We start from the raw sequence: 72,089 nt of genomic DNA, 5'->3' as shown, positions 1-72,089 counted from the left end.
TCAATGTGTAGTCCTCAATGGAATTGCAGTGGAGTGGAGTGTAGTCCTCAATGAAATATGCAGAGGAGTACCCCAAGGCTCTGTTTTAAGCCCAGTATTTTTCAACATCTTCATCAATTATTTAGATGAGATAGAACTCATCAAATTTGCAGTTGACACCAAGCTGGCAGGAATAACCAATACTCCAGGAATAGCCAAGTAGATAGGCTTAAGATACAGAAGGATCTTGACAAACTTGAACATTGGGCACTATCTAACAAAATGAAATTCAATGGTGAAAAAGTAAGGTTCTGCATTTAGGCAAGAAAAACAAACGCACAGGTATGGTATATGTGGTACATGACTGAATAGTAGTAACTATGAGAGGGATCTTGGAGTCCTAGTGGGCAATCACTTAAATATGAGCCAGCAGTGTGCTACAGCTGCCAAAAAAGTCAATATAATTCTAGGCTTCATTAACAGAGGGATAAGACCACACCTAGAATACTGCATCCAGTTTTAGTCACCACAATGTAAAAAAGATGTTGAGACTCTGGAAAGAGCAACAAAGATGATTAGGGGACTGGAGGCTAAAACATATAAAGAACGGTTGCTGGAATTGGGTATGTCTAGTTTAATGAAAAGAAGGACTAGGGGTGACATGATAGCCGTGTTCCAATATCTCAGGGGCTGCCACAGAGAAAAGGGAGTCAAGCTATTCTCCAAAGCACCTGAGGGCAGGACAAGAAGCAATGGGTGGAAACTAATCAAGGAGAGAAGCAACCTAGAACTAAGAAGAAATTTCTTGACAGAACAATTAATCAGTGGAACATCTTGCCTCCAGAGGTTGTGGGCGCTATGGAGATTTTTAAGAAGAGATTGGACAACCATTTGTCTGAAAAAGGGTTTCCTGCTGAATAGGGGGTTGGACTAGAAGACCTCCAAGGTCCCTTCCAACTCTGTTATTCTGTTACTTCTATTATTATTTCAAACCATACCTATATTGACAATTGGTTTACTTTTTAAAAAATAGCAGAAGACCTTTCCAGGATTGTATGGCAAAGTAGGAAACCAAGAATTAAATATAAACTGTTGCAAGATGTGAACAAAAAAGGTAAGCTAGGTTTACTCAATTTAAGATTGTATTTTGAAGCATATTGTTTGGTATGAATGAAGGAATGGGCGACTTCAAAGAATAAAAAAATTGGAGCTAGAGGAACACGATTTGAGATTTTGTTGGAACAGGTATTTATGGTTTAACAAATCTAAGTTAATTTTAAAAATCATTTTGTTAAACCTGCCATATCCACAGTTTAGAATAAATACAAAGCAAGATGTCTCCAAAATCCCTTATGGTTGTTACCCCAGAAAGCTTTTTTTATAGAAGAGCTACAATGGCTATACAAACTTGGCTGACTTATGCTGATTTACTGACTTTTATTGAAAGAGAACCTAAATTAAAAACAAGGGAAGAGCTGGAAAAGAAAGATTATACGTGTCAATGGTTTGCTTATGCACAATTGGATAAAAGGAATTATGTTTTTGTAGATGAAAAATCAGATTCTGAAAGGAATTTATATATTAATGACAAACATCTTACAGAACTACCTATTCTACCAGCACATCTGCAATCATACAATAAAAATTCAGGTGAGTGGAAATCTGACAGTTTGTGTTGTAGAGCGGCGGTTACAGAGAGAGACGGAGCCAGGTTAAGCTAACATACTTTATTCAATGAATAAAGGGTCGCCGCGGCTTCAGAGGCAATCTGACAGCCAGCTGGCGGCGACAGCTGATGCCGTTTGACAGCTCCCTTTTATAGCCGGCTGTCAAACGGCATCAGCCAATGGGAGCGATCGGCGCTCCCGCTCAGGCGGCGGACCAGAAGGAGAACTGCAGGCAGGTTCTTAAGACATAACACTCCTTCTCCCTGGCCGCGAGCATGCGTAGTCTTGCAGCCATGATGGCGGCTTTCGCTCGCGGCCTGATCTTCGCGGCTCTGGAGGCTTGCTGGCTGCTGCATAGTCCCTTTCTTCTCCGGTGGTGCCAGGCGTCGGCGGAGGGTCGTTCGCCATCCCGGACCTGCTGTCTGGCTGCTGCTCGGGTGAGTCTGCTCGCGGTGCTCGGTTGGCTGGGTAGTCAGGCGGCTGGTAGACCGGGTAGCTCAGCGGGGCAGCTGCGGCAGGCGGCGGGTGAGACCGGGTAGTTCGGCGGCAGGTTGTCAGGGCCTTTGGCGGCAGGCGAGGTCCAGCGTCTCCTGAGTTGGTCTATGTGCCTTCTCCAGATTCTCCCATCTTCCAGGAGGACTCTGTAAGACCTGGGTCCTGTAACAGAAACTATCTGCCCTGGCAGCCATAATGGGTGCCCTGCATAGTTCCTGGCATAAACCAGGTCTTGCAGGGCAAACTCCCTGGCATGGCTGTCAGATGCCAGGGGTGTGCTGGGGGCGTAGTGGGGGTGCAACCTGTCCAAGGTGGTCCTGAGTCGTCTGCCCATCAATAGTTCAGCTGGTGACTTGTTGGTTGTGGGGCATGGAGTGGTATGTTGCGTGAGTAGGTAAGTGGACAGTTTGGAGTGCCAGTCTGCCTGGCCCAGCTTGGCCAGAACTTCCTTGACTGATCTAACAGCCCTTTCCGCCATCCCGTTGCTAGCGGGGTGAAAGGGGGCAGTGAGGGCGTGTCTGATGCCCAGGTTGGCAGTGAAGATGGCAAATTCGTTAGAGCTGAACTGGGGCCCGTTATCTGATACCAAGGTATCAGGCAGTCCATGTGTAGCAAACAGTCTGGTCAAAACCCTTGTGATGGATTGAGTTGTGGTGGAAGGCAGCAAGGCCACTTCAGTCCATTTGGAAAATGAGTCTACAACCACCAAGAATGTCTTTCCCATCATGGGGCCAGCTAGGTCAATATGCAGCCTGGCCCAGGGTGCCCCCGCATCCTCCCACCTAGTGCGTGTAGCTGTGGGTGGGGATGCCCTTGTTGCCTGGCAGGCCTGGCACGCATTGACACAGCTGGTAATTTGGGCATCTAGTCCAGGCCACCAAACGTAGCTGCGGGCCAAGGCCTTCATTCTTACAATGCCCGGATGTCCTTCGTGCAGTGCCCTTAAAACTGGTTCTTGCAAGGTGGCAGGAATGACCACCCTAGTCCCCCACAACAGACAGCCCTGTATTGAAGACAACTCCTGCTTGCGGATCCTAAAGGGCATTAGTTCCGGGGCAAATTGCATATCAGGCCACCCCCTTACCACCCAGTCCAGGACTTGGGAAATCACAGGATCTTTCTTTGAGTGTGCAGCAATATCCCCAGATGAAAGTGGTAGGTTAAGTTCATTGCAGTCGAAGATTGCGTGGATGGGTGCTGGGTCCTCGACTGGTGTAGGCAGGGGGCACCTGCTGAGGGCATCTGCATGGCTCAGATTTATTCCGGGGCGATGGATCAAGGTATATGAATAAGCGGCCAGAAAAAGAGTCCATCTGGTCATTCTTGGGGAAAGCACCTGTGGAGTTTGCTTGTCCCCAGCTAACAGCCCTAAGAGGGGTTTATGATCTGTTACCAGTTCAAAAAAATGGCCATAGAGAAACTCGTGGAACTTTTTTACAGCAGCTACAGCTGCCAAGGCCTCCTTATCGATCTGACTATAATTTCTCTCTGCAGCAGAGAATGTCCTTGAAAAGTAGGCAATGGGTGCCTCAGATCCATTTGAAAGTCTGTGGCTTAAAACTGCTCCTATCCCAAAAGGTGAGGCATCAGTGGCGAGTACTAGGGGCAAGTCCTTGTTAAATTGAACTAACACTGCGTTTGAAGTTAAAAGAGACTTCACTGCCTGGAAAGCGTTGGCTTCTTTCTGTCCCCAGTGCCAGGAGACCTTCTTATCTAGGAGCCTATGTAGGGGCTCAGCTACAGAGGCTTTGTGGGGTAGGAAGGATGCATAAAAATTTAGGAGCCCTAAAAGGCCTGTAATTCAGTTTTGTTAGAGGGAGTGGGTGCCTCGTGAATGGCTCTGACTTTACTTTCAATGGGGTGAATCCCAGAGGCATCAATTCGATAACCAAGGAAGTCTACTTGATTGGTAGCTATGGTGCATTTGTCTTTTTCAATTTGAGCCCATTTAGTCTAAATCTGTCAAGAACAGACCTTACTCTGAGTAGTAGTTGTGCCTTGTTAGAGGCCGATACTAAAATGTCATCAAAGTATGGAACCACCCCGGGTAGGCCCTGGAGGATTCTTTCCATGAGTGATTGAAAAATGCCAGGGGCTACGCTGACCCCAAACTGTAAACGTTTACATCTGAAAGCGCCCCTGTGTGTTACTATGGTTTGAAGGTCAGCAGTGTGCTGGTCCACAGGGAATTGTTGGTATGCCTGGGACATGTCCAATTTTGCAAAAATTATGCCTGGTTCAAATGAGTGAAGCAGGTGTTGAATAACAGGTACTGGGTATGCGCTAACTTGAAGGAAACGGTTGATGGACGTCTTATAGTCCGCGCAAATTCTCACGCTACCATCCTTTTTTAAAGGGGTGACTATGGGTGTTTCCCACTTTGCAAAATCTACCTGTTCCAAAACTCCTTGATTAATGAGTTTGTCTAGTTCAGCGTCTAATTTAGGCCTAATGGCGAAGGGAACCCTTCGAGGTTTCAAACGAATTGGGGTGGCTTGTGGACCCACATTGAAAGATATGGGAGTGCCCGAATAACAGCCCAGTTCACTGCTGAAGACATCAGCGTAATCATTAAAAAGGGCATCAACTTCAGAGTTTGTCACAGAGTGAATCCCTGTAATGTTAAGACCTAGGGCAGGGAACCAATCTAGTCCTAGCAAGCTAGGCAGGGCACCATCAACAACTACCAGTGGCAAGTAACCTCTAAAGTTTTGGAATTGAATAAGGAATCTTCCCTTACCCAGGACTGGGATGGTCTTCCCCTGGTAGTCCCGAAGATTCAGGTGGCAGGCGATCAGCTTCCTCCTTGAGAGCGAAGGCAGAATTTTCTTCAATGTGGACCACGCAATGATGGAGAGGGTTGACCCGGTGTCCACCTCCATGTGGCAGGGCTTACCTTCTATGAGAAGAGAAATGCTTATTTTGTTAGGGTTACAGGTGAAGCTGCCCGCGTGATAACAAGTGTAGCAGCTTTTTACTTGCCTTTGGGAGGAGGCAGAAACTTGAGATTTTTGAGAAGGGGCCTGCTCAGCTTGACATACTCTGGCCAAATGCCCTCTCCTCTGGCAGTTCAGGCAGATAAAGTTTCTGAACCTGCATGTGGTTCTAAGGTGGTTACCCCCGCAGCTCATACAAAAGGGTTGTTGTTTGGTGAACTGGCTGCTGTTTCTCCTTGGTGGGGCTAGAGGTGCTCTGGGACGTGTGAGGCGGTTTACCTCTAATGGTTCTTCTATATCATCCTGGGAGACCTCATCATAGTGGACTGTAGCCTGCCCTTGTTTTGTGGTAGCTCCCTGAATCTCAGCTGCAGATACTTCTGATAGCTCAGCAGCCTGAGCTTCTTCAATGGCTAGGGATAAGGTTAGATCTTTCTTTGCTAATAGCCTTCTCTGAAGCTTCAAATCCCTAATTCCACCTACAATTTGGTCTAGCAGCATGTCCTCAAGGTAATCCCTGAACCCGCAGTGTATGGCAGCAGATCTTAGTGCTGCCATATATTGACTCACGGTTTCCCCTTCAGCTTGAATCCTTCTCCTAAAAGCTAGCCTCCTAGCTATTTGAGAGGGTTTGGGGGAATAGTGGTTGGACAAAATTTCTTTCAACTCTTCCCAGGGAATAGCCTTAATGGGTCGTGGGGACACTAGCGCTGAGGCTGTGTCAAAAACAGTAGCCCCACAGAAACTTAAAAAATAAGACCTTTTCCTCAGGTCTGTAGCCCTGGACAAGTCTATGGCATTTAAAAACATTCAAATCTGTTAATGTAAGATTCCCAAGTCTCTGTTCCCGGCTGAAAATGCGGGAAAGTCGGAGTAGATGCCATTGGAGTGGCAGAGTAGGTCTGCTGGGCGAGGAAAAATTAGAGGTCGCTTTTAGAAAAGCATTTCTGGTAGCGCCTGTCAGCGGCGTTCGGCTCCTCAGCTGCGGAGCTTTGAAGTTGCGCTCTTTTGGAGAGCGCCGGCGGCGGTGACTTCAATCAGCCCTTAGCGGCTTCAGCTCTTTCTCGGTGTGACTTCGGCTCAATTGTTTCGCCTGGACGTCTTTACTGTATCCCGCCCTCATCGCCAGTGTTGTAGAGCGGCGGTTACAGAGAGAGACGGAGCCAGGTTAAGCTAACATACTTTATTCAATGAATAAAGGGTCGCCGCGGCTTCAGAGGCAATCTGACAGCCAGCTGGCGGCGACAGCTGATGCCGTTTGACAGCTCCCTTTTATAGCCGGCTGTCAAACGGCATCAGCCAATGGGAGCGATCGGCGCTCCCGCTCAGGCGGCGGACTAGAAGGAGAACTGCAGGCAGGTTCTTAAGACATAACAGTTTAAGTGTTACATAGTTTATTACACACTAAGAATGTCCAAAAGAATCTGAACTGGTCAAAGCAAATTGGCTGTAGATAAGAATCAATAGAATTCAAGGTGGGCTAGGCTTGGCTCTCTTGTGAGGACGAAGAGACTTTAAACTGATGATATATTGATCCCTCCTTCGGGCTTAGCTTGGTCATCTTCTATACCTCCTACCCTTACAAAAGACTGCAAGGACATTTCAACTGCCCTTGCCCACCTAATGTTACCACATCCTCTTCCTTCTTCCCGCCTGGCTGGGTCCCCAAAGGCCTTGAGCCTACTTCCCATCCAGCTAGGTCCCACATTCTTGAGTCTCCTCCCTTCCCTATCATGCCTTGCTTCACTTATTTCTTTCAAAGTCTGTCCAAAAGAGAATCTGCTAGTGCACTATGCAATTTTCTTATTCAGAAGCCATCACATGCCATACCAAAAAGCGAGTGCTATTTTGAAAGTGCCATGTAGGTGTTAACAGTGTTCATAAAATGGCACCAGGTTCCGGCATGGCACAGTGGTTTCTTTATAAGAAAGCTACATGGTGCATTGGCTGATTTCCACCCCCCCAAAAAAGTATTTCTGAAGATCACCTTGCCAAAAGAGCACAAAGAGGGCTCTTTTCTTTGTGTTAATTTGTATTTTACCTTTCTTTGAAACTTAATAAGCAATGTTTAGGGGGGAAAAATCTGCCAGACTATTGCTCTCCTTTAGATGAATAATCTGAAAATGTATGAAAAAAAAACCATCATCTGAAATGGAATTGCTACTCAACTTTCTCCAAATATAGAGTCAAGCTACTGCAGTAGAATTTAGACTGAAAAAAAAAGTGCTAATCTTACCATCAGCAAGAGAAAAATAATAAACACTGAAGGAGTCAAGATGCTCTACAGAAATATCATCAAGAATTTGGATGCAAAAGATCACTACAAATATCTGGGCATCCTTCAAGCTAATTATATCAAGCATACTGAAATCAAGAAGATTAGTAGTGAATAAGAATGAAAATTTCCAGAGAAAAAGAAGATCTGTAAGAAGAATAACTAATTCAGAGGCAGAAATACCATCAAAGCAACTAACTCCTGGGCAATTTCAATCATTAGATATAATGGAAAATACAAGCTGAAGTAAGAGATAGGATACGAACACAGTGAAATATGCCCTTCATCCATACAGCAAAGTAGAGATTTGGCAAGGAGCACAGATGGGCATTGAATGTTGTGAGATAACTGAAGAGGAAAAAAGGTGAAGAATATCTGAAGGACAGTGAAGACGTTGCACTGTACCAGAGAGATCAAACTGGCTTATAAGAAAAGCCAAAGGAATAGAAAAGAGACATGGAAAGGCAAAATATGATATACTGAGTACATAACAAATTTAGCAAACAAAGCAGATTAACAAAACCTGGTAATGGCTAAGAACAAGAAACAGAACAAAGAGACACAGGAGTTAATTCTGGCTGTGCAAGAGCAAAAGCCATAAGAGCATATGTATATAAAGTGAAAATGGAAAAGACAAGATAGCAAATCATTTCTGTAAAGAAGCTAAAGAAACAATGGATCACCTAGTTGGCTGCTGCAAGAAATCTGCATAGACTGGCTACAAACAATAGCATGACAAAATAACAAGAATGGTGCATAGGAATATTTGCAAGAAAAACTGTCAGCAAGTAAAAACTGGTGGGACCAAAAATAGATAAAGTAATAGAAAATGAAGAAGCTAAAGTGTTCTGGGACTTTAGAATGCAAACAAACATCTGCCCCACACAACACTCCAGCCTTAACAATTGTTGATAAAGAAAGCTTAAAAAAAATTGTGAATAGCAGACATTATCCACTAACTGGAGACAATAGAAGAGAAAGAACTGGAGAAAATAGCAGAAACAGTACCAATAGTAACAAGTGCCTTGGGTACAATCCCAAAATAACTAGAGCACCAATCAGACACTACCAGCATTGACAAGGGTGGCAAGATGAGCAGTCAATAAAACAAACCAATAAAATTACCATCAATAAATTACAAAAAGCACTGGAACAACTTAGATCCTGTGATGATACTTTTAATATTGTTAAACATCTGCCTAAGGCCTTGATAGGTGGATTTGATAGTTGGATGAAGGACTTGATAGGTGGATCAAAATGCCAAATCCAGTTTAAATGTCTGTCTGGCCATAATGCCTTTTAAATTTTAGGTTTGTGAAGATATTTGGACATTTCCCTTTGGTCTTCCCTTCAATTTCTTTCATTTCCATTTTATTGTAAAAGAATTTTCAGTTCTGGCAGTCCCAGTAGCCTGGCGATACATGTAAAAACCTTGCTGACATCGTTGCCAAACAGACTATGTGTGGGAGTGACAAATTACATGGCATTTGTGGGGGAGAACAATTAGGGAAAGGAGAGAGAGAGAGAGAATATCTGTAAGCTTGTGAGAATATTAACTTGTTCCATGCAGGGGGGGAGAATCTTCATTTGTTGCTGCCATATTTTCATCCAGCTGACGAAAAAGAGAATTTGCTGTTAATATTTGAAGAATAGATTTTCAGTGAAATTGCCTTGGGTGGAATAGTGCTATTCTTTCACTTGATTAATTTAGATGAAAAATTTTAATTAAGTGGCATCTGTGAATATCTTTCATTTTCTGTACGATCCTATTTCCAGCAGTTGCTCTTGGTTTTTATACACATTTTTGTTAAATTCCTGAAGCGCATGTCTTCCATCTACTTGTGGGACAGTGTGAATATCCAGGAAGGCTAGAGAGTGATGGAAGGAGGAGGAGAAATCTACAACAGTAGCAATAGCATCCTCCACCATGCACAGCAATAAAAGACTTCAAAAATATAACCAACTTTGAAAGACATTACTTGGAACTCCAAGGTTAAGGTAAAAAATATAGAAGTCATGATCAAAGATAGAGAGAGAAAAATATTTTTGAGTGATTACACAGCATGAATATTAATCCGTGTATATTCCAGAACAGCCTGTGTTCAGCTGATTTCCATTTTCCAGCATGAATAATCATTTGCATACAAGTTGCCCCTTTAAGATATTATAGAATGCCATTTAAGAATATTGTTCAGGTAAATTGCTAGAATTGCCACTAAGGTCTAATCCATCCCTATCGGCTCTGCAGAAGCTATGTGGTTTTTTTAAAATCTTTATCTCTCATATATGTGCATTTAAACATAAGCTAAAATACATTACTATATTACCATCAGCTTGTCACTCTGTACCCAGCAAGTGATAAGGTATTAATTGAAAATGTATAAGAGTCTTTTTTGTTGTTTCTAAGCATCCTTCAGCTAACAGAACATTTTTCCATGTTTTCCAAGAGACACAGTACAGATGACTGCAAAGTACACTGAGCACACAGATGGAGAAAAGCCTGCAGCAATATCTAATTGTGGTGATAGAGATTATATAATATCTACATGTATGTGCATGCACATTCTCTCAGGCAGTGATCCTTGGGTGTGAGAATAAGATGTTGCCACTGATTTTTAAGACTGACAAGTATGACAAAATAAGGGGGGAGCCCTGAATCAAAGAAACCATAGATGTTATACAACATACTTGGTGTAAATATATTTATTGAAATTGGTATAAATATATTTATTGGAGTTCAAAGCTGTGTAAAAGCCATATATCTTGAGTGCTGAGTAGCCTAGATCTAGAATGGCACATATTCCAAACACTTTATAATGTTAGCTTCTGTTGTATTGATTCAGATATGAAGAAAGCCACCACCTATTATTTTTTGTAATATGAAGGAAACATATCATCATTCAGCCATGTTCATGAGAGTTGCAATATCTGGTCATGCTGGTTCTGGAATTCTGGGAATTGAAGTCCACATAGTGTAAAGTTGTGAAGGCTGAGAAACATTGGTCTTGATTAAAAGTGCTATTTCATGGCAAGTTTGTCTGTCCCCTATCCCATTTCAAGGCCACACATCTCCTTAAAAACTGTGGCAGCTTACAAATAAATTAATAGTATCTATTTTAAAAAAATCACAACCAAACAGAAGAAACAAATGAACAAAATAAGTCTCTTCTCCATCCTTCCAAGTTGGTACTTTCCTGAGAATGATTATTTCACTTTTATTATGTGTGTGTGTGTGTGTGTACACACACACACACACACACACACACACACACAATATTCTTTCCTCCTCCTATTTTCTCCACAACTCTGTGAAGTGGGTTGGGCCAAGAATGAACGACCCAGCTGGTTTTTATGCCTAAAGGCAGAACTAAACTCTGTCTCTTGGTTTCTAGACTGAAGCCTTAATCACTAGATCAAACTGGCTCTTTGAACAGGAAAGACTTGAGTCTGAAGCTGTTCCTTCTCAGTAGCAGCATCTGGCCTATGGGACAGTGTCTCCCAAGACATTTGAATGGTCCCAACCCTGATAGTCCAACACAAGGTATTATTTCCTCAAGCATTTAGGTATAGATGACCTCTGCTTTTTTTTTTTTTTTTTTTGGTTAATGGGTTTTTTTAATCCTTGGGTATGGGGGTGATGGTGTGTTGCATTTTTTTAATGCAACATATAATGCTTTAATCCTTGTAAGCTGCTCAGACACTTCGGTGAAATGGGCAGCTACCACATATAAATCTATATAAATAAATTTCCCACATCCTAGATAGTTCATGCTCCCATGTTTTTCAAATTTCATTCTATTTTTACCACTTAAAAGTGAAAACAGCAAATGTATAGCCTATAACTGACAGTAGCCTTAGATTTAGCAAGCACAGCCATAAAGATACTGGTAAAAATGTGTCTTTTTTTTTTTTTTTTTGCAGTCTCCATCTGTTTTGTTGAAATCTGATTTTTTTCCACTGAACATTAGCAATCTAATTTCGTGGTTTTAAAAGAGCAATCCAAGGACCTCTTGACCCATGCAGTGGCCAGATCATCAAATAAAAAAAAATATTAGTAAGTCTTAGATTATTTGGAAGTTAATTTGCCCAATTCTACACAAATTGGTGTGGGTGACATGGTCTCTCCTTCTCTCCCCCTCCCTCTGCCAAAGAGGCCAAATTGAAATGTGGTGCTTGTTCTTATAAGGACAAAACACAGGAAGACACACCCTCGTTTGTATGAAAGCTCAGATCAGAACTTACTTTAATGGCCTTCTGGAACCTGGTGAAGAAGACAGAGCTGGAAGCGAGGGGATGATAAGTGTATGTTCTGTTATTGTAATGTATTATTATTATTATTGCTTTAATTTTATTGTTTTATTGATGTACTCTGCTAGGACCAACGTAGTAGATTGATGGCATATAAATGACAGAAATAAATTAATAGATTTATTCTGCATAGTTAAAAGGAAAGCTTATGAAGGAATTATAAATGCATGAAAGATTATTAAATTAATACAATTGAAATTATTGTCTTTAATCAAAATAAATGAATGCCTGTGCAATGATAAAAGGATGGGATGGAGAGAAATGGATAAACTAGACAACTGGAAGATCAAAGAAGAATGAGAAAGTGGATGAATAAAAAAATTGCAAAAATTGCCCTCTCTCACTTATATGGAGAATATAGGTGGAATGAGCTATTGTATGACACCAAATATATACATCCTTTCCTATATCCTTATCTCTCAAGATTGGATTGTAGTATGACTGCAGTTTAATGAAGGATGCCTCTATTGATTTCTGTATCCAAAATTTTCTTAAGTATCGAATTTATGTATATTCTAAATTACCAATTGGAAGCAAAGCTCCATTATCAGATTGGAACTGGGTACATTCAGGGCTTCATTTTTCCTTGAGTTAAAAACACCCAGAATTTCTCAGTTTTACACAGTGTGATTTATGCTTCAGGGATACTTTTATTTTTGGATAGAAACACCATGATTGTCATAATTTAAACTCTGTGTGGGTATTTTAGACAACCAATTTAGTGTAGTAATTAAGGCATCAGGTTAGAAATCAGATGGTGAATGCCAGTCCTATGCATCTTATGCCAGTGATCCCCAACCTTTTTTATGCCGCGGCCCAGTACCGGCATCAGCTGGGCGCCGCCATCTTTTTTGATGAAAAAGTGCTTCCGGTGAGCTTTCTACCGGAAAAGCTCACCGGAAGCACTTTTTCATCAAAAAAAGATGGCGGCGCCAGCAAACCAGCGCCCGGTAGGACTTGTTCCACGGACCGTGCACCGGTCCGCGGACCGGTGGTTGGGGACCCTGCCTTATGCCATAAAACCAGGTGGGTTTTATCTTGGGCTGGTTATGAAGACAATGACAAATCACTTCCATAATCTTACCAAGAAGACTGGACTAATCCAGAAGTCGACACTGATTTGAAGGCAACAACAACAAAAAGGATTTTATCTGTCTCCAAAGAAAAACAAAATTCCAACCTTATCATTTCATATTATTATTCCTGCCACTGTGGCTCCTAATACTGGCAATTACAAAGAAAGAGGGCATCTTTAAGGTTGTGACAACCATGTAAAATTAGAAAAAGAAAAAAAAAATCAGTATAAGGTAGTGTCCTATTTTCCAGTCCATTCTTGAAGGTCCTGCAAACACTGCTCATTAACTATTTGAAGGTAATGTTCAGTCTTTGCTCTTATGACAAAAATGCTAGGGGGCCACACCCATGGTGATTAGCTATGTGGCACTTCTTGAACAAGACCTTTGCCTGGTTTCAGAAAACCTCTCCTGTTGCTTCTCATACAGGCTGAAGAAAAAGTACTTTCTGTGACTTGGTTCACAAATCCTGCCCAATCTTTATTTTAATCATGGCTTGCTTAGTAAAATGGCTGGATTCATACAATGTATATTGTAAAACCAAAGTCTCTCCCTCTGTATGTATATTTTGTGTGTGTGTGTGTGTGTGTGTATTACTATGATGTGTATATAGTGTATTACTATAATGTATGAACTTAATGAAAATTTTGAACTTTGAAACTATTTTTTAATTGTAATAACTTCCCTATCAAATTTCTCCTTCCATCACTACATGGAAAGATTAGTAAAACATATATCAAATCCCACCTCACCCCTATTTTAACTAGGGACATTATTAGAGTAACTTAAAATGTCAGTACTAAGATATTTGCTCACACTTGCTGACTCTGGTCCATAGAACATTACTTGTGAGCTATGGTGCCCTCTAGTGGCTTGATTATTTGTCAATCCAGAAGATATCCTAATGGGAGCAGCATGTAAAGCAGGGGTCCCCAACCACCGGTCCGTGGACCGGTACCGGTCCGTGGAACAAGTCCTACCGGGCTGCTGGTTTGCTGGGCGTCATCTTTTTTTGATGAAAAAGTGCTTCCGGTGAGCTTTTCCGGGTAGAAAGCTCACCAGAAGCACTTTTTCATCAAAAAAGATGGCGCCGCCAGCTGGTGAGCTTTTCCGGGTGAAAGCCATTTCTACCCGGAAAAGCTCACCGAGCGCTGCGCCCGCATCTTTTTGATGAAAAGTGCTTCCGGTGAGGTCACTGGAAGCACTTTTTCATCAAAAAGATGGCGCCGCCCAGCTAATGCCGGTACCGGGCCGCGCCATAAAAAAGGTTGGGGATACCGGGCCGCGGCATAAGAAAGGTTGGGGATCACTGATTGTAAAGAATGTAACATTTGCCATGATGCATACGTATCTTGAAAGAGATTGGCAGGAGATTATGATGCTGAGGCTTGATAATTAGAGAGCAAAATGTGAGGACAGAACTGCAAAAAGCTTCCATACGACCATCCATCTCTACCATATAGAAATCTGGTTAGGGAATTTTCAGGCATAGGAAATAATCTACCACCCAATAATACCACAATGGTGGTTTGTGCCTATTGCAAAGGAAAGAATAGGTCATATTCCCGCCCTCTTTTATTTATTTAGGCAACAGCCCTAAGAATTGTTGAGCACTGAATACAATTCCTTCAGCCAGTTAATTGAACTTCAAAGTAATCTCTGGTCTTGGTTCAGACTCACATGCTAACATACTTGATTCCCTGATGGCTGAGAATTGCAAAAGAACCATAACTTCTTTACTTTCCTTTTTATTTTATTTTATTGTTTCCAGAGGATGCCCAAATGTATTTCACAGGGAACACTTGGCATATTATCTTTGCCCATTGATTTATTCCATTCAAAATTTCAAGTGCCTTTGCCAAGGAATTTTGCAACTTACTTCTTTCTGCACTTTCTGCAGGCCATAATAAAATTCCTATAACTTGCCATTTGTGCCCTTGTGGCAGGCAAAAAATCTAATGAAGGCTAATATCTATGAAAATTTATTTCTCATACCTAGGACATCCAAATATTGTTGGGTGTTGTTTAAATCAAAAAGAGGTAGATTGAACGTCTCCTTTTGATTAATATTGCAGCTAACCTAAAGTCTTTCTTCAGAACAAAACGCTTGTCCAGAAAACCTATTATCTTTCTAGAATGAACTGAGACAGGTTCCTAAGTTCTCTGTTGATTGATGTCTACTGTACATTCCATCACCTGTATTGTCTCTTACCATGGTCTTCCTCTACTTATTTAGTTCAAAAGAAAAAAATTAAGGAAGATTATAGAGTTTTTCTTCTTCCTCCTCTCCTAACACACCTTGCTTTTCAGTTTTTAAAACTTAAACACTGTCTCACAACTTCTTACAAGCTTACTATTTATTGCTAAGACCAAAATATCTCACTTAAAAATATTTTCTCAAATACTTAATACTTTTCTTTTTCCCCCCACAATGATGTGAAATCATTTCCTGTGTTTTGTCTATGACCCGGAATTCCACAGTAAGATAAAACCCATGCTGCTTCTCCCTCACCATTTTCTCCCAAGTAGGAAAAATGCTGCTTCAGGAACCAAAACCAACAAAAAACAACCATTACTCTGACTAACTTAGGCATCCTCCAGATGTCTTGGCTTTAACTCCCAGAATTCCAATAATAGTATGGGCCCCACTGATAATTCTAAATCAAAGTCACAAATTTGAAAGGCTTTATCAGTCTTTTATACCCTTAGCTCTCCAGTTACCTTCAAACTTAAATCTGATTGTATAATTCCTTACTACTTTGGAGTAGAAAACACAAGTATCGTAATGTAAATCTTGAAACAGGCTATCACAGTTTTTTTAAAAAAGCAAAGAAAATTTCCAAATTCCCTACCCCAACATTGCAGCTCTCATTCTGCAAAATAATATTAAATGTGGGTTTGACTGGAAGAAGTTGACTGCCTCTATTTCAAGGGGAATAAAAATATGTTATACTATATAACTATGAACTTTTTTAGAAAAGCACCTGTATGCTAATTCAAGGTTGAAATGTTTACAGAGAGCCTGACAACTAATGGGGACTGGTGACATGAGGACTGGTTCTAAATAAGAAGAAAGGAAGTAGGCTGGCTGGCTGAGGATAGATGAAGATGATTAATATACAAGCTTCTACTGAGTAACTATCATGTATTAACTTTAATAGTATCTGCAGTACTATTAACACAAAAAAGCACTTTGGAAACAGGAACAAAAAAATTTATTAACAAGAATTAACTATCACAGTGTCGTTAGGTCTAAGATTCAAGACTGATGTTAAAAGAATACATTTAAACATTAAGGCAGGAAAAAAACCAAATATATTTTCATCATACAGGTTTTTCCCCAAATGTTAGCTAAACTGCTTTTTAAAATATATTTTTTTAAAAAATAGGTCCTGGTACATTCCAAGTAGGAATTTACACATGCAAGCTCCCCCAAAAAAAAAAAAAAAAAAAAAAAGGCAGACAGATCCAGGATATTTTCTGAAAACCCCACCAAAAGTTAGTTTAATGCCAATCAATTTCCTCCTGCCCAAATGATTATAAGGTGGCCATTTACTACTATGGTTCTGTAAGCAAATCAAGTACATTCAAAGTTTATGAGGATTACAAGAGGTTAATGGAAGCCATGCAGCCTGAATAGGGAAATTGTAAGCTGCAAAGGGCAGGCAAGAAAAAGATGTCTGTGAGGCATCATTTAGAAAACCTTGACAACTTTAAACTTTGTGGACTTCAGTGAGGAGAATTACCCCTAGATTACTGGCCTGGAATTCTGGAAGCTAAAATCCACACAGCTTAATTGCCAAGGCTGAGAAATAGTGATTTAGAATCCTAAAGAACATAGTGTTATACAAGGAACAAATACCTTTTCTGCCGTCTAACAATGCACCAGAGACAGTTTTGAGCATAAAATGTCTAAATTTGAAGGCGATCTTAGAGCATTAATTACCCAAATGCATAATCTTGCACATGTAAAATGGTATTTTATTTTAAAATTGTATTGTTGGGGAAAAAAACATAGCCAAGCAAAACAAATTCATATAACTCAAGCTAACAAACTAGTTAAACAGAACAGAAATAAAGCAGGGACAGGTACATTGAATAAGAAACAAACATAGGGATGTGCCGAATAGATTTAGCTTGACACTTAAAAACTCTCACATTTAGAAAGGGATAAAGTAGAACTGCTCCTCTGTCATTGATCATATATATCTTCCAAAGAATATTACACCAGAAAAAAAAAGGGGGGGGGGACTGCAAAAATATCTGATTTTGCTGATACCCTTCTGATAGACATCTTGCCTCAGATATAATACTGATATGGCCTGGCCTAGCAGATGCATCTGCACCCCTGTGCATCATTCATTACCAAGGGAAAAGAGAGGAGAGATTCCACAAAGGAGCTGTCTTCTGTCTTCCACAGGGTCAGCTCTGGAACTCTACTGAAATCAGCAAGATGCAGAATTCTCTAAATGTTGCTTCTTTCTTTGGATTTTTCATTTCTGCCATCCTAGATAGAAATGAGAGGGGGGAAAAGAGCAGAACTCTTTCATTAATATGGCTTTGGAGCTGATAGTATGAAGCCCCTTGCCCACTGCACTTCTCTGCAGAGAAATAACTATTTCTTGAGGTGATATCTTACCTACTCCGACACTTTTCCCAAGAAGAAACTGCAAATCTGTCTGTCAAAAGAGGTGCTGAGTTAGGAGCACAGGCAAGCATTCACTCCCTGCCACTTCAGCCACATGCCTTTCAAACAAATGTGTGGGTTGTATGAAGCTGGCTGTGAGAGCAGTCAGTTAAGTTGCTCCCAACAGGAGCTGCTTCAAAGCATTTGTGATGCTTTGAAATGGCTTTTGAATTAATTAATTCCTGTGAAAGGAGGAAGGTTAGTCTCAGCACCACGATATCACCCAGCCTACAGTAGAAGACATGTAAAGGGCTCCTATTCTCTAGCCTAAACAATCATCAATGTAAGATATAGCTTATTGTTGTCAAGATTCAATCAAATTCTTGATCATATCCCAAGCATTTCCCCTTTATGAAATAGCATCCTTTTTATTGGCCAATACACACAAGTACATATTTTTTTGTTTTACCACTGTATACAACTACAGAGCTCCTTACAAGTAATATTCCTTCAGAACAATTTAACTAAGGATTCTTTGCAACATTCTACCTGCCTACATGGAAGGAGGGAGTTTTAAGAAACATTCTGTTGGGAAACGCCCAGCCTCAGTCTGAAACGGTGCGGCCCAGTCACAAATTGTGAGTTTAGTCGGTATTTATCTAGAGAATAGTCAGAAGTTAACAATTGTTAATACAAATATATTATCATGTCCTTAAAGTTACTAACTTTTGCTACCTGTCAATTCAACAATTCAATATGAAATCAGCAAATTAAATAAAATCTGAATTTAATTTACAGCAACTGGGTAACTAATCATAAAAAATATTAAGTCAATATTAAACCAAAAATAATAGTTATTCCCATTTTCTTTAAAAGGTTTTAGGAATTTATCTCAAATGGTGCCCCCAAAATAAAGAAATGGAGTTTCTGTAGAATTATAGATTCTTCCCCACATTTTAAAAAGGGAAATGCTTTACCTTCACACATTTTGGAGCAATATGTTTTAACTAATAATGTTGTGCTGATGTAGCAATAGGGCCTCACATATTTTCAGATAAAAAAAAGCACTAAATAAAGATAAAACACAAAAAGTGAAGCTTTTGCCAAATCAATTAAATAGTGGTACATTCATTTATACATTGCACAAGAAAGTTTGTTCAGGTTTATTGTGAAGTTATGTCTTAAGTAGTTAAGCTGCAGTTAAAAAGATGGATTTTAAAATACATTTTTAGTTTAGTCAAACAGGATTTAGACATCAATCTTAATTTTAACTTCTAAATTTATTTGTGAAAGTCTTCATAGATGTTAACACGAAACCTATTTACAATCTGTAATAAGAAACTAGAGCTTGCAACGAATCAATCAGGTGGAGAGATCGGCACTCTCATTATTAAAGGACATTCTTCCAGTGGAAGCAGATACAATAGTAAACTAGGAAGAGACAGGGGGGAAATAACAGACCTCAGGAGGGGGTGGCTTGATAGTGACTGGCTGGGAGGCTCTTCGGGGAGGTGAAGGTTTGGCCTGCACTTGCTGCTGAACTGTGTTGTAGTAGGTGACCCCCCCATACACCTGAGATTGAGCCTGCAAATCCAAAAGGAAAGAAAGAAATGTTATTATATATGTATATTGAATTCACTGAAATTCAAAACACAGACATTTTAGTTGACTTAAAAACTCAGAGTTAAAAAGACAACAATATCTAGTAAATTGTGAAATTATAAGATATAAACATTATATATTAAAAAACATTTGAACTCCCTATTGAAATAAACATTTTATTAAAACTTGCATATGAAGATTTTCTTAAGAATACAGTATATTCTAAGAAACAATGCATTTATTGTTAAAATGAAAATGAAATGTTATTGAACATTTTCATATAATAAAAACAAAGTCAAAGAAAAAAACAAAGCTATAGTTAAGAAATATATAAACAACTTTCAACCATCTTTTCAACATATTAATTATAATCATATTGTCCCTCTTAAATATTTTACAAATCCTCTCAGCCTCCTCTTTTAATCTGCATCTTTCTTATTCTTCAACTACATAGATCATCAATTCATGCTTTTCTTCATTCAGCAAAATGTCCCCAAAATGACTAGCATTTAAAAGCAAAACGTAAGTAGACTTACTTGAGTGTTAGGATACAGGTGAGGAGGTGGGGGAGGTGGAAGTGCTCCTGGAGGGTAGGGGTAACTGGGATTGCCAAAATTCATTACTCCAGGAGGGGGAAAGTAGGTTGGTGCTAACAGCTGTTGTGGTGGTGGTGGTGGAGGAGGCTGCTGCCCAGGAGGCATTGAGACAGGAGGAGGATATAAGCCAGCATTAGCTAGAGGTGCAGGTGTCTGGTGTGGATGCAATCCTGGCAAAGACAGATAACATAGTCAAACAATTCTAAAATCAAAATGCCATCAGGAAGCAAAGATCGAATAGATAATGTTTTAATATATGTGCTAAAGTTAAAAGAATAGTTAATCCATCTGGCTGCTAAGAAAAATAAGTCATTGGAACATACGTCTACAATATGCCAAATGCATCCCTGTTCTTCGCTTGCAGAGATTGATTTTCAAAGGTTAATTTACTTGATTAACAGAAGGATCAGAAAATCTCCCCCCCTCACTCTGTATACATTTTAAAATTCTTTCTTGTGTAATTATTTATTTCATTAGATATAGACACCATCTGACTACAAAACATATCTAGGAAAGGAACAAAATAAAAGCACAATAAATTAGAATAACCATGACAGTATCAAGAGTCAATACAGAATATGTGTCGCCCAAAAAAAAAAAAAAGTCATCCAAAAGAAGACCCCATCCACTCTAACCCAAAACAGCCAGATTGCCAGTTATTCTGGAATATCTCAGGAGGCAAGACACGCTTCCTGGTCCAATTTCTTTTTATTTAATCAAAGGGACCTGGTGCATGCCAACCATGCCAGTTCATTACATTTTAAGAAGGCATACAAGGAAAGAGAAAAAATAAAGTTTTAAAAATATGCTTTTAACAACTTTCCTTGCCAGTGGCAGGACCTGAAGTAAGTATAACTTCTCCTTTCTCCAGAAGTGAAAGGAAAAAATGTAAACTATGCATCAAATATGTGAGAAACCAATGATTCAGAATGTTCTCTTTTTCCAAAAAGTCAAATATTTTACAAAAAACAAAGCCCTTTACCTTCAACTTTATAGTCTCAATAAATCTGATCTCAAATTACAAGTTTCATTTTCCTTCAATTAAAATCATCCCAGTTTGCAAAACTTATATTGGATTGTACTGCGTAAAGAGAACATTTAAAAAGTCCACCCTCACCCCCCTTCTTTTTTTTTGCCTGACATATCTGAGTTCCCAAAACTAAATTTTGGGGCTTTATCTTTTAGATACTTATAAAAGCTGTTGCAATATAGCAAAATGGTACAATGGAATCCAAAGCTTTCTTTTGACACTTACAGTGTATAAATAAGTAAAGCTTTATAGTAGCGCCAAAGAGTTTTGTCACTCCAGTGAACGAAGAAAGAAAGTGCATCTACTTTCCATCTTCCTAATTTCCTTACAATCATATATATTAATATAGTTAATATTTTCTTTAATGCAGAAGAGCAACCATGTACTAGAAACGATGAACTATCTCACTTTGTTGTTGTTAATAGCAATCTCACTTTGTTGTTGTTAATAGCAAACAATGTATTTGTTGAAATATATCTCAAGAGATATAAGTGATGCAATGCAGGAATTTGAGAATATTTCTAACAAGCTGGTAAAATTAAAATGTAAAGGAAATGTTAGAGAAAAATGAAAGGGGGGAGAGGAGCTATGAAAAACCAGTCCTTACCTGGATGTGAAAGATGCATTTCTGGTTGAACAATCACCCCCTGAGGAGGAAGTGAAGTAGGATTTTCACCATGTGTATAAATTGGACCTTGGAACTGTACTGTAAGGACAAACCATTAGACATTACCTTTCTAACACTGACAGAAGTAATTATTTTGAAATGAAGTAAAAAGAAGCCTCAGTTGCCATCAGGCAGAGTAACAACAACAACATATAATGTATTGGGTAGAGAGAACATTTAAAAAATCCACCCCCACCCCCTAGTACATTAGTAACTAGAACAGCAAACTGGGTTCAAGTCAAGTTCAACCCAGTTCAACTTGACTTGAAACTTGGATCAGTTTCTCAGGGCTATTGTAAATTAAAGGTACTCCTCAGGTTACCATGGCAACTGGGACCAAAATATCCATCACTAAGCAATGCAGTCGTATGATGTAGCCATGGCAATCCCATCCATCCTTGTTGCTATTGTTAAGTGAGGGTTATGTGAGTTGTTAAGGAAGGACCATTGGGAAGAGATCGGAATCCAGGGAAGCAGGCCAGCAAGTGAAAGCTATGTAGTATGAGTAGGCAGGCGGGTGTCATGAGTCGGTGCTATGGATACAGGGAACTGAGAGAATGTCACAGGTGGGTACTCTTGAGTACAGGCAAGAGGATGTCGTAGGTGATTCTGTGGAGCACAGGATGCTGCAAAAAGATGCTGCAAATGGGTGCTATGGAGTGCAGGTAGGTGGGTGCTGTGGATGGGCACTTTGGAGCACAGATGGGCAAAGAAAAGCAGCAGAAGTGAGAGTAACTTGTGGGAACGACTTGGGATCTCCTGCTGTATTCCCTATTTACTATGCTTATGGAAAGCCAATAGGGAAGGTTGAAAATGGTTATCATGTGATTGTGGAACACTATAAATTTTAATTGCAGCTTTAGTTTATAAAGCAACCAAACTGTATTCATGTGACTGTAAATTCAAAGACGGATTATGAGTATATCTCATTCAACACTATCCTAACTTTGAATAGTTGCTGATCAAGTGGACTTCCTGTCAAACAGGATAGCACCATACATTCTATCAAATGTGTATGATTAAAGGCAGGATGAAGATGAAATTGATAAAAAAATGATAACATTCTAAGTTTTAGAAATAAACAGTTTTCTAACAAAGAGCAGGCTTCCAGAAATACAGTACTTTTTTCTAACTTACAAAAGGCAAACGCCTGTGCAGTTTAGAAAGAGTATTTATTCAGTATCTCATTCACTTTCCCCATTATACTAGTACATATGAATCTTACTTCTCTGAACAAGTTCTTCAGGTTGTTGTTTTTGTTTACAAAAGGTTAAGAACATTATATGTCGCCCACAGTACTGCAAAACACAATCCAAACAGATATAAGAATCCTTTTAATGAACAGTTTGTACTCACGTGCATCATAGTAATGTCCTTCCATTATGCTTATATGGACTGGTGGAGCAGGTTCTGGGACAGGTCTCTGACGCTGTGAGGAATAGCGCTTTGCACGCCCACCTTGAACCCCCTGGAAAAAAGCATAGCAATGTCTAATTTCTTAAAAGATTGCCAGAGTGAAATATTTTCCTGTACGATGAGCTTTGTTAGCCATAAAATATCTTCTAATTATGAAGGGTTCCTCACATGGTTTATATTCTTAAAAACTTTGTCAAACTTTGCCCAGGAATGATTAGATGTTTGGTTGTTTTTTTTTAACAATACATTCAAGTTTCTCTCCAACAGTATACAGGGAGGATTGGTTCATATAGATATCTCATCTTGTCTATCATTCTTCTTCCAAAAACATTAAATCAAAGCTAGATGAATCTATTACAAAGGTAAGTATCCCACTAAGTTCAAGTTGTTGAACTGATCCTGCGGCTTGATAAAAACTCTCATTCCTTCGATAAGAGTCTGCATTCTAGTTGCCAATTGAACCCATCATTTCAGAACCAAGAAAAACAAATGGGATGTTACCATATCTTCTATCCTGTTGAACTGAGGGGGTGGGGCTGCTCCAATGTGCATCTGATTAGGCAAACCTATTAGGAAAGACAAAGGAGAAAGAAAACACCAATTATTCTTCAGCTTTATCCTAATATTAAGAAAAATTTAAAAACAGAAAGCAGGTTTGGAAAAGTCCTAGATAATATAAGAAAGGCAAATGCTTCTCACTTTGAGAGAAGTATGCCAAAATCCTCCCTTGCTGCCATATGGTACGGAATGGTCCCAGGAGGAATGAGGTTGGGAATGTATACCAAGAGTATATACTCCCAGCAGGGTCATTCAAGGCATGCAAGTAATTTCAGCAAGCCAAATTGGGCAGCAGCAATATAATAATATGCTGGAGGCAGATGACTATTTCAGTGACAGCAGCAAATTCATTTAAGTGACAATAGCATCAGTGCAAAACGCAGTGATAAACCACTCATGTGTCTCAACAAGAAAACCAAACAAATGAATAACATTAGAAATCCAGATGATTGATATCTCAGATTAAATGTCACTCAACATGCTATTGAGGAAGAACTGAGTGGTTAAGGGGCTGGCCTAGAAATCAGAAGACTGAGTTCTAGTCCCGCCTTAGACATGAAAGCCGATTGGGTGACTTTGGGCCAGTCACTGGGAACCTGGAATGTAAAAAATGTAAAAAGGAAAAGTATCAATTATACTTAGACATCAACAAAGAAAAAAGGAATTGCACTGTTTCTATAGTTAGGAAGGACATAGCAAAGATATCTAAGTTTATGATCAAAACAAAACAGAAGATCAATAAGCTTTAAGAGTTCAATCTGAAATGCCCAAAAAATGCAAGTGAGATATACCAATTTTTGTTGGAGAGCAAAATACCAAAATGGGAAATAATGAGAAAAATGAACTGAAACTGAAGTAGGAGAACAACTTACAGTTTCTTCTTGACTTACAGCCACAATGAAACCTAGAATTTCAATTATTACTTATCATGGTATTAAGTCAAGGCACCAGACTTAATTTTAGACTCATTGCGTGGTCATTAATCCAGCATATCCAATGAGTGTTTTTTTGCTGTTTTCTGCTGAAAAATAGCAAAAAAAACCCAATCTAATCTATCTATCCATCCATCTAATCTGTCTATATAAACAATACCTTAGCACACAGAAGTCAAAGTGATTATATTATTGGTATAGGGAGGGAAGAACTCAGCTACAACATCAAAGATGTGGCCAAAGCCTACCTGTTTCCATATTATAGGAAGATATACCAATCATCTTCAAGAAGACTTTCTGAAATTGCTCTGAAGGATTAAACCATATTAATAAGGAACCACAGAAATTGTGGAATGAATTCAAATAAATTATTATGGTATATGAATGTAAAAAAACTGGCAAAAACCAAAATATCTGAAAAAAACAAACTGAATGTCAGAACAAACTGGAAATTACCAAGAAAGATAAGGAAAGATCTCTGAAATGATGATCAAAAGAGGATAGTTGTCTAGTTTATATATTTTGTAAATTAATTTTTCCTTGCTTTAGCATATCACTTACCCTGTGGTGGTATAAACTGGGGTTGCCCTTGATTCCAGTTTTGTTCTGTCATATTCAACTGAGTCATGTCTTGTTCAAGACCATCCAGATTTGCCTCAACAGGTACCTCCCAATTACCAGTCTTTGCTGAAGAAGGTGATGGTATAATATCAGCAGTTTTTAATGGTGCCGGCATCAACCCTGATGGAGGTGGAACTTCATCTGCCAATTTTCCTGTCTCACCTACTTTGTTCCGACTCCTTCTTGCTCGAGAATAGGATTTTTTTTCCACAGGCCTATCTGGCTGTGTCTGTAGAATATCTGCAGGTGGAGTTTGATTTTCCAAAACAACTTCTTCTTTTTTAACAGGGCTGTTTTGAATAGGTGGTATCTCAGATTTGGGAGACGGCTCTCTTGCTGGGATTGGATCTGATCGTCTGGACCGGTAACTGCTCTCAGGCTTTGACTGTTCATTGAAGCGAGGTGCATGTTGACTACTTGCATCCACAGCTCGATAACTTGGGCGAGTATCTTTATAGCCACCAGGTTTGGGCAATGCCCTTGGACTGGCCATCCGTCCTGTTCCTGTTGAGTTTCGATTAATGAATGTCCGAGGTGCCACAGAAGTGCTGTCTAGACTCTGATGTCGTGGTGGCTTACTTGGTCGTTCACTGGACCAATTGGATTCTCTTTGTGGTGGACTCCCAAATCTAAATGAAGAGGAGATGCTATTGATCAGAAATGAATGTTTTGTGTTCAACGCATCATCACAATTGTCCTTCTCTCAAGGTCAGAAATTTTTTTTCAAGCCCTATATTATTCCACAAAAAGTACATATACCCACTTCTACAAATTCACCTTGGTTTGCGCACCCTCCTGGGTTTGATATCATCAGGGTTGTGTGCAGAGCGGATATCATAGCCATAAAGAGCAATTAGCTCTTGTCTGGATTTTGGTGCTTGCTCATCTTCTCGAAATTTGTCATGTTCCCACCGTCCTTCATCTTTCCACAATTTGCGCTGGCGACCCTTAGGTCTTGTATACCAAGATAAAGAAAAACAATTAGAACAATTAGAATGGTATGTGGGGATACCAAAAAGTTTGGAGACTGCTGTTCTTTACCATAGATATGTAACAGTGAACGAAAGCCAAAGCCATTAAAAATATGACTCCACAAGAGAAAATTTAGAACAACCCAAATCCTTGACAATTGTTTATTTTAAAAAATCTTCATAGATTTCAGGGCCACTATGCCTCTCAATAAAAAAGGTACCTCGCCTGGGAAGACAAAGGAGAGACAAAGGAAATAGTTGTGCCTGTAAATTAAGACCTTTTTAGAGCTGTACTCTCCTATTAATGGTTGCCCAGTCAATTAATGATCCAATAAGCACTAGAAGACTGATAATGGGTTCCATACTTTCCTTTAGTTTCATTATTTTACTATATAACTCACAATAATCCTCTTTAGAGGTTTGTGTATTTTTCTTTGTTAGCAGTCAGTTGTGCCTGCAAGTAAAATGTTCCTGCCTATGAATTCTTTCTACAATTGCTGTCTACTACTCCTATCACCTACCGGACTTCCTCTTCCTGGGTTTGTCCACGGAGGTCATGCTCAAAGAAAAGACCTTTACGAGGTATATATGCTGGGTTCTTCCGGTCTTCATCATCGTCTAGGTGCTTAGGAAGTTTTTTACCAATTTTGTTTTCAACTTGTTCAGTGCTCTCCTAAAATGAGAGAAATCAAACATTCACTGACTTATTGAAAACCACCAACAATATCCCAGAAACCATGGTCTTCATTACTAAAAATGTGATTGATGAGGTGTTATGATTATGTATTCTGGATAGACAATTGATTGTGAACTACTACAGGTAGCCTTTAACTTACAGTCATTCATTTAGTGACCATTCAAAGTTGCAATAGCACTGAAAAAACTGACTTATAAACTGTTTTTCACTTATAACCAGTGGTAGGCTGCAAATTTTTTAACAACTGGTTCTCTGGCTGGGTAGGCGTGGCCAGTTGGTCATGCGACTGGGTGGTTGATGTCACACCAGCCCCACCTCCGGCCACTCGCCTCAAAGGAACAGGTAGGATTAAGCTGCTTGGGGCTAATCCCATCACTGGTGACCCATGCCCCTGCCCATTTTCAGGCCGTTTCTGGGCTGTTTTCAGGCCGTTTTTCTGGCCAAAATTTGCCTGAAAACAGCTCAAAAAACAGTCGTATTTTTCCAGGCCGTTTTTCACCCAAAAAACTGCAGAAAACAGCCTGAAAACAGGTGTGGGCCAGCTGGTGGTCCGATTTGCCGGTTCTCCCAACAGTGCAGAATCAGAACAAGGGGTTCAGGCAAACCGGTCTGAACCTGCAGCAGCCCACCTCTGCTTATGACAGTTGCAGCATTCCATGGTCCTGTGATCAAAATTTGGATGCTTGGTAACTGGTGTGTATTTATGGTGGTTGTAGTGTCACAGAGTCATATGATCATCTTTTCAGCCTTACGACAAACAAGTCAATGGGATAGCCAGATTCACTTAATAGCTCTATGTTCCTAACTTAACTGCAACAATTCACATCGTAAAATGGAGCAAATCTCACTTAACAAGTGCCTTCCTAGCAAGAGAAATTTGGGACTTGACTGTGGTTGTAAGTCAAGGACTACCTGTACCAAATATAAATCAATCATCATAACATTTTAAAATATCTTTGAAAGTACTAATATGAAAAAAAAATATTAGTCACGTAAAAGATAAGTACCTGTTTTATAAAGCTAAATCAACAATTGTGGTTATATTTCAATATTATGTTAGAAAATGATAATATACACAAGGCTATATGATGAAATATGTGTCACGATATGAGAAATAATGTGTAGTCAATTAAAATAAGTCCTCTTAAAAATGTCTATAACTTTGTGTATAGATATCAGTGAAAACTATTTCAGCATGATATTTAAGCAATACAGATCATTCTCAATGATGGTAATTAAGATTGGGCTTTACATCACTAAATGATATGGTTGTAAATGTCCCATGATTGCACTGCTTAGCGATTAAAATCTTGCAAGTTTCCATTAACACTATTAACCAAATGCCGGTGGTTAGCTGAGGACACATCCAATCAAAGCTCACTATTACTTCTGAGTTTTACTGCTACTACGCTAAACCAAGGTAGCTCTTCTCTTTTTAGCTCCAAAATATTGCTTATAAAATTATTGCAAAACTACTTGCTTAGAATGCAACTGCAAAATAATACAAGCATAAGAGAGAGAAAATCTATTAAATGTGATGACTTAAAATATTTTTTTTATTCTATGACCATGTTTTGCTAAACAATACAAATACATATTTTAATGTCTAGGTTAATTAATACTTAAGCTTAAAATTCAGCAAAACATACCTGCCCATCCCCACTCTGCCTTTCACCTGCAACTGTGCCTTTTGATTCTGGTTTCTCATCCGCTTTGTCTGCTTTTGTTCTCAATTCAGTGTCATTTCTGTCCCGCTTTAAGTCCATTTTACTAGTTTCTTCTTCACTGTATTCTCCTTCCTCAGCCTAAAACAAACATCCAATTTGATTCAATTGGAGAATAACCAATATTTTGTCTATATTTACACTATGCAGAGTATGTTATACAGTGTGTCATTTAACACCTTTTAAAAATATATACAGAAACAAAACATATGTCCAAAGCATGCATTTCTAGTCCACAAAATGGTGTAAGGAAAACCTAAATGCTGTAAAGAAAAATATACTATAGAGTGTATATCCTAAGGTGTCTTTTCAAAAGGCAACTGGACTTTGTTTTTCCTTGAAGACGTTTCACTTCTCATCCACAAAGCTTCTTCAGTTCTGACTAAATGGTGAATGATGGAAGGATATTCCATATCCTTCCTTATATTCCTTACAGTCATCTGGTCATTAGTACTCTTTCTGAGAGTCATTGAGGCCACTTTGAGATTTATCTGTGCTCTCAGGATCACTTGAATAATGCAGATAGGTGTGGCACCTCCTTGGAATTGCTGAAATATGCATGACCTGAATGTCCGAAACTCTCCAGACATACAAAGTGTATAGAAAAAAAGAGCCGAATGGCTTTTCGTGATAAGGAAGTAAGTATTCCATGCCCTGATTTGTCCAAAGGCACTTATTGTACCCAGTCTCTAAATCTACCTATGGTAGCAGGGTTTTTTTAAAAAATCCAATAAACTGCCATATTACATATTCATGCACATTATAAAATGATGTATATGACCTCAACTCACCTCAGAATCCTCAGCACTTTCATAGTCAGAGAGAACAGCTAAAAATAAAGAGTTATTTGAGGTGAAAAACATCTTCCAAAATGCAATGCTTTAAAGGCTTAATTCCCTTATTTTCTCCCAAGCATTTCATTCATACCCTCCAAATCCATTTTGCAACTGTATTACCTGTTTCTTTTGCTCATATATAAAATCTTGTTTTATCTTTGGTTCATCCATCTAATATTGCTTGTTTTGAATATTCCATCTATCACAAATCATTTTTCTATAAAGCATAACAAATGCAAAATATTGCTCCTCTGAATCTATTTCAGGGAAAACTACAGCACTAATTTGTTGACTAACTCATTTTTCTTTTTAATATTAAATCCTCTTCCAAGAATTCTGCACAAAATTGTTCACCTTTCCCATGGGGCTATGTCTTCACATATCCTTGTATTTGTTTCATGTTTTTTTGAATCCTTTCTAAACTCATTGTCCCTATGTAAAAAATGTTGGTCTTCATCATCCATCTTTTACAACCTTAATTCCATATCCTGTTTCTTTATTCCACTTTTCTAACTTGCCATTAAGTATGACTCCAGAACTCTTGTTTTTCCCTCCCTTAAAGATTATTATCTTACCTATGAAAAGCTTTTATTTTCCACTACTTTTTATCTGGATTCTTGCACATTATCCCTATTAAGATCTAATAAGGAAGTCTAACTGGAAAGGTATACAAACTAGTCTTTTTCCAATGCCAATCATTTTGAATAAAGTTATGCAACTTTATTCAGCAAGATGCTAAAAAAAGTGGTGGTTATCTAACTATCAGTAAGGTTGGAAAAACCTAATTATTCTAAGGAGAGAGAGGGGGGGGGGGAGAGGAAGAGAGAGAGAGAGAAGGCCATTTGTGAGCCTCTTCCAGGGATGTCTGCAAAAAGGAGACTCCAAGTTTTCAGTCTCTCAGAGCAGAGCTCACCGTGAAGTCAAAATGGAAGAGGAACCCAAAATGCTGGACCCAGAGGAAAGGTGGAGGGGCAAAGCAACAAAGCAGTGGCTCCTGCCAATCTCAAGAAGAAGAAAAATCAAAGCTGCCCAAAGCAAGGATGGGCCAGCACAAAGAACATCACAGTGCCACTCATTCCCCTCATTTGGGGAATGAGTCATTTCAGTATTATTTCAGATGCGAAGATACCACAAAAAGGCTGTCAGCTGCCCTGATCATTTTTTTTAAACTATGTGGCAGTTGGAACAGTGCTGTATTGATTTAGGTAGTTAGAAACTGGAACCACAATGTGGTTATGATTTCATTCCTACCTGCAGAACTATCTAAAATAGGAGTGGAAAGTTTCCAAGAAACTTGTGATGGGACTCTCATAGGTTTCCATTTTTTCCTCTCTGTTCAAGTGGGAACATTTACCCAGAGAATTTGAATAGAGTGTCATCAGTATGCTGATAACATTCACCTTTATCCTTCCTTTCCATCAGAAACAGGAAAGACTGCACAAGTGCTTGAGAGCTACCTGGATGTAGAATTGGAGTGAATGAGAAACAACAAACTGAATCCGGTCAGGATGTAAGGAAATACTGACAGGAAGTTCTCAGAACCAGAAATTAAGATGTCCTATTCTAGATCATAGTAGCTCCACCAAAATATCAGATGTATATTTTAGGAGCTCTTCTTAATTTCAATATTACAGTAGAGACACACTGGCCTTAGAAACAATAACAATTACACCAAGCTGTAGCTGGTGTCTGAACTGGGAAACACTATCATCAGTGATCCATGTTCTTTACAATTATATTACTGCAGCGTAACCATCTTGAAGAACTGCACCCTGCTATGGCAGCCAAATAACGTAGAATATTGTCAAATAACAAATATATACCTTGGTACTTGATTATATATTGCTTCCATTGCTAACAACAGAAATACTAGTCTATACATTTTTGGTCTTATTACCAAAAAATGAATAGAATTAGAATACTGATTTGCAACGAATATTTTATGATATTAAAAACATTGCTACGTAATTATTTTGTATTTCTAGCACCAATCACTACTGTTAAAAGCTAATACCACTTACCATCTCCTTCTATGCCATCTTCACTTTCCTGTTTTGAGAGAGAAAACATTTATCAAAGAAAGAAAACAGGCAGATGCAAATATGTTACATTAGACTGCTCTAAGAATGTATTTTATTATGAAAAAATAGAAAAATGAATTTAGCATGGTTTATTTTCTAAACAATTGAGTATAATAGTTGCTTCAAGATTGGACATAGTTTGAGGAGATTCAAATTAAGAATTATCTTGGCTATGTGTTTCATTATATGACTTTGCATCATATAATGATGCAATTTGGCAGGTAGGCTTCTCGGTAGCCTGCCTGCCATGTTACCATAAGGAAAATATTGGAAGGATTATGTATACAGCTTTGAACTTCTGAAGGAATGATCAGGTATGTCAATGCAACTAATAATCATACAACTATAACAGAGATGCATTATCAGGTTATTAATATAAATATTAGGAAGGGATGGAATTGTATCAAATCTACAGGAAGATATCCTCCTGGCAGTGCAATTCCAGTAAGTTCCAGTGAAAACAATTATGTCGCTTAGAAACTTATGGAATGTAATGCCTAATAAAAATGGACTCTTTTTCTCATGTGAGATTGACTTTATGGGGAAACCCAACTTTAAAAATTAGGAAAAAGATATGGAAAAATTGGATGGATGGGGGATATTGGTACTGGCTCAATTGATAGGTGATGAAGATAATTTTTAACATATGTTGTGTTAAGAGATAAATGTCATCTATCAGATATAAACCAATGGCAATATTTACTGCTACAACATTTGTTAACAGTGTTTGGACCAATCTAAGATATAGGAAAAAAATTGTTAAATCCTTGTTTAACAATCTATTAAATAAAAACCTGTTAGTTTTTGTAGGTATTTGTCATAAATTTGATATGCAAATGTTTAGATCGTGCGCGGTTTCTGTCTGGGCTCACCACTGGAGCGCCCCGAGCCGACTGGTTTCGGGGCTAAGCCACCCCGTAGAGGTGGTGAAGAGGGGGGAGACCGCCAGCAGGGTCGAGGAGAGCCGCATCTCTCCTCCTCAGCTGGCCATTACTCCCTTTCCCGAAGGCGGTTGCAGCGGTGGTCAGAAATGGCCACCACAAAGAAGAACTCAACCGGAAAAGAATGTGCAGGAGGAAGATAAGAAGTGAAAGTTTTGGCTGACCGGGTTAAATTGTAAAGGCAACAACCAAGGTACCCTGGAATTTAAACTTACAAAAAATAACATCGCTCCCAAAGAAGTCTCGGAAGCAGCGAAGGAAAGTGAAAAGGGAAAGGTTTGGCTTTTTTCCCCCTTCTCTCTCCTTCCCTATACTGACAACTAAGAGACTTAAATAAGAAATCGGAAAAATCCGCTTTGACATCAATAGGCAATTAAGCTGAAAATAAAACAAAATGCCAAAGGGATAATAAAGATTTCTGGACATTAAAAACTTTCTTTTTCATAAGCAGGAAGGGAGAGAAAAAGAATAAGGGCAGGATCTGGAAGAAGGAGGAGACTGCCTGGAAATAAAAAGAATTTAAAGTAAAACTTCAACAAGACTTCTAAAAGATACATTTTAACTGAAACTTTGCAACTAAATAGTAACCCCAGGAAGAGAAAGTGAAAAAAAAAGAGCAAAAAAGAAACAGCTTGCGTGTATTTGGATTATTTGGTGATCTTTGGATTTTTGGTTATTATATTTGAATGACTAAAATCAATCGGGTGGTTGTTTAAAAATTTATACACTTCTGGATGAATTGAAAATGGAACTTAAAAAGTACAAAGAAGATGCACAAGAAGGGCTCTTTTGGCTTCGTTTTTCAATTCTTAGAAATGGAGATTTGGAACTATGAGAAACAACAAGAAAAGACTGCAAAACAAGAAGACTGGGACAAAGAAGAAGCCATCTTTAATGAACAAATAATTCTATGTGGGGAAGAAAAAAGAAAAAGGAAAGGGGGAAAGAGAATGGAGAATTTAAGACTTAAAAAAACAACCAAAGAAAAGAAAAATAATTCAAAAATAAGTATAATACTGGAAAGCAACAGAAAAGGGAATACAGAAGAGAGAAATAGAGGTAGAGAGACAAGGGGTAAAAAGGGAGAGAGAAGAAGAGAGGGAAGAAGGAAAGGAAAAGAAGTTACAAAGGACCGGGGCAAGATATAGAGAAACAGGTCCTATTTAGAGATAATGGGTGAACATCTAACTGAAAAAGGGATTCTGTAAAGGTACATAAGATTGTTATATTAGTAATAGAAATAACTTTAGAAAATTGGAAACAACATATGATTAAAATGAGGGATAAAATAGTTAGTGTAATTTAGTGAATTGTTTGTGAATAAAATAAGTGAAATAAAATAAATGAGAAAATTGAATTAGGAAGGAACGGGAACATTTTAATTAGTTAATGTTTTATAAAATATAAGTGAAGGGGGGGGGGAAATTAACTATGGAAAGCTTATAATTGTTCCCATAGAAGTATGATATTTAATTGAAAACTAATGTTAAAGATGTTAAGACTTTAATGAATATTAATATTAATGATAGAATTGAATTGGAATGTAATGTTGTTTTAATTATATACATTTATATTTTTTTTCTTTTTTTAAGAATATAGTGTGTATTTTAAGAATGTACCAAGCAGAATCCGAATGGAAGTTATGTATTATATTGAATGTTACAACTTTAGGGAAAAGATATAAAGGCGTCATACTCCAATCAGTAACTACAGGAGAAATTTTGTTTAATGAGAAAAGATAATAGATAATTGAAACAGGACAGAAAAAAAATAAAAATACAATGATTTGAATTGAGATGAGATAATTAAAATAAAATTGAGAAAATTAAAAGAGGGGAGAAGCTATTCAGAAAATGTAAAATAGTAATAAGATATGGAATAGAATATAAAAATGAGCATGAACCTGAATTTGTGTCTGTACGAAGAAATGTAACCCGGGATTATGCTGCTTTCAAAAAAGATGTTTTATTTGTATTTTTTTTCTCTTTGTGAAAACTCAAATAAAATTTACAAAAAAAAAAAAAGTTAAAATGTTCAGAAGATAATAATCACTTGACTATGTATCTAGGCAAGGAATTTAACAAAGTAAATGGCCGTGTTCTTACTATGACTGAAAGACTGACATTGCAGCATTGGTAAGATGAAGGTATATTTACTATATTTACTAAATGGATTGAATACCTGATTACATTGTCACCTATGAAAGGATGGTCTAGAGATATAATTTTATCTCTAATATAATGACAGATGGACTTATTTAAGTATATTAGAAATAAACAGTTGAATATTTGTATAAGCATATATAAAACTGTAAGTTTATTGTTGTGACATGCTGCATTTTATGTATTTTTTCACCTTTTCAAATACTTATGAGCTTTTTTTAAGCATATATTTCTACCATAATTATTTTTGTATCTTATTTTTTTTCAATTATTTTAAAAGCATTAAATAAATTTCCAGACAGCATCTTTCATGAATACTTGATAGGGAAATATTACTTTTATCTTTTCTATCTTTTCTTTTATGTATACTGAGAGTATTTACACCAAGACAAATTCTTTGTGTGTCCAATTACACTTGGCCAATAAAGTATTCTATTCTTTTCTACTTTAAATCACTACATCTTTAATATTCAAAGAATAATCTACCACAACAATCCCCAGCTCCCCCAAAATTCTAGGACATAGAGTTTTCCATTCTTTCTTGATATATTTGATTATTTTTCTTATTCTTAAACTTGTTTATGTGTGCTTTTTCAATAGCTGTTTAAAACTGAGCCTGATTGTTGTTAGGAGTAATTATTTTGCTATATTGTAAGTAAAGCATCAGGATATTCCAAAAGAAAGAAGGCATCTTTTTCTTCCACTTACAGGAAATCCTGCCTTATGAAACATTAGATAACATAATGATTAGATGGAAGATTAGGTAAGATTAGATAGAAGATAAGATAATCTTATCTTCTTCATAAGAGCACGAATATGAATACTTTTCATCAGGGAAAAAATGTCCCATGGAGATGATTAGTAATTCTTGGAAAATGCTAGACCTAAAATCATTATTTAATACATGCATTGTCCATGTGCATTTTTAAAATAAAAACTTCAGTTGTCTACATTAGCAACTTAGTTGTTCCCGAAACATAATAGCCTCTCTATGCCTAAAAAACAGATGTTATCTTTGTGTTTCTATGAAAACACAAGAAAACAAGAATGTGCCAAGATATTATTTTACAGATTTTACTTTCTTACAGAAGTGTTCACAATGGTAATATAATATTACCATATAATATACAATACAAACAAAGTATCCTAAATTAAAGTTGCAAGATCTGAACATTAACTCCTAAGTACTTATACAGTTTTTAATACTATGGAGAACAGGATTGAAATGGAAAAAACATTATTCAGAAAACACTGCTTCTTGCTAAACATAAACGTAAGTTTGCTAAATGTAACAGATGCATTGTACAACAATTCCTGCATCTACCAAACCAAATCTTTTATTTGTACAATAGCCCTTTGTGACTTTGAACTTTCAACACAATGTCTGTTATAATTCACCCAGAATTATTTTCAAAGTATCAGTTTTACAGTATCTATTTGGATTGTTAACCTAACATATTACCAGTTTCAAAATGCCACAACAAAATCTTCAGGGCCACATTTTAATGACTTATTACATAAAACCCACGATGCTTATTTATAAAGGCAGAAGACCCCCCTCAGGTGTAAGAAACTAAAATATGACACGCATTCAAACATAATAGTATTTACCTACTGGAAACCCAAGAAGAGTACGTTTAATCTCAAAGAGACTTAACGAACCGAGTTCAATTTAAATACCCGCAAAATAAAAGACACCATCAGTGAAATCTGCATGATCACCACCATCCTTTATCTTAGAATAACAGGTACGCACCTTCTGCATACTGTATTATACTCAGAGATACAATTTTGTTTAATGCAGCACGCAAACGGAAGTGCTGGCTATCTACTTCCGAGACGACAGAGAGGCTAGGGAGAAAACATCGAAAAGAAAACCAGACACTAAGCTTGTTTTTCCCCATCCAAGCGGAATCTGGTGGGCTATTGCTCAGCGACGAATTAAAGGAGTACTCTGCACATACTCAGAACCACGTTCCCCTCCCCAGTTGTTCCCAACTTTGTAGGAACGGCCATGGAGAGGACCGTAGTCAAAGTCTCCCCGCTATAATGTGCAAAGGAAGGCGGGGAGCCGACCGTAAGAATTTTCCCGTTCCCTCTTTCCCTTCCGGATCTTTCCACTCACACACTCCGAGTCGGCCGGGCTACCTCCAACCGTCACCGGCGCCTCTACATTTTCAGGAGTAGGAGTAGCACCGGCGGTGCTTGCCGCTCCGGGTAAGCCAAAGCGGTGACTGCCGCTGTGCGGGGAAGAAACTGCGCTTCCAGGCGGCGAATCGGACTCATCCTCTTCGCTGCTGTCCTGCGAAGCGCGCTGCCTCCTACGATCCGCCATTTTGACAGGAACCCAAAAAGGAAACAAGAAAAGCGAAACGGTTAGGAGGAGGAGGAAGAGGAAGCAAGGCCCAAAGAGGATGACGGGTAACGAAGATGACGTCCCATCATGAAAAGACTACGATTCCCAGCGTCCAACGCAGGTCTATTTCAAAACTTGTCTTCGTTCACCCAGAACTCTTTGTGCTTGGCACGTCGGAGGAAGCACGTTGGAAGAAGGTTGCGGGAAATTTCGCGCCCAATCAAGGGCGATGACATCACGAGAAAGCGGTTCAATAGGCGGGGAAGGGGGCGGGCGGGAGAACTCCTGGCGACAGTGTCACGTGCTTTATCTCTTCTAAACTGCTGCAGGAGAGGTGTGGACGGAAGGTGACTTGCTAGTCAAAAATAGCATGACGTTTTCCCATTGCAGGGGATTACATCATTCCAGTTTTCCTGCAGTGCCGAAATAGTTGAGGCGCAGCAGCCTCCTCTGGAGAAAACAAGAGAGCCATTAATGTTTAAAAGAACAGCGGCTTATGTAAGGCTACGGTGGCCAGTTGATCATTAGGGACACAACACAAAATGCTACCCAGACATTAGGCAATGCGGCTATCAACAGTGCTGTCGTTCTGGCAACTCCTGTTACAATGCCATGAGGAGTGGGGGTCATCTCCAAATTCTATACAGATCTTTCCCACGCTATATTTGATGGCAAAGCCCCTGGGGATGGGAGGAGTCCTGACTAAACAGATTTCTGAAGGGTTGTTCCTTGCTTCCATTCAACTTTGCACTCTCTTCAGGAATCTTTCCGATCTCTTGAAGCCATCTTAATTCAAAGGCAACCTCATTGTATAGCAAGGAAATTTATAACGAGAAGTACTTCCTTTTTTTGCTCTGAATATTCTTCTGATCAACTTCATTAGGTTGCCTCCATTTTATATTATGAGATGGAAGAAAAGTATCCCTATCCATTTTCTGCATTTTCATACATCTTTATCATTTTCCCTTCTTTTTTCTTAAATTTAAAACACCAAAATACAGCCTTTCTTTTTAAAAGAAATGTCTTGTTGATTTTCATTGATTCCTTTGTGATCGGCATACAACTTTAATATAGTTGTACTTAACTAATAATTGTCATTTGGCTATAAAAATATTCAGAACATCAAATTTCTGCCCAGGATTTGTGTAGGGAATGGGTTAGGGAATCTTATGTTTATCTGAGCAATATTCATTATATTTATTGACTCAAATCTTTAAAGAAGATTGCCATAAAGGAATAGACATTGGGCTAATGTTTATTTTAACCTAATACTGACTGGAACTGCCTACCTGAGGAAAGAGCAGAGCAGTACCATCTTCCCAAACCCTGCAGGCAGACCATGGGAATACCACAATTGAGGACTTCTCCCAAAATGGCAGGCTGAGTGATGGTGATTTCCCCCCCCCCTTGCCAACAAACAGCTGATCATGCCATCAAAGCTGGCTATTTGATGATCCTCTCCCTAGATTTGAAAAAAAGCAACTAGGAATGACCCAAGATGTCCCTCAGATGATTACGTGCTTGCTGGGAAGAGGGATCTTGATAATCACAATTTTTAGTAGAAGCTATTGGAGGGTCAAGTTTTCCATCCTTTCCTTCCCACTGTTCGTTATCTTTAAGCATGGTTTGGTTTTAATTGCACTGTTTAAAGTTTTCTTTGCTTTTTGATTTATATTTTTAATTGTTAATCGACTGATTGAATGCTGACTTATTCTACAATCCGTTGCTGGATTTTAACATAAAGCTTTTGGTGTTTTCTTTTTACTGTTTGTTTCAGAGTTTAAAATCACTTTCATTTTTGCTGAAAGGAAGTTGATGGCAAGAGGATTTATCCCTTGGTGATGAAAACCAATTTAACATATTTATATTGGATTTTTACTACAAGGATTCTGTATTTTAACAATTTTTAAAAACTTTGGTCTTATTTTAACTTCTTATGGAAAATTTCCTTTTTTTCTAACTACTTTTTATTGTGGGAAATTTTATCTCTATTTTTCTCTGATTGTTCAGTTATGGTACCTTTATTTCTAATCTTTGAGATTGAAACTGCACTTTTGTCGTGAATGCTCAACTACAAAAGTTTCAGATTATTTTAAAATCTAAATATGTAAATATAAATAACAATAAATGATTTGAATACAATATATTCTATATTCTTTACACCAGAGGTTCTGGAGAACCGGTACTGGAAATTTTGAGTAGTTAGAAAACCGGCAAATACCACTTCTGACTGGAGATTTTACAGTATCCTTCCTTTGCACTTCCACCAAGCCACGCTCACAGAACCAGTAGTAAAAAAAATTGAATCCCACCAGTGCTTTACACTGTCTACAAAAAGAGATAAAGCCCTTTGGGAAACCTTTAAAATGCTTTTTAACTTACAAATTCTAATTGAAAACTTGGATAAAAAGTTTGATAAATTAACAACAATATTAATGCAACCCAAGATAACAGCCAAATACAGTAACAGTTGGACTAGACTTACAGTCAAATGGATTGGAATTTGATCTTTTGCTGGCAGATATGAAGGAAAAGGGTCTGTCTTGAGAATTGCAGGTTTGGTGGGTAAGATTAAAAGAGGCATGAATATAAAAGATTCAGATGATAGAACTGATGAGTGATGGACTAGATTTTCTTAAGAAGATGGGTGGAATTTGGAGTGTCATTGATTATGCTTAATCAGAAAGCAATTGACGAGATGCTTTGGTTTTTATTTACAGAGATATATTCTGAACAGCACATGCTGTGGAGATACAACAGGTATTATGACTGCGGAATGAGATGCAATTTTAGGAAAGATCGCTATAAAATCTTAAGGAAAAATTTTATTATTAAGAATAAAATGAAGATATTTGATCCTGGACAGATTAGAGATAAGGGCTATGGTAATTTGTGATAAATAAGAAGCCATTGCTCACTTTCTGTGAGTTAAATATAATAATAGATTGTTAACGGAGGATTTTGAGGTTTAACTTTGTTGGTAACAGGTTTACCTGCTAACAGTGTATACTGTTTGTAATGATGATCACAACTGAGGGACACTGCAAAGATAATACATTTAGGCATTGGTTGTAAAGTACGATGGTATTTATGTACTGTAATCAATATTTTTTTCTAAATACATATCTAACTATTTTGTTTGCAAGCTTCATACCATGTATTATCTTCAAGCAGAAAAAGACAATGATTTATTAAACTTGTATGCCATCTGAGTCAATGACTCTGGGTAGCTCAGAACAAGGAAATTGCCATAAAATATAAAAAATAAAGACAGCAAGTACAATGAAGTAAGGGATTTCATGCTCCCTAGCTGAAGCCTTGGTTGAAAAGACATGTCAATCTTGTTCCAAAGGGCAGGTATTATTGGGAACCGGTGTTTCTCACAAAGCAAAGATTTTATAGGAGCTTTGCTTTGCTTATTGAAGTACTGCCCATATATTGCCATATTTCAGACCAACTGAAACTTTTGTATGGCCTTCAAGGGAAGCTCCATATAGAGAGAATTGCTGTATTTATGCTACGAGGTAATTAGAGCACGAGCAACTGAAGGATGCCCTGATCTAGGAAAGGGTGTATCTGGCACGCCAAATAAAATTGTGCAAAGGGCTTTCTGGCCACAGCTCTTCAAGCAGGAGTTGCAGGTCCAGAGAGATTGCCAGATTGCATACCAACTATGAAAGAAGTGCAACCCTAGTCAAGGTCAAAGATGGAGTATCTCTAGATCTAGACAATTCAAACACATACACTTGGTTTTGAGTTGGAGATGGTTCCTTCTCATTGAAACGTGTACACCCACCAGGTACTATGACAGAACCTTCACAGCCTTACTGGCTCAAGAGATGAAAAATAATTTGGTATCATCAGCATACCAATGATGCCAAACCTCAAACCAGCAGATGACTTCTTCCAAGTTTTATGTAGATATTGAAAAGAAGGAGACAGAAAGAACAGTACAGAACTCCACATAGGAGGAGCCTTGACAAACACAACCAAAGCTGTCTCAATACTTCCTGGCCTGAAACACGAGTGAATGGGTATAGATTATCTATTTCCTTTAGTATTTTCATCACATTGTCTCTACCACCTTCTAAACAACTTTCATCAAAACAGAAAGTTGGGAGATTCAACTATAGTTGTCAAAACTGCTGGTTCAAAGATGGCCTCTTGAGGAAGGTCACCAGAATCACCTATTTCAAGGCTGGAAGTACCACCACTTCCTTTAGAGAGACTGACACCACAATATAAATCCAAACGAGGGTCACCTCCTTGGCCACTTTTATGATCCAAGAGACACAGAAACAGATGGCTAAGCTGACAGCACGGGGAGTCTTGCCCATTACTAGCAATGATCAGATGACTATTTTTTGATAGATACAGAAAAGGCACGGTGTTTCAGAACTCTACCTGATGGGCAATGAGGCAATACATGACAAAAGCATTAATATTCTTTTCATTTTATTGTAAAAAAAAATTATTTCAATTTTGTTTAAACATACAAGCAGAATTTCTCTTTTAATACTCCTTGTTAACACTGTTTAAACTGAACAAAGCAAAACAATTTTAAAGACAAAAAATGAACATTAACAGCCACAAATTTGGTATTTACAAACTTTTTTCTTTATAAGTTATTTACAAGACAATTGATTTTACATATTGAAAATGGTATAAAAAGAATGCATTTGCAGACAACCACATTTGAAAGGGCAGAAATACAAGAGAAAGAGAATTATAGACAGTTTTTAGAACTACCATAAAGTTGGATAATTTTTTTTTTTAAAATCAGATATAATTTGCATTGGCTTTTTTTTTTTTTTGATTAACAGAGTTTTCAAATGTTGAACTTCCTACAGGGTGGGGCGCTATTTTTACCAGCCCATTCCCAGCTAACATCCACTGCAAACTGTTTCTACAAACCCTACCTACTTCCACATGCATAGTCATCTTTTTATGATGCATGTGTTATAATTGATGGTAAGTCTTTCTAAGTCAACATTCTATTCATTGAAGGAAGGGAAGAGATAATATGAAGTTTTATTCAGAGTACAAATTGAATTATTTCTGATAACTGTCTTATTGTGGGTTAAACAAAAACATTGTCTTCTGAAAATGGAATATTGATTGAAGAATTGATCATGTGATAATTTCTAATTACTTTAGAAAAAGCAAGATCAAGTTCTAAAATCAACATTGTCTTCAAGAAGCTTCTACCAAAAATCTGCTTCTTTGAAACATCCACACTTGTACTTGGCAGGGGACAAAAAATAACCACTTATGGATGCATGCTGGCATGCTAAAAAGCAAAAGATGCAATACAGCCTCATTTAAAGCAAAATCATTTTGCACTACTTCTACTACAATAGACTACATGGCAGAAAAGAGGATCTATTATTGTCATTTTAATTTCAGGTCATAGAATATAACTTTTAACAATGTTCATACTAAGTGTTCTACCTTTGGTGGAAAAAATAGTACTTTAAATTCCCAGGGGAAACTGCCCAGAAATGTGACTGCAACTGTCCTGAAACACCTTGAAATTAAAATAGACAATGAAACAATGTTTTTAGTGTCCTCCATAAGTAATGCAGAAAATTATATGTAGGGCTTTTTACAATTCAAGAAACTGAAACCGCCCCCATTTATCTAGAAATTTTAGCCATTTTTTTAAAAAGTTAGTTTCAGTATTCCCATAAGCAGGCAATACACAAACAAAGGCAGCTTCCAAAAATGATGTAGATCAGGCAGAAGGACATGCGATTTTACAAACGAATTCCCTACACTCAGGGAAGATGAAAGTATTGATTTCACTTACTGTAAAAGTTACAGGATTATGATTAGCTTAAAAAAGTGCCAAACTTTAAAACAATCACAAATTGAAGTTTAAACTACTTCTCAGTATTTCCATTGGGAAATCAAACTGTCCATTAAAAAAAAAAAAACAGTAGCAATCGTTTCACAGTTTTGACAAGATATTTTATTAAACAAAACAGAAAAACATCTAGAGACAAACTAGCATTGCATGGTTATTTCTGGATTTTGCCAAATTATACATTAGAATTGTGACAAAGATGTGAAGATATGCAGCTCTTCACTACCAGAACTGCCTGCATTCAGTATTACAAATTCAAGACCTGATTAGTAATTTTGTTTTGAATCAGAAGCCATGAAAGGAACTCATTAAAAAGCCTCAAAAAGACACTGGGGCAGGATAAAATACATGAATCAATATGTGGATGCTTTATAGAATAGCAGTTAGAAGCAATAGGTCAAATGAAGTGTCTTGTGTTGCTCAATGATAGATAACCTCTTCCCACAAAGTGGTTGCAGTTATCCAATACAGCTCAACAGAGGTGGCATACCATAAATTGTTAACCTTATTCTCTCAACACAAACCTCCAATATTTTCTACCAAGCAAAGGTAAAAATAATTAAAAAAGTTAAAATAAACCCCGGGGGGGAGGGAAATGTAGCATAAAAATATTTATAATGAACAAGAATATACATCATGGAGGATGGTACAAGAAAAAGACATAACAAAACATGTCCTGTTCTCTGCCATTTGCAGCAAATGACATAGCCAACCATGAAGACAGATTTCTCCTAGTTTGATGCGTTTATTTCCTGCATGTCCGATGAGGAGTCTGTTTCTTTTGCATCTCTAGCCGGCAACGACTTCGTTCATCCAGCCACGGTAGTTCAAAATTCCTGCCAAACAGAAAGTGCCCCATAGAAGATTATTTGTGATGTTGAAAAGAAGAGAATGGTTAATAGCTCTGTCTACATTTGCATAACTTGCCTTCAAGCCTACATTCTGACAGCAAAGAAATACAAACGGTAAGCACATTTTCTAGAAGATTTACATAACAAATGAATACAGATGATATTAAACTTAAAATGTTTTATCAAGAGCATTATTTTACAATACTGAGTGCCCTATAATAATGTTTGCTGAATAACACATAATTGGCTGAGTTTACGATATCTGCTATCCTTTAAGCAATAGATTACAAACTAACAAATCCATCCACATAACATGCTATGATGAAATGTACCCACATTATGGCTTCATGCGGTGTGTAAAGCCAGCTACTATTAATTGTAGAAAAAAGTGAAACAGGAAAAATGTGTATTTTAATTCATGGGAGCTAAAACTAAAAACCAATTATTTTTGCCCATGTATTTTATCAATACATTTTTATTTCTTTATCTTTGCAATATGAAAGGAAGGAAACCATGACTGCAAGAACACAAGTAATAAGGAAGCCAAAGAAATGTGATTTGTATGATATTCACCATTAGGATGCAAGAATCCCATAAAAAAACTAGCAAGTGGGAGAGTTTTAAAATGGGAACATTTCAAGTTTGTCCCTTATAAAATGATAAAGATGATATTTTATAAGCAACAGGTGATATAAGACTGACAGTGACAAGTATTTCTTTCCTTAATACATGAACAAGCAATTTCTGTGAGTCAGGAGTTTCAACTGAGCCTCCCAACTTTTCCATATTTTCTACTCTTTTTTTAAAAAGTAGCTGTTATTATTCGTAGCCCAGTCAAAGGAGTCTCTATGATTTCTCAATTAATTTCACCATTGTAAAGTCTAAGAGAATCAATTCCCCATGACTGCCCATGCAGCATTGTCCCTAATTTTTCGAGTAGCTTGTAATACTAAAATGCACCTAGGATGTAAAGGTAATATTGGCTAAATGCTATTTGGTAAATTTTTGATTTGGTGTTTTCTCACCACAGTGAAACCCAAGTTGGTCCACAAAATAACCAAGCAAACAAAGCACTGCGTAAGCAGAAAGAAAATACTCTGCTACAACTTTTACGAAGTACATTATTCCTTAATGCAGATATATAATACTTTGGTATACTTACTGTGGGGTTAATTTTGGTAATGGTCGGCCAAACGCTACAACAGGCAAATATGGGGTGATCAGCAAACTTTCAACTAGAAGTGGAAATGGAAGATAATGTAATTTTATATATTTAGCTATAATGTTCATTCACATTATCATATTTATTTGAAAACATCTGCTTTTACAATAGAATAATCTCAATCCAAGATTTTTTGTGCATAAGATAGGGATATGAGAATTTTGACAACCACTCACCATCGTCTGACTCTGGGAAAAATGAGGTAACTTCAGGCTCAGATTCCTGAATTCCTTTCTTTTTATACATTCTAAGTTGCAGTCGCTGCAAAATTCTTTGCTCCCGGATACGCTGAATATCCCACCTATGAATGGAGTGAGCAAAACAACAATAACAACAGAAAAGTTTGAAATGTTCATTTATAGAAAATGTGAGTACCGGTATTTTAAGTTCTATAAAAATCATGTCAAGAGTAGTGCATCTCTCTGTATTAAACAGGATGCTTTTCAATTTCTATAGGTTATCCCAAGTCCTTTCATTACAGCCAAACCATAATAATCACTTGCAAGATGAAAGTGCTATCCTACTTTCTTCAACTAAATACAAATCCCCAATCCAAAGTAATTTAGCACATAGTATAAGGCACATGTATAATGGCAAAAAACACATTTAAGATATACTAACTGCATAAAACCTTTCATACTACATCCTTAACAGTTTGCAACCAATGCAAACTTTATTGTTAAATGTTTAAATGAAAGCAGATACTGAATTTTCTGGCATATGAACAGCTTTATTTCATCACTCACCTTTTCCTCCTTTTCTCATCCAATTCCAACTTTGCATGTCGTTTAGAAAAGACATTGTCATCTAAGTTCTGTAAAAAATTTAAGGAGGAATAAGATACAGGTAATATTATATGCTGTACTTTTCACAGTATCTGAGTTCCTCCATTTCCATTTTTTGATGGAAAGCATTTAGGTCTGCCTTGTTATTTACCATTTGATCATAAGAAGCAAACTTAAATTTTGCTTTATGTTAAAATATCATCCAAGGATAAAAGAAAATAGGACTAAAGATGTTCAAAACTGATTGCCAACTTTCCTTCTAGGGAACCAGATATACTTTTTGTATCTTTGCAATACCACTCTATTTATTAAGATATTATTACTTATTACTTTTCCCATCACTGTTTATAAACAGAATACTACAAACATTATGATCTGTCTAAAGATTCAAGAAACAAAATTTGAAGAAGTTAGGTTAATTGTGATGCAATTGGATTAATTTTGCCACAACTTAATTTATTAACTACAGTAAGAGATTTAGATTTAAATACAAATATAAATGAAGAATTCTGCAAATCAGTCTTATTTAACAGTCTGTTAAATTTTATTTAAATGATAATGGTTAAGAATCTCATATCATGTCCCTCGAGTATGAAAACTACCGTGTTTCTCATATAATAAGGCCGGGTCTTATTTTTTTTTGAGCCCCGAAAAAATGGCTAGGGTTGTCTTTCGGGTGACTTAATTCCCCCTTGCATCTTCGGGTGGGTGGGCGGCGACGGCTTGATGTTGACCTCGGCGTTGGTGGGGCACTTTGTATCGAGGGTCAACGCAGGCAGCACCATATCCGGGTGTGCAACAAGAGTACTTCCTAACAGCAAGCCCCTCCCCCCCATTTCGCATGTTTTAATATAGGCCTTAATTTGGGGGGAGGGGCTTAATTTCATTTCATGCCTATAAAACATGCTGGGACTTCCTATTGGGGGAGGCCGTATTGTTGGAGAAACAGGGTAGTTGAGGGCAGGATTGGATTAGTTTTATCAAAACTGAAATGCTTGTATTGCTACAAGATTTTGAAATTGGTTCTTCTTTGGTATTTAGCTCTCCAGTTTGATTGTATTATTAGTATATTTCCAGCTGACAAGCTCGGTGTCTTTAACCACTGAGCCACATCACCCCTCTTTTTTAAATGAATAAACTCCCAAATATATTTCTCTAAAAGTGCTGAATATTCTGAATCTATCTCATGAAGTAAAATACTAAATTTATTAGAGGCTTAATGAATTAATTTGGTATTTAATTTTAGGTGATAAAATTGTGCCATCTAGGTGATTTAGGTGATAAAATAATTTGCCATCAAGAATTTGGATGACTTCAGGAACCCCTCAAAATGTGTGCCTCAGAACCACTAAGTCACTACTGCAGGTCAAAATATAAGCACTACAAAATTTACCAGAGCATATAACATATTGCCCATTTTATCTGATATTTCAATATATGTTCCATAATAGTTGCAGGAAGTATCTGGTTGGATAGTATGGTTTAAAAATTCAAATATATTAGGGTGGCTGTCTATATAGTTATAAAATATAGAAACTATAGTTCTTCCATAACAGCTTCCTAGGTTACCAATTCTATATCAGCAATTGTATCTAGTTATGTTGCTCAATTATTACTACAAATCTATTTGCTTACATACCTCCTGAAGTTCAGAAGGATTTGTATCTCTCAGGGGCTCTACTGTGTGGTCCCTCCATGATGGAACTAAGAAAGGGAAAACAATGTTACAATACTAATTTTAAAGAAATATTTCAGTGAAGGAAGCTAACGATGTAACCATCAAACATTCAGTTATTTTAGGTTAGACATTTCACTAGTATTAATTACTTAACACCTTCCTATCCTTTATCTTCCTTTTCATCATTCTACAAGCATATTTGAATTTTGTTTTTAAAGAACATACAATTTTTCAATATTATGAAACATTCCAATATTAACTTGCTATTAAACTTACTTTTAAAAACTTCCCCACACCCAAGTTCAAGATATTCTAGTTAAAAGTAGCTAAGAAAGCTTAATTTTAGCCACTTTATATATAAAATCTATAAAAGGCCATTCACCTACACATGCCTATATCAATCATAAAGTAATCAATCAGTGTCCTAAAATTACAAGGTAAAATAACTTTCAAACTATGAATTGGTTTTTATTTTTCATAAACCAAACAATTACTTATTTTACAATAATCTGCTGGTTGTTAAAACAGCGCTATGTCATAACATTTCATAATATGTCATAACAGCGCTATATCATATCATAACATTTGTAAAGATACCTGGAATATTTTCTGAAAGTTCTCAAGCTAACTTTTCAAACAAATTAATACTCTAAAGTTTATCTCTGGTGACCATTTATTCAAGATATTAACAGAGGCGTCACAAACTAGATCTAATAGAAACCATTACAAAACCTTCTGAGTTTAATCCAGCTCTAGCTCCCCCCGAAAAACTGATTTACACAGGATTCTGCATTAGATATTGGCTCGATACTGTTTAAAAAGAGAAAGGGATTCATGAATACTTATTATCCTTTTTACAAATGAATTATGAATCAGAGTATTTGAGACATATGACCAGGTAGCTATTTTCATTGAGCCTGACATCTGAACTGCCCCAAAGTAACAAATTGGGTGCAGATGGAAGTAAGCTGGTGGACTTAATGAAGTACAGCAAGGCAACTATTAAGACACAAGCACTTATTATGTTAGCAAAAACAGCCAAATAGACAAGAGCAAAGCCAAAGACACAAAGAGAGATTAGGCTCTGAATTTGTTGTTGTCATTCTACTATACAATTACAACCTGACGTTAAGAAAAAGCTAACTTAAAAGAGAAAGCAGCGTCCATAATCTGGTGTCAGAGGGGAAAAAAATCTCTTCCCCAACCTTCAAAAGGAAATTACTTTGCAGCTTCTCCAACAAATATGTTTATCATTTTTTGAGACATTATAAAAAAGATAGACAATAGCTCATTTCTGTTTAGGTTCAAACTGTAAAATATGGAATAATATCGATACTTACACCTTGTAAGCAATCAATATTATTGGGGAATATTGGATTTTCCAATTGAAATTGGGAGGGACAAAGAAAGGAACTTGCTCAAAATAGGAACAATGAGGATATTCTGTGGGATTGTTTTTATTTCTACTAACTGGAAGAAACTGCTTTAACAGTAATACCCAGAGGGGAAAAAATACAATGGTTGACAAGTTAAACTTGTAAAAAACCCAACAGTTTGATGAAAAAGAATAAAATGTTTTGAGGTATATTTTCATTGGGGTTTTCTGTTAAGAATATCAAGCTAATAATGAAATACTAATTGTGCTACTATGAAAAACATAGTGAATAGTAAATTCTCTCGTTTAATATCTGCATTCAACCTATTTAAGCTCTTACAATTAGAACATTTTAGTCTAATGTGTTGTGTGAATTAGCCCATAGTTTATGGTGTGAATGTATTACACTTAAACTATGGTAAGATTATTTTATGAATTAATGTATTATATGACCCATGCAAAGTAATACCTTTTAAGACCACCACCCACTGAACAGTGGTACCTATGGAGAAAGGCTACCAGGGTAACCAAACTATGTATGTAATATTTTATCACATATCTTCTTCCTAGTTGCATCAAGGCACCTAGGGAAACTATATACTACACTATAGTTTCTTTTATATGCTTAAAAACTGATTGAATGAAGAAAGCTTCTGTTGGTCATATTTCAGTAATTCTGCCCAGACTCTTAATCTCAAGATATATTATTATTCATGGAAGGAATTAACTACTTCCTGAAAATGCTACAAAGAAGGAATTTAAAACAAGCCATTGCTTCATAAATTCATATAGTGGTTATCCTCTAGCTGACTGAAACTGAAGCCACTCATCTGAAATAAGGATGTGTATATTAAGATGCTCTTTTGTAAATGCTTCCTTCCATGTCTCAAATAGAGCTCTCATGGATAAAGATACAAAGGTATGCTGTATGCTTGCAAAGGTTTAAAGTCTCAGATGTTATGCTGCAAGATGCTTTCAACTGTCTACTCTATAAAGATAAACCAATTAAACTATATTTCTCTTTAAAAAACCTGAAAACTAATTCAATAAAAAATGCAATGATTTCAAATGATTCTATATTTTGAGAAGACTGGAATCTACAAGATCAATGAACAATATCCTTTTCTTTTGATCCTTTATCTTTTCAAAATTTCAGCTCATGATCTTACCAGCTACAATCCCTTCCTTGCTATATAATCTTGGCTCAATTCAGTAAATTATGTAAACATTACTTTTTTAACACTATGAATTTGGAATGTCAAATTTGGAGTGCTAGATGAAGACCTGTTTTAATACTGAAGAGTACAATTCATAGGAAAAACTCTTAAGAATATAGACAACTAAACAGATAAATTCTGGATAGGCCAAAATACATTGTTCATGGTCTATCATCATCCAATTAATTATACAAATATACTGTCATTCAATGTTTTTCAGGTTGTTTTCTATTAATATCAGCTTTTATACACACACTTAAATGTTCCCCCATGTTTTATGAAATATTTTAGTTATTTTTAACCTATGAAATCAGAATTAAAAATAACATATATATGTTAACTTACATGAGTCTGGTCTTGTTTGCATATCACAGTAGGTCTGAATTTCTTCAAATATTGACTACTGTCAATCAGATTGTATAACCATAACCACTGCTCAATTTGCTCTCAAGGACAGAAAAAATGTCATATCTTTTTCCTTGGCACCATAGCTAGAATCTATAGCTTACTGTCTTATCAATTTAGCACTAGAAAAGTCATGATTTGTTCATGTTTCTGATCCTTGATTTGTTTTTAAGAAGCAAGACAAGGATTCTATTTTATAGAACAATCTGATTAAAGACTTTTTTTCATCTATCCATTCACACTTAATGGAAGATGTCAATTAGCAGCAATAGACCAGTGTGTGGCAGCACATTAGCTTTTTGACAATTGAGACAAAATTCTAGAATATTTGCCTCATTATAATGTGTGAACCTTTCCTGATCCTACATTCTTTGTTTCAATATAAAGTACAACTAGAACTTTGCTGTGGCTTTTCTTAACAATGCTACGCTATAGATATAATCAGGACTTCAAAAACACGATTTTACATCATATCTTAGCATTTTGTTACATTAGAGCAAAGGTCTTCAAACTTGGCAAGTTTAAGACTTGTGGACTTCAACTCCCAGAATTCCTGAGCTAACATGACTGGAGGAGGAGTTCTAGGAGTTGAAGTCCACAAGTCATAAAGCTGTCAAATTTGAAGAGCCCTACATTAGAGCTTGGGCAATTCATTATCTTTATAATTTTTTAAAATAGTCTGATCAAACTAACTTAATCAGGGTTCTGTTTGCTAATCGCTCTCTTCTAATCCTCAGCAGAACCAACATTTATAGCCAATCTATATCATGAAGCACATTTTAATTATGCATTTTTTTTTGCTTCGCTCTCCATTTCTACTTTTCCTTCTGTTCCACTTTCATTTAAAATAAAATAGCTGCTGACAGAATGTATTCCTCAATTGCACTACTAGTTTGGATATTGATTCAGACAGATGGATTTCAAAACTCCATCTTGTCGCACAGGGTAAAAATTGTTACAGAAGCACCCTCATATATTTAAGATAAACAATTGCCACAAAAGCTTAACCTTAGTAACTAAAAAACAAGTCAGAGCAAATTTGCAGTATTGTACAGTCAAATAGGTTATAACTGAGGAGTTGCCTAGGAAAGAAATGAAAGCAGACTTCAGAAATACCAGATTACTCAATCATGCAAACAAGTCAAATACTCTTGGATCAGTTAAGCTAATTTTCAAGAATTAGTTAGCTGATACACTTTTTTCATGTGCACAAATCAACCCCATATCATGAAAGGGAACAGACAGTGACATAAAGGGGTGTTTATTTCATATATTGTGAGCATATTGAGACATAAATGCCACTGTTATTTATAAATATGACCACTGTTCATTAAACAGGGTGGTTGGTCTTCATACACTGCTCACACACAGTCTAGAACAGGCAGGGTTTCAAAGACTTTGATATTCCAGACCCAGTCAATCACCTACATCAGCATCACTCAGAAATGGAATGTTGTTCTCTAGCTGTCTTCAAGTGTTCAAAAAACTCTTAAAGAGACCCCCAATTAATGAGTTTCATTCCCCCTCCAACCCAATATCAAACCAATCCCACAAAGGCATAAGCAAGCCTCTTACTTGCTACGGTCTCCTCTTTCTTGGGAGAAGGTTCTCGCAATGGAGAAGGTGGTGGTTGATGCCATCGGCACAAATACATTTCAGTGGTGGAAAGGTACGGCAAATCTTCTATTTCACTGCAGGAACCTTTGTCCTTTGAATGGCACCCAGGTCCTTTCAATGGAGTCGAAGACTTCAACTGTGTGTCCACCAATAATCGTGTTTTCTCTGGAGTCTCCTGACTTCGCAGTTCACGTCTGCTTATTGACTCAGTTAAAGAACTACTGGGTTCCTCCTTTAGTGGAGAAGCCTTTGGAGTTTTACATTTGACTCTTGAGAATTCAGCTACTAGCTTCTTCACTGGAGTTTTCCTCTCAGCACTTCCAAACGCAGATTTTCTGCAAAAGTACAGGGAAAGGCTAATAGGAGCAAGTAGAAAAAGGCTACACAGGACCTTAGCTTTTATCAAGATAATTAAAATTAGAAATTAAATTAAAGTCGAACAATATTTTAGCTCTAAGATTTAAAGGAAATTCATATATGGATTTAAGAAAAGTTTTCTTGAAGAAGTCACAAGATGTAGTTGAGCACAATTATTAGGATCTCAGAATTCAGAATCATGCCAAATCAACAAAAATACTCTCTTATAGCTCCTAATCAACTAGAGATAGTATTCAGTGAAACCCCTAGTTTGAATAAAGTGCTTATCTCAAAACCAGAAATCAGTAGATTGTGAATCAATAACAATTGCAAGTCAAGAGCTGTCTGAAATCTATCCTCATTATCACTCCATCTGTAAATGTGGGAGAGATACAACAGCATTAATATTTCTTTAAATAAATTTGTGTGTGTGCATAAAGTAAATTGTAAAAGTGTTCATTAAACACTTTCATTGCTAAAAAGTAGAGCAGTGATTAATGCTTTAATCACAGACCTATCTCCAAAATTCTTCTATGTAAGATATTTTTACCATCAAAATATGTATTTTAAAAAAGAAAAGGTAATGTAAGAAATGATTATGGATGTGGTGGTAAAAAGAACGGTCTGTAAGGCTAGAAAGGTAAGTAAAATACAATAAATATGTTGCATTTTATTATTTCCTATATTTTTATTTTTGTGCCTTTCTTCACTTCTTTCTTCACTCTGTAAGTTCCTTACCCTAAAAGAGAATAGTAGAATGGATGTATAAGACACACTATGTCCTCTTTTTTTTCCCTTGGCAAAAGGGAGGAACAAAGACTGATGAAAATATTAACATATCAACAACTATCATGATTCTTATGCAGATTATGATTAAAAGTAATATTTCCTGCATATAATTCTACTTAAGAGACCACTAAAAGGGAGAGTGCTCCATTTGACATGATTTGGCTCTGAAGAGAGATTCATGTTCTCCAATGACTATAAAGGAAAAAGCACAAATAGCTAGAACTTTAAAAAAAAATTAACAATATACAACGAAATTACGGGCAAAGTAAAAATAATCCAACATACAAATGGTGGGTTTCCCCATTCAAATATGGAATGTTAAAAAAATACAAATCAATCCCCTCTGTTCTTTGGCTAACAATTCTAAATCAAAATGCAGACATTATAGAGATTCATTTTAGTGCAACTTGTCTTAATTTTTTTAAAAAGCAAGCACACAGGTTTTGATGCTACATTTCTTTACATTTTAACCAAATTCAGTTCAATTTGAATTATTTTGTGGTTTGGGATCTGAATCAATTGAATTTGATTCATTCACAGTATAGTCAATATTTTTGATATTAGATTTAATCACTGATGTTTTCTTTAAATAATTGATTTTGCAGGATATTAGAATTTGTTTGTAAGTAACAGAGAGCTCTTTAGTAGAACAAAAATTTTCACAGTTCATTGATCATAACTCTAACAGAACAGGTTTAAAAACATATAACTGCAGCTTTCTAATTTTACCGTTTGTGACCCTTCCCATTTCTTCCACATGGGAAATGTTTCAAAGGCAGCGGCTGGGAAGTCTCCAGGAGTTCTGGTGGCGGGCATTCTATAGGCAGCTTCTCTGGTATATCAGGGTCAACTTTTTCTTCCGTTTCATACTCTTGAAATATCTTATGTTTGTCACGCTCATTGTCCTTCTTCACCAACTGCATCCTCCTTTCCATACGCTCAATTCGAGCAAGAAGCTAAGTACACAACATTGCAATTTGGTATTAAATGGTATTCCATTAACAAAATACAATGTTTGTAATTACTAATACTTACTCAACTTTGACACTATAGAAACAAAGTACAAGTTCTACACAAGTTGCACTATAATTTTAATATTGCTAAGTCTGCAATGCTTACCAGTATATTGTATGCAGGTAGTCCTCAATTTATGACCAAAATTTAGCTTCAAATTTCCTTTGCTAAGCAAGACAATTGTTAAGTGAGTTTTGACCCATTTTACAAACTTTTTTGTAAAATGAATCATCACAGTTGTTAATAATATGGGTTAAGTGAATTTAGCTTCCTCATTGACTTTGCTGGTCAGAAAGTCGTAAAAGGTGAGAACATGACCCTGAGACACTACAACCATAATAAATACATGCCACATGTCTGACTTTTAATCATGTGATTACACGGATGCTGAATGGTTGTGTAAAAAACCTATCATGTCACTTTTTTCAGTTATGTTGTAATTTTGAATGGTCACTAGATGAATGATTGTTAAGTCGAGGTCTATCTGTAATGATATGTTTAAAATAATTTACAAGACTGACACCATGTGTATGTAGGAAAGAAAAACATTCTTTTCCAAAATATATCATCAGATAGATGACCAGCAACAATAATCTGCATTAAATATGCATACTATGTTGTATACCAGTGTTACTAAGTTAGCTACCCAATGCTGCATCTCTTTGCCAGGATACAGTTTTTGTTTCAAAAAAGGAAGCCTACTTCCCTTTTATGAGGAAATACCATGGATGTTACTTTTACTACATGTAAACTATCACAGAGAATAATGTTTAGAACTGTCAGTGCTATGGATTCAAATGCAAAAAGGTACATTGGAGCATGCCAAGGCATGCACAAAGCACTTCACTGCAGCTCATTAAACCATACTCAACTTTTCTTGGGACTGCATGACAATTTCAAAAAGTAACAGTGTATATTTGCCTGTTTAGTTTAAAGCAGGTAAATGAAAGTTGTATTTGAAACAGCTCTAATAATGTAGGGATTCAATTTCCAAATCAATGGATTCAATTGCTTCTATGAGAGAAAGATGAAATTTCTAGAATTAAGAATTTAGAGAAGCAACTGTATCTTTGGTTGCTTCTTTTGTTAACGTGAGCTGAACCTATGTATAGACAGTCCTTGACTTACAATTAGTTGCTTATAAGCCAAAGTTACCATGGTCTTCCCTGGAGGTACTTATGAACTGGATTTAAAGTTCTGATGCACCATCCCATAGTCATGGGATGGCATTCCAGGCACTCTGCAATTGGCTTACATTTATGGTTATTTGCAATGTCCCTTGGTCATATAACCAGTTTATGATGGTTTGACAAAACTGACATTTATTTTCATTTTCAGTAAAACCAGCCCATAGCAAAGCATTGCTTAACAAAATGGGTGACCCCAATTTATGACCATCACAAATTACAACCATGAGGGGCAGGTTCCCTTATGATCTTAACTTGAGAACTATTTGTATGTTCTATTTTGAATTATATGCACATAATAGTGTACATTTAATATTTCAATTTAGGATATTTTTACTCCCAGAACATTACAGATTCCTCAAGAATCACATTACCTCAATAACTGCATGAAACGACTAAATAAAAATTTGAGAGTGCTTTCCAACTCAGAATCTGGCTGTCCCAGACACTTTCCCTCAGCCCAACCCACCTCATAAAGCTGAAGGATGGTTCAAAAGCATTTAGAATATTGGAACAGAATTTTTTTAAAAAAATTGTCAACTGAATACCAATAACTAAAAGGGAGTACAAGTGTCTATATGGCTATATGTCTATAGCCCTTCAGGTTTACAAAAAAAAAAAAAAAAAACCAAGAAAAGTAATGTTTTAAGTATGTTTACCATATTGGCTTGCCTTTTTTAAAAATTAAAAGAATGTAAAAATAAAATCAGATGAATAAAGAGCCTGCCAGATTCCAAGAGAAATATTGCTAGAAGACAAGCACCCATAGGTGTCACTCAGAGAATGTTCATTTTGTTCCAAATTATTTATCCTGTCCCATTTCAGCCACAGCTGTAGGATATAAGACTGATTTAAAGTATTGCAAAAAGTTTTGATGGCTTTCAGGTGGAATAATAGTTTGACAGTCTGACAGGTTCATACAACTTACAAAAACTCATTTCCCCCACCCATGACCAGACAATGCAAATAATATGTATAAGAAATATTGCTAAGGGAGGGTGTTAGGAGCACCAGCAGTTTTTTTCAATGTGGAGTGGAGGTGATTTTGGGGGGTGGGGGGTGTCAAAAAAGTGCAGATGGTAATCATGCAGGTGCAGTCAAGGCCCCAGACCTTTACTTATTGATTAAATATCTAGATATTAATTCTTAGAATGTACAATTTAAAATCAATTTCCAAAAAGCTTCTATTTTAAAAATTAGTATTGTAAATAACATGTAAGAGTAATGATATGAAGAAGGATATTCCAGGATTTGTATAACTGAAACTGAAAAGAGAAACCTCATAGGAAGAAAAGGTGGAAAACAGAACAAAAAGAGAATCATTGTAGATACCTTATAAATCTGCAATTAACGCAGCAACAATCGAACCAGCAGTTCGAGTATCCACCGAATTCACAAACTTTCATTTAACTCTTCTGTGCATATTCTAGCTCCTCCTGGTGTGCATATTTATGATTTGCTCTTTTTTTGCAAGCCTGTGCAGGAGCATGTGAACTACTCAGCCTCCTATCATAACATCCTTGACAGCAAAATGGCAGCTGCCTCCTTCATATTGGTTCACTTTGCATAGGCCTAAGACTTTTTTTTACATTGTAATGTTGGAAACAGTTTTCTGATTCAAACAGTAAAATAAATATTTTATGCTACTTCCTGAAACCAGATTCTAATGCTACTATCCTACCCCACATGCACTTTGAACACAGACCCCGATGATTATGATTAAAGCAGAGGAAAATATTTCTTTCCTTAGTAATAATGGGTGCAAGCAGCTGCAGGAACTGGTTAGAGGGGGCTATTTTTAGGCTGCAGACTTGTCATGTATACAGTCCAGGATTAAAATCTTTCTGGCAATTTAGAGACGGGCTGGAGGAGGAACAGTTAAAATAATAAACCATCAAACAACTATTCTAGGAGTCTGGGACTACAGCTAAGAAATGTACATTATGCAATTGGTGCTTCAGATAGCATTCTTAAAAACAGCAAAATAAATCAATCTTCATTTACGGCTGATCCACATTCTCTCTTCAAGCCATACTCCATTTACTTATTAGTAACAGGATAAGAAAGCAATGGACACTTTCTAATATATTCCCATGCTTAGAGTAGGCATTTCTTTTGTATGGAGAAGATTAATTCTTCAGTAACATCAGTCCTCATACTGCAACTTATAGGTTCTGAACAACAGAATTTTACATAATTTATATCATTTTACATCTGGGAGGGCAAGATAGGATATGTAGGGTCTAGACCAGGGGTCTTCAAACTTGACAACTTTAAGACTTGTGGACTTCAACTCCCAGAATTCCTCCTCCAGTCATGTTAGCTCAGGAATTCTGGAAGTTGAAGTCCACAAGTCTTAAAGTTGCCAAGTTTGAAGACCCTTGGTCTAGACAAAGATAAAAAGGAATATCTTATCAGAGTGGCACATACTGTTTTTTCTGCAACATTATTAATTAAAAAGTGGATTGTGCTTCTGGAAAATGAGAGGAAGGAAATCCCAGAGAAGAATGGAGATAGAAGATAGTACCAAACCTACATCTCTAAATGTACCAGTTAAAAGAGCCTTCTTCTACACATTTGGTGTCCACATGACATAAACTGTAGCTGGTTGTTTTTGCTGCCCCCTTTAAATTAACTCATTTTCTGCCATACACTTCCCCAAATATCTGTTGCTTTAAGTTAACCCTGGTGTTGCCAAAGACTTCCTGCCCTGGGGCCATATACCCTTCCTCCTTCTAAATAGTTGCAGCTCTTTCCATAATCCATCTCCAAATATTACATATCTGGGCTGTACTAATGTCCTTTGGATGCACTATCAGGTAGCCAAGTCTTGACATAACCTCTAGGTTATTAACCTTATAGGTTGCTTAACTTGGCATATATCAATATTACAAGTCCAATTACTGTAATTACCAAGCTAACACTTTAGTTGCACATTGTTATTGCTGTTTGTTGTACTGATTATACAGAAAAGAAACTCCTAATTTTTGAATTTTAAGAAACTCTTATTTTCTAGTCACAATTAATCTCTTCCATACTATTCCTACATTTGATTTCCATTTCAGGAGTCAATCCCTAATTACATTGAACTCTTTACCAAGTCTTCTACTAATGAATCCTATTGCGATTGGTAGGGGATATCTCTGTGGAATTCTTAATCCTTCTTGCTTAAATCTGAATCTACAGTCCAATCTCATTCCCCAAACTAGATGCCAAAATCATATATTTTGCTCTCATCCCTTTACCCATTATCAGTATCAGTTTGCCCTACCCCGTTTTTCTACACATCTACACATTCACTCTCAATAAGCATAATGTAGGGGACTACATTATATTTACATTAACCCCTCCCACTGTTAACACCAGGGTCCCAAAACTAACCCTTCAAAAATCAGTGCACACCCAACATTTATTAACCCTGGAGTTACCACATTTTCCCCGAATATAATTCACTCCAATGTGAACGTTAGCCCCCTCCACCCCACATTACCCAACACATAACTCACTGTGTCCCTCTCGGCTTTGAGTTCTTCGATCTCTTTTTCCTTGGCCTGCAACTGTTGCTGCTGCTGCTCGATAAGGTCCAACTGGAGCAGCAGGATCTGCTTGAGGCAGGCCGCCTGGCTAGAGTTGCCCCCGCCGGCCCCCATGGGGCTCTTCCGAAGGCTGTTCCCGCCGCCGCTCCCGGTGCTGCTGCTACTACTAGCACTTTTCCACTTGCCGCTTGGTTCCGATGAAACCGGAGAACCCCCGGATGCCACTGCTGGGGGTGGGGGAGGCTGCCCGGGTTCGGCCGTAGCGGAAGCCGACGACAGTAGCGGCGGAGGCGGTGGCGAAAGAGACGCTGGAGGTCCTCCAGGCCCGGCGTGGGAGCCGCCGCGCTTGCCGTCTTTGGCGACGGTGGCTGCAGCAGCAGCAGCAGCAGCGGTGTGTCCGGGCAGCACCGCCTGGTACTTGGAGGGGCGGGAGCTGCCGGCGGCATCGCCCACGCCCGCTTGCCGAGTACTGCCTGCCGGGCACGGCGAGGGCACTAGGCCGCCCCAACAGCCGCCGCCGCCGCCGCCTTCCTGTTGCTGTTGTCCGGGAGCCGCAGCCGCCGGAACGATTGCCCGGCCCTTGGGGCCCGCTGCCGCCACGGGGGCCGGCACGGGGATTTGGTTCTGCGGGGGAGGCGGAGGCTGGCGGAGATGCGGCGGCGGCTCCTCCTCTTCCTTCGGGCCAGGCTCCAGCAAGCCCGGCCCCGTCGTTGTCGTTGTCGCGGTTGCTTTGTAGACGGTCGATCTCATGGCGATGCAGCACCTTCAGTCTCCAGATTCTGCCGCTACAACTCCTCCGCCTCCCCCTTCTCCACTCCTCTGCCGGTCCAAATTCCCCACCTGGACCCCTCCTGGGGCGCCGCCGTCGTCGCCACCCGCCCCACCAAGACCCATCGCCTCCCTTTCTTCCTACACCACCTTCCCCCGGCCGTTTCTCCCGAGTCACCAACCTTCACAACTCCCTGCCGCTAGTGCAAGAACCATCTCTTTGCTTTCCTTATTACTCTTCTTTTTCCAGACTACGGGAGTGCCAGCCCTGCTGATGTAAGGAAAAGCGAAGCAGGGGCCCTGCTGGCTCTCCGGAACGGAGGGGCCGCTTGCTAACAAACGCAGCTGATCCGCTTAGATCAGACTGAGTTTCTTCTGCAAGGGATGGAGGGGAGGGGTGCGTTGGCTTCTTCACGCTTTCCTCCCCCCCGCAGGAAGGAGGAACGAGAAAGGGGGTGGCTTTGGGTTTCTTTCCTTCTAACGGACACAGCGGTGCCCAGTGGGTATTGGGGAGGGTACAGATCGGGAGAGGGGATTACGTCTTTCCTCGTCGAGCAAAACTGATAACAGAGAGGAAGCGTGTGGGCTAACCAACCCAGCTCCCAAATCCACCCTTTCTAGCGGATTCTCCTCACTGGGAAGCAACCTCCCACGAGAACGTGGGACAGGTTACCGGCGTGCCACAGACTACAGGAGCAGCCGTACACAACACACGACGTTGTGTCTTGTACACTGGAAATGGGAAGCCAACGGGTTCCTTGTATAGTATATCTCACTCGCTTACCAGCTTTTCCCCGAGCCTTTCTGGTTATAAGGTGGTCCCGTATTCAGAAAGGGCGCTGTGGAAATTAAGGGGGGGGGAGGGAGGTTCCTTCCACTTATTCTTTATTAGTAAAATGAATAGGGTGGACAAAGCGTTAAGGAACAGGGCAAAGAACTCCTCTCAGTCTTAGCGAGGGCGGGGTGGGGGCTAAATATAGGTAAGCTGCTTTCGCAAGGGAGTAAAAAAACCTCGCCTCCTCAAATACTTATTTTGAGGGGGTTGGGTGGGAGTTGCACGACCTGAAACGTCCAGGGGAGGCGCGAAAATTTTCAGGCGTTTCTCCTTTTCCTTCTTTTCTAAAGCCGAAAATTTGTCATATTCTGACAACACGGCGGAGTTGGGAAGGAGAGAAATTCGGTGCAAAATTCCAGGGCTCCCGTTCTGTTGAATCAGTTACCTTTAAACGGCCACCATGGCCCGGGCCGCTTTCCGGCACCACGCATGCGCCAACCGCCATTGAGGGAAGGAAGAGAAGCACCCTGGAGGGGGGAGGGGCAACACTTTGGCTAGGTGGGGAGGAAGGAGAAGAAGGGAAGATAAAGACGGGGAGGAGTAACGCAAGAGCGGCGGGAGCTGTGTTGAGGACGTTCCCGCCTCTTGTAGCCCGTGCTAATGTATTATAATGTATTATATGCATAATGCGGATATAGAGCCTCCTACAACGCATGAGATAGCCGTTAAATACCTATCTCCAAAATCAGAGAGATCACCTTGAGAATGCGGGGGAAAAAGTATTATTCGTTTATATTAGTGCACTTCTAATTTCAACAGGCAGGCATAGCTCAACAGCTAGGGCTCCACTAGTTAATGTTTCTACTGAACCTTTACTATTCTTGAGACTGCTCTGAGCGAGGCCTGTAATTCGATGGTTCAAAGTTCCAAGGAAACATCACAACCTTCCTCAATCTGTGCTCTCTAGCTGTGAGCTTACATATTTGGAGAGGTCCCATATTGGAAAAGGTGGAAGAATGCAACAGTAACTTCACAAGTGAACAAACCTCTTCCACAGAGCTCTCCATCAAGTAGTACTTTGAAAGGTCTCATCAATTCTAATATTTTATGAATTTCAGTTGCCCAAACCTAGGCTGGACAGAGGAGATCAATAATGATAGTCACATCTGATAACAAGTAAGCATGCAGGAGACTGCATCTTAAAATAGAAATGGTAACTAACATGTTAATATATATCTATTGTAGGTCTAATAAAAGTAAAAGAGTGAAGATATAATGCTAATCAAAATTGAGGTAGTTTGCTCTTATAGACTGAAAGGCATGCAGGGAATGAAAGAGCCAATATATGTCTGAAAGTATCCTTGGTAATTGTAGAAATGGATTAATGTAAGAATCCTTGACTGGTGATATTTATGTGCTGTATTCCAATTAATGTTGGGATTAGAAGAACCAGGAATAAATTTTCTGAGAAACTATAACCTTCTAAAACACTGCAATCTAAACGAAAAAAAATATTAGGAAAGTAGTGTTGGAAGTTATAACCCACCCCTCTCCTACAAAAAGAAATATTTTAGGATATATTAAAAAGGCAGAATATTTCCCCTAAAAGAGAAGTAGAGAGGCAGAAACACACACACACCCGCCTTTGTCAATGGGCTATTAAGGCCTGGGGCAGTGTTATTTTAGATAACAAAGATCTACCTCTCCAGGTAGAGCCATAATAAGAATTGCCCAAAGCCCTTTCATTACATCATCATCCAGCAAAGCTCAACCAAGCCTGGAACTCAGGACAGCCTACAGGGTTGCCCCTGCATGGCCCCATGGGAGTCTGACAACCAATCAGAATACAAACTCAAATTCAAATTCAAATCCCAACAGAGGGCATAAAACCAAGGGACTCTCAGCATTCCTTTCCTTTTTCGCTCAGGAGCTCAAAGGCATGTGGTCCTGTCTTCCACTTAACCATCTTTCCAAACAGCCTCCATGTTTCCAGTGTCTTTTCCCCCACTTGGAACCAAACCCAGAAAGATATTTCTTCCAACAGTGGGAAACAAAATTCAGCCATTTTGGAATCCAGGAATGAATGAAAAGATGGTTTGTTATTTTATAAAATAGTTTGTTTCAAATATAGTATGTGATTTAAGCAAGAATATATATAACAAAGGAATCAATACAAATCTAAAGGCATGATTGATTCCTTCATGATGAAAAAGATACAAGGCTGATGAGAGATTCTGATCCATAGATTGATCTTCTATCAGAATTAATTAAAGTGGAGATAAGAGAATATGAGAAGCTGTTTGGAACAATGTGAAAAGAATTGTTATAGATTGCCACAGAATTGTGTGGAACTCCAGTAACAAGAAAATACAGAAATGGAATTTGTGAATTAGATAAATCCCTATAAGAGAATGTTTGATGAAAAAAATGAGAATTAAAAAAATGGAGGATGTTCTTAGTATTGGGAGCTTCTTAGAAGAGTCCACTTGTTTTCTACTTCATTAACTAATTCGTACAGCAAAACTCTCAAAGTGTGATGCAATAATGTTTTTTTAGCCAGCTAGTCACTGAACTTGCCACTGATTAGGGCTGAGATGTGTAGAAAGTTAGCACCCTCCCCTCTCCTAGAAAAATGAAATATTCTAGGAAATATTAAAAAGGCAGAATATTATATTTCTATCAATGAGAAAAGAAGAAACATGTCTTTGACAAAGCAGCTCCCTGCAGCTCCGTGCCCCCCCTTCAGCACCATTGTGATGGGATCAGGGCATGATAGGATTAGCCCTCCACCCTTCTCACCACATGACACCTGGGAAGATTTCATCACCCAGCAAGATTCAACCAAGCTACCCCTGCATGGCCCCATGGGAATCTAACAACCAATCAGGATACAGGAACAGGAAGCAAGTTCAAAGTCCAGGGAGGGCATAAAACCAAGGGACTCTCAGTATCTCTTCCCTTTTTCACTCAGGAGCTCCAAGGCATGTGGTCCTGTCCACCATTAAAACCATCTTTCCAAGCAGTCACTGTGTTTCCAGTGTCTTCCCACTTGGAACTGAACCCAGAAGGATATTTCTTCCAACAGATAGAATGACTAGTATAAAATGTATATATATTGTAGGAAAAAAAGTGTTGTTAAAATGTAGTTAAAGAGAACCAAAGCGTGTATCTTTCAAGAAAGCAGAGAAAATGCAGAATATTTTTTATGGAAAACAATTTTGAGAAGTGGGTAAAGAAGGTTAAACAAAGAGGATTGTTATTTATAATTATTTTGGTTTACTATTTTTATTCTTTCTTTATTTTCTTCCAAAAGTATGTGAAGCATACTGTAAAACTGCTTATCCTAAAAGAAAATAGCATGTTAGGCACGCATCTATCTATTTCAGCAGAGTTTGATTCAGCACAATATCACAAGTACGGAGTTGAAAGCGATCTTGGAACTCTTCTCGTCCAACCTCTAGTAGGAGACACTGTACCATTTCACACAAATGACTGCCAATCTCTTCTTTAAAAACTCTAGTAATGGAACATCCATACCTCCTGGAGGCAAACTATTACACTAATTAATTGTTTTCAGTGTCAGAAAATTTATCCTTAGTTCTAGGTTAGATCTCTCCTTAATGATCTTCCACCCAGTTTACTTCTTGTCCTGCCCTCGGGTGCTTTGAAGAATAGAGTGAACCTCTTTTCCTTGTGGTAAAGGTAAAGGTTCCCCTCGCACATACGTGCTAGTTGTTTCCACCTCTAGGGGCGGTGCTCATCTCCGTTACAAAGCCGTTACAGAGCCCACTCTGTCTGAAGACGTCTCTGTGGTCATGCGGCCGGCATGACTAAACACCAAAGGCGCACGGAATGCTGTTACCTTCCCACCAAAGTGGTCCCTATTTTTCTACTTGCATTTTTACATGCTTTTGAACTGCTAGGTTGGCAGAAGCTGGGACAAGTAATGGGAGCTCACTCCATTATGCGGTGCTAGGGATTCGAACTGCCGAACTGCCAACCTTTCTGATCAACAAGCTCAGCGTCTTAGCCACTGAGCCACCGTGTCCCTTTTTTTCCCTTTGTGACAGCCCCTTAAATATTAAAGATTTCTTTCATGTCACCCTTAGTCCTTCTCTTTGTCAGCCACCCTAGACATATCTGTATACCATTCTTAAGTTTTAGCCTCCATTCTCCTAATCATCCTTGTTGTTCTTGCACTTTTTCTAGAGCCTGAATATGTATTTTGTAATGTGATCAAAACTGGATGCGATATTTACCAAAGCAGTACTAACACTTAATGTGACCTTGATTCTATCCCCCACTTTATTTTATTTTTATTTTATTTATTTTGATTTGTCAATATCGCTTACAAGATAATACCGGTATGTATAAGTATATACATAGTTATGAATACATGAAATTGATACATATAAGAAAAATAAATAATAGGACAGGGACGGTAGGCATTTTGGTGCACTTATGCTTGCCCCCTACAGACCTCTTAGGAAAGGGGTGAGGTCAATAGTAAACAGTAGATAGTTGATGCAGCCTAGAACTGAGTTGGCTTTTTTGGCAGCTGCTACTCATATTTGGCTCATAATTAAGTGATGTCTACTAGGAATTCTAGATCCCTCTCTCAGTAACTGCTGTTGAACCAGTACCACCTGTGCTTTTGGTTTTCTTGCCTAAATGTAAAATCTTACTTTTCTCAACATTGAATTGTATTTTGTTGAATAGGGCTTAGTGTTCAAGTCTGTCAAGATCTTTCTGAATCCTGAGCCTATCTTCTAAAGCAGGGGTGTCAAACTCACATCATCACGGCAGTATCATGTCACGTATGGGACTTCTCCCCCCCTTTGCTAAACCAGGCATGGGTGTAGCCAGCGTGTGATGCATCTGGCCCACGGACCAGGAGTTTGACAATCCTGTGCTAAAGTGTTGGCTATTTCCCACAGCTTCGTGTCTGCAAATTTGATGAGTTCCACTTCTATCCCCTCATCTAAGTTAGCAACAGTATTGAAGAATACTGGGCCTAAGACAGAATGTTGGGGTATCCCACTACATGCTTCCCTCCATGTAGATATATATATAGCCAGAAAGGTACATGAGAAATACAAGCAAAGAAACTGTAAGACAGTGAAGAAAAACACTCAAGAAGATATTACATTAATCATATCAGACATCAAAAGGAATAATGTTATGAGAGTTAGTGAATATTCTCTATTTTTCTGGTTTTCTATTGGATATATTGCCAACAACAGAATCAGCCACATACACATGACAGCTTTGAAATTAGCAGAAATACACATTTTTAAATGTTTAAAATTAATGTTTCTAAACAAAACAATATTCTATACATTTAGCTATGAAATACTGCTGAGGAGAGAAATTTAAGACATTCAGGTGGGACAAGTAAGATAAGATTGTGACGGGCTGGCAGACTGAACAAAAAATGAGCACCACATATGAAAATATTTTTATTTCATTATTTTGTGTTTTTCTTTTGTTTAGTACATCTTATACTGTATATTGTTTCCAGCCAAGGTAATTGTTGTTTAGTTTCCACTGAAGTTTCACTGGACCTTGAATCACATTTCAATTATTTCTATATATAATCTAATTCAATCAACTTTGGGTATCATCTGATGTTAATAAATCATTACAAAATAGAGTAAGAGACACTAATGACTTATCAATAATTAACTTAAAGATTTATCAAACATCACATGAATCATGAAGAATTAAACCATTAGTATTTTATTAATGAAGATATTTTGAAGCCATTTTATTTGTAGCATGTTTTTGTAATAGTGAATACAATAAAACTGTAAAGTGGTAAGAGTTGACAATGTGTGCTGTCCAGACAGTTTAGAGTTAATGGGATAGTTAGTTAGAAATTGAGAGCTTTTCCCTTAAGGGAATGCATCATGGTAACTGTAGTTAAGGTATCCTGGGAAATGTAGTTCATGTCATGTGGCCACATCTGTAATCCTGATTGGTCACTAAATTGACCCTTGTTGGGATGGGGGAGGCTCCCTCAATCTTGCCTGAACCCATTACCATGTAGCTGCTTCAATCGTCATGGGGATAAGAGTTTATTATTTTTCTACACCATAATGCAGATATGCAAAGGATTGGACATTAAGAAGAACCTTGTCATAACTGTGAGTTGATAAGGATGCCTGATGAACCAACAAAAAAGACTTTGTATGGATGCTTTGTGGAGTTGCTCTGTCTGCTTTATACCAATCCAGAGCGTAATAAGCAGAACAGTAGAAAGATAATTAATCTTGATTCCAAGAAGTAGAGTGAAGCAAAAGTAATTTGAATTTTGTGATAAAGACAAAAATATTTTGAAGCCAAGAGTAAATGTGCATGCTATTCCTTTGTACCTATACCTCAAACCTCATCGTGGATGCAGCAAGGGGCAAATCCCCCCTCCCCTCTCTTCATCAAGAGAAGCTTCTCTGTCTCAGGTTACATCTCTGCTAACTTAGAAAGAACTAATTTGCAAACAAAGGGAGGAGCCAGGTATGACCCATGTACCCATGTCTTCCCTCAGTTACTACCTACAAACTCTTTTCAAATGCAGATGAAGAGTTAAAAGTAATATCTTCTTGTGTTCTAAAAGGAAAGCTAAATTTGTTCTGTTCATTCAAACTGAAAAGCTTAGCATTTCTTAAGCTCGGCTGCTTCAAAAAGGCAATTAAAAGAGGCCCTGTTGTTCTCTGGTCATTTTATTGGGGGTCATAATTCATTAGTTGAAGGACCGTCTTCAAAGCAAAGGACCACATTTCCCCCCCTCCCAAGACACAAGGCTAATTCAAGCAGCTATATGAACAAAGAAGCACTTTAAAAGCTTAAAAGCTTAGAGTTTATCCATCTTATATCTATACTAGAAAATTTAAAAGTATAACACTGCATGCAACCTTTGGAGTGTTGTATTTGATGAATTTCTCTTCCAGCCAAGTAAGCAATAAATTCCTTTGGGGCTCACCCCCTAAAGACTCAGGCGAGGCAGTCCACAGCACCATTTGGTGGTCAAGAAGAAATTTCCCAGAGAATTCAAAGAATGTTCACAAGAATTAGAGGAACTTTCCCAAATTTTACCAGTGTTTAACTAATGAAAATTCTGTTTTTTGTAACTATGGTGGAAACATTTAGCAACTTAATTCAAAGTTCCAATACTACCTGCAGCCTAACCTGTGCTTAGCAACAGTGTCTTCCAGACCTAGCCAGTACTAAACGACCTATAGCGCCAACTTGTGCAGCAAGCAACACTAACGGGCAAACCTACGTTCTGCTCTAACATCTTTCAGACTTAGCAACAATGCCTCCTATAGTGCCAATTTGTGTAGCAAGCAACACTAACAGGCAAACCTGGGTTCTGCTCTAACGTCTTTCGGACATAGCGACAATCCCTCCTATAGCACCCACTTGTGTAGGAAGCACGCAACACACCCAAAAAGCAGCCATATTGTGCAGCGCCACCTACATGTTCAAGTATTAAATCCAGCAGCAATTCTACTTTCTGCTACCTGCTTGCAGTGCCACCTAGTACAAAAAAGGGAATTGCATGGAAAACCACTAAAATTTTCCAAAATTCACCTTTTGCCAATTTGAACCATGGCAACTTCTTCAGCCATGACAGATGTCTCTGATGTACCAGAGGACCCGAATCCTCCACCCACCCTTGACGTAAGCGTGGAGCCTGGTTCCCAAAAACTAGTTTTGGATGTCCAAACCTCTGGAGAAGCAGCGATACTCCAGAAAACCTATGACGTCAGACGGCATAGGAAGCTTACCCAACCCGCGGTGGCAAGCTTCAGAGAGGATTGGAACAGGCAGTATCGCCATCATGCAGACGCATGGACGGAGCTGGTCAAGATCTGCGACACCCCCAAAAGCAAATTGCCCCTCAAGAGCCTCTTCCTGATGCAGAAGGAGTTAGAGGAGTATCTCACACAGTGGAGGGACAGTGAAAATAAGCTTAAATATATACAGTTGAGCCTGGAAGACCCAGAGTTCCAGGAACATATTCATTGCTTCGAGGAGGTGAACAAAGAACGCAAAGACAGCGTTCAGGAAGGAAAAAACTCCCTCCAGGCCACGATCTTCGATGCGCTACAGAGGGAAGAAGTATCAAGAGAGAGGGCCACATCCGACATAGGTCTTCAATCACAAGCAGCTTCTTCCCACCATTCAAAGAAGGCCTCCTCCCTCCATCCCAAACCGGCTAGATCGCAAGCAGTTTCCAGTGTCTCACAGCAAATCTCTGCTGCTGGCTCTCACCATCCTTCCAGAGCATCCTCCCGTTGCAGCAGCGCATCTGAGGCCTCCAAAGCAGCAAGTTACTTCAGCTGCAGAAGCTGAAGTAGAAACTGCAGTAGCAGATGCAGATCTACGCGCAATAGAGGAGGTGATACGGCAGAAGGTGGCAGTAGCAGCTAAAGCAGCAGAAATGGCCAAGGCCCAGGCCGAACAACAAGCAGAACTGGCCAAAGCCCAGGCCAACCAACAGGCAGAACTGGCCAAAGTTCAAGCCCAATTGGAGTTGGCCGAATGACAAAGGGACTTGGCAACAAAAACAGCTCAGGCCGCAGCATTGAGGAAGGTGGCCGACAACGCCTCTTTCACCTTCGACCTCGAAGAGTTAGGAGAAGAGAGCCCAGATACATGGGTCAAGGCCTACATGGATGAGCAGCACTCACTTCGAAATGAGCAGGTGGAACCGCCTCAGTTACTTACAAGTCTCCCACAACAAGAGAAGCATAGGAGTGAATCTCAACCACAGACTCTAAACCTCAGTCACGCAACAGACATTGTAAGATCTAAAATATGAGATTCACTTCCCACCAACAGCAAATATTCCCAACTGATGTTGTATGACCTAAAGTCCGAAATTCTCTTCCCAGAATCAGCAACCCTACCCCAATGTCTTATGGCCTGCTGAGCAAGCAACTTAACCCACCAGTGATCACAACGACTTCTCAACAAGTTGACATGCAACCAACCACAATTGCCACACTCAATCCACAGGCAAATGAGTTCTCGCCACAACCGCAAGACAACTCTAATGCACAGTGTGGAACCTACACCCAACCTCAAGAGGTACTACCTACATAGGTGGGGATGGATAACGACCTCCTCATAAAGTATTCTGAGGCGACCCACATACCGTCCACAACACATGCCCTTGAGCCAGAACGCTATGCCTACGAGGACGTCATACGAAGAGATGACCTGCCCTCACAGAGAAGTAACAGAAAACCATCACTAAGGTGTGGAAGGTTAAACTTAGCAGTTAGTGTTGTGTACAAATTCAATGACAAGCCAGGCAGAGCATACCTACTGTGGAAAAACATTTTCACAAATACCATCCAACGTGAACAGCTGATTCCCGATGAAGAAGTTAAATTTCTGTTGGCATGGCTAGGACCATGGTCTAATTACATGGTGAAACACATTTACACAGGCATACTTAACGACCCAGGCACCGCTCTAAAACGAGCGTGGGATGCTTTGGACCGGAAATATGGTGAGGACACATTGATGGAATACTTGTTCCTAGAATGACTTAACAGTTTCCCGTGTATCACCATCCACAAAACCCTAAGACTAGAGGAATTTTCCAACATCCTTACGGAGTTGTGAGCAGCCAAAGAATGTTCTGACTTACCAGGATTGGCTTGCCTTGATCTCTTCATAACGCAAGAAGCAATCATCACCAAACTCCCAAAAGAAATATTAGAACAATGGATTGTTTTGTCTGATGTCTTTCTGGCTGCAAACCGCAAAAGAGAACCACCCTTTGCCCCTCTCCAAGAATTTGTTCTCCGGCAACAGCTTTAGAAACCTTTGTCTCAGACGCAGATTTTACCCAACTAACAGAGACCATACTGAAACTCTGTACCTCTCCAGAGTCTACTGCACATCTTTACACATCATCACCATGCGACAACACATAACACAGGGGTCGCGACCTCCTCCATAAATACTTTGGGAGAGGACTCATCAGAAGCAACTCGAGTCTCCTACAACAAAGAGAGTTGAATTTTGTCCTTTACACAACACTCGACACTCGCTGAACAGTTGTTGAGCGTTTGCGACGAAATCCCTGGACAAAGGAAAGATTTGTTATGGGAGGTCAGATTCTGCTACAACTTTTGCAAATCTTCTAAACATGCACCCAAAGACTGCACAGCCAAGGTGCAATGCCATCTATGCAACAGCAACAAGCACCCAACTGCTCTGCCACAGCAGAGAACTGTGGTGCCTGAGCCACTACAGACAACTCCTAACCCTCCTTTGAACAAGGATCCTCCTTTGAACAAGGAGCCTCAGCGTGCTGCAAAAGCACACTATGCGCCTCAGCGCACTGCAAAAGCACAATCAGAGCCAGTGGTGAGTGTCAATTGCACAACAATGTGCGATAACACACCAGCCCCTCACTCGTGTCATCAGATCTGCTTAGCCAAAGTCTACCCTGATGGACGCCCAGAAGTAGCAGTGAAGATGTATGTAATACTGGATCCTCAGAGCAATCGCTCACTAGCCAGGTCCGCATTCTTTGACCTCTTTGATGCTCAGAAGGAAGAAGTGCACTTCACAATATCAATGTGCACTGCACCAAGACACACAGCGGGGAGAGAAGCTACTGGATTCTGTATAGGGTCATTAGATAGAAGTTCCCAGTTTCTACTGCCACCCGTGTTGGAATGGGATGGGATACTAGATGAACGCAGCCATATTGCAACACCAGAGGTAGCTAGCAACATACCTCACCTGAAGCATATTGCTCATCACTCCCCCCCACCAGATCCTGAAGCCAAGATTTTGCTCTTGCTGGGATTCGATGTCCCTGACGCCTTAGCGCACACTGAAGTAGTCAGAGGCCCGAGATACTCACCCTTTGCCTTCAAAACAGACCTGGGCTGGGGAATCTCAGGAATTGTCAGTGTCAATCGGATGCAGGCCCCAACCCAGGCAGATGCCTTCACACCATCCATTCCGACAGCCTTCCGATGCCCTTTAGCACCATTGAAAACAAGAATGCCGGTCCATCCTAAGAGGCCACCAGCGACCAGTGACCATCAGACTTTCACGAATATGCTCTACAAGGGCAGATGTCTTCTCAACATCCAATTCAACCGCTTGTCAACACCCCTTTGAACCATTGGAAGCAAGAGTACCTGTCCACCCTAAACGGCTGCCAGAGGCGACCAGCAGACTTTCACCAAGAAGCTCTACACCAGACCGGTCACTGACCTAGTGCTGCTGCGGAGAAAGGCTGAACTCGAAGATTGAACCTCAAGCTTTGCATGCTTTGCTTTGTATGATGCTTTATTATTTACTGGTTCTCTTAGTTATATAGCTAACTGTTTATTTTAGTTATATAGTTATCTGCTATTCAGTTAGTATTACTCTTTACTGTTTATCTTAGTTATACAGTTACTTTAGTTAGTGGAATTTACAATTCCAGGCGGGGAGTGTGCTGTCCAGACACTTTAGAGTTAATGGGATAGTTAGTTAGAAATTGAAAGCTGTTCCCTTAAAGGAACGCATCATGGTAAATGTAGTTAAGGTATCCTGGGAAATGTAGTCCATGTCATGTAATCCTGTAATCCTGATTGGTCACTAAATTGACCCTTGTTGGGATGGGGGAGGCTCCCTCACTCTTGCCTGAATCCATTACCATGTAGCTGCTTAAATCATCATGGGGATGAGAGTTTATTATCTTTCTACACCATAATGCAGATATGCAAAGGATTGGACATTAAGAAGAACCTTGTCATAACTGTGAGTTGATAAGGATGCCTGAATCAATAAAAAGACTTTGTATGGATGCTTTGTGGAGTTGCTCTGCCTGCTTTATACCCATCCAGAGCATAATAAGCAGAACACACTGCATTTATTAATACTCACTATAGCTAAAAACTACTATATTTATAATAATTAAAAATCATAATTGTTACATCATCCAAATTTTTTTAGTGACATGTTTTAAACATGTCAGTACTGTTTTATTGAAGTGGTAAAAGAGGAAATTAAAAAGAAGAAAATGTTTTAAACAGTAATAAAAAATTTAAATAGTGAATATCAGACATAACTTGTA

At 38.4% G+C, this 72,089-nt stretch overlaps 2 protein-coding genes across 8 annotated transcripts; both read right to left on the bottom strand.

Annotated features, from left to right (window-relative positions):
- Positions 1 to 15,931: 15,931 nt before the first annotated feature.
- CASC3 (CASC3 exon junction complex subunit) lies at positions 15,932 to 36,551 on the bottom strand. Of its 6 annotated transcripts, none has more exons than XM_026679687.2 (14): positions 36,320 to 36,551; positions 31,032 to 31,059; positions 28,966 to 29,003; positions 28,100 to 28,255; positions 26,275 to 26,426; positions 25,560 to 25,736; positions 24,723 to 25,411; positions 23,173 to 23,237; positions 22,612 to 22,723; positions 21,196 to 21,294; positions 19,499 to 19,728; positions 18,822 to 18,944; positions 17,373 to 17,412; positions 15,932 to 17,240 (listed from the first exon to the last, which is right to left on the bottom strand). In XM_026679687.2, exons 1-14 carry the CDS (start codon positions 36,527 to 36,529, stop codon positions 17,227 to 17,229), a joined length of 2,133 nt encoding a protein of 710 aa, XP_026535472.1. In that variant the 5' UTR covers positions 36,530 to 36,551; the 3' UTR covers positions 15,932 to 17,226. The 6 variants fall into 6 exon arrangements, with proteins under 6 accessions (XP_026535472.1, XP_087802349.1, XP_087802350.1 ...); XM_087946223.1 differs by having other exon boundaries at positions 17,373 to 17,408; XM_087946224.1 differs by lacking the exon at positions 36,320 to 36,551 and adding an exon at positions 35,951 to 36,031.
- A 4,437-nt stretch (positions 36,552 to 40,988) lies between these two features.
- MSL1 (MSL complex subunit 1) lies at positions 40,989 to 60,516 on the bottom strand. 2 transcript variants are annotated; one of them, XM_026679691.2, is made up of 8 exons: positions 58,420 to 60,516; positions 53,442 to 53,668; positions 51,525 to 51,901; positions 46,914 to 46,978; positions 45,236 to 45,303; positions 44,666 to 44,790; positions 44,430 to 44,502; positions 40,989 to 43,252 (listed from the first exon to the last, which is right to left on the bottom strand). In XM_026679691.2, exons 1-8 carry the CDS (start codon positions 59,197 to 59,199, stop codon positions 43,162 to 43,164), a joined length of 1,806 nt encoding a protein of 601 aa, XP_026535476.1. In that variant the 5' UTR covers positions 59,200 to 60,516; the 3' UTR covers positions 40,989 to 43,161. The 2 variants fall into 2 exon arrangements, with proteins under 2 accessions (XP_026535476.1, XP_026535477.1); XM_026679692.2 differs by lacking the exons at positions 40,989 to 43,252; positions 44,430 to 44,502; positions 44,666 to 44,790; positions 45,236 to 45,303; positions 46,914 to 46,978 and adding an exon at positions 50,774 to 51,031 and having other exon boundaries at positions 58,420 to 59,339.
- Positions 60,517 to 72,089: the final 11,573 nt, after the last annotated feature.

This window comes from Notechis scutatus, chromosome Z, assembly GCF_049901735.1.
Source record: "Notechis scutatus isolate UNSWTSFEM ecotype Mainland chromosome Z, rNotScu1.2, whole genome shotgun sequence".
Taxonomy (NCBI): Eukaryota; Metazoa; Chordata; class Lepidosauria; order Squamata; family Elapidae; genus Notechis; species Notechis scutatus.
This window is presented reverse-complemented; position numbering and strand designations above follow the sequence as displayed.

Excerpts from the sequence above, each read along its gene's own strand:
- MSL1 (XM_026679691.2), bottom strand. The coding sequence starts at position 59,199 with ATGAGATCGACCGTCTACAAAGCAACCGCGACAACGACAACGACGGGG. Across the intron at positions 45,304-46,913 it reads ATCCTTCTGAACTTCAGGAG|AACTTAGATGACAATGTCTT; the intron begins GTATGTAAGCAA and ends AATTTTTTACAG. Across the intron at positions 44,503-44,665 it reads TTTCCCAGAGTCAGACGATG|TTGAAAGTTTGCTGATCACC; the intron begins GTGAGTGGTTGT and ends TTCCACTTCTAG.
- CASC3 (XM_026679686.2), bottom strand. The coding sequence starts at position 36,529 with ATGGCGGATCGTAGGAGGCAGCGCGCTTCGCAGGACAGCAGCGAAGAG. Across the intron at positions 26,427-28,099 it reads GGCAGAGTGGGGATGGGCAG|GAGAGCACTGAACAAGTTGA; the intron begins GTATGTTTTGCT and ends CTCTCATTTTAG. Across the intron at positions 21,295-22,611 it reads AGGACATTACTATGATGCAC|TACAGTTCCAAGGTCCAATT; the intron begins GTGAGTACAAAC and ends TTGTCCTTACAG.